The following is a 71,111-nucleotide window of genomic DNA, read 5'->3' as shown; positions in this document are numbered from 1 at the left end:
AATAAAACTATATTTATAGAAAATAAAAAATATTTTAACTCGTTATAATAAATATTTAGTTTTGCCTCTTATTGTGATCAACCGCTTAGCTAGGCTCATTGCTTGAGTGGTGGGAAGGGCTTTGCAGGTCATGTCGTTGTTGTTTCTCCATCCTCAGCCACCCTTTTGCATGTTGGTAGACAAAATCTTGTATTCCCACTGTTTGACAAAGTTCCACGACCTTTTTCGAATTTCGATATCGATATTTAGGGCACGAGGCTATTTGGTCATTGACGGTGTAGACCTCTCCCCATGCCCCACCTGTTCAGCAAGTCATGTACTATTGCTGGGGTCTTCTAATTCTTTGAATTAGTGGCAGGCCCAAATTTTTTTTTAAGGTTATACATATATATATATATAGGGTTGGACTTAGGTCGGGGTCATTCTCCTAAAAATTATTTTAAATTTTTTATGTATTTTATATTGAAATATATTTTCGTTCTCCTAAAATTTTATTAGTTTCTCCTGAAATTTTATAAGTTGAAGTTCTCTCCCAACATAAAATCATGCATCCATCCTTATATATATATATTAATAAAATAAATTTTTCGTATAAGAATCCCAAATAAAATTTAAAAATAAGTATATTAATAAAATAAATAATTAACATAAAAAATTTATATATCAAAATGAACACGTGTTTCCTTACATAACTCTTACATCTGCCACTAAGTGGCGAACTAAAGCCTAAAGAGAGCCTAGTGGGGGCCATGGCTCCCTAAAATTTAAGAAATTATAATTAGATCCTTAAATTTTTTTTAAAAAATTTAATTTAAGCCCCTAAAATTTTTAAAAATTCATATTAAACTTTAATTTTTTTAAATGTTCTTAATTAAATGTCCTCCCATGAATTTTAAAAATTCTCATTAAGCCTATCAAAATTTTAAAAATTCTAGTTAGATCTTAATTTTTTGAAAAAAAATGTACACTAAACCCTTCAAAAATAACTATTAAAAATAAAACTTTTAATGGTAAAAACATATATTTTTTCAAGACATGAGATAATAAATTAGTAGCTGTAAAAAATTTAACTGACATTAATTAATTATTTAAAGTCAAAAAATAATTTTGACCAATCGTATCGACTAAATTCTATGGAGAAAATTAACACGTGAAACATCGAGAGAAATGCGATTTATACCAATAAAAAAATCAACAATGATAATACTCAACTATTGCGACTGATAGTACTCTGAGTAAAGTTTTCATGAGTAATCAAAAAGCTATTATTGATTTGTTGGTGAAAGTATTAGTACAAAATTATTTTGTCCCTTCATATTTAATTAGTATTAAAATTTTGGAAATTATAAGGATGTTTCAAACTCTTAATCAATCGATAATCTTTACAAATTATATATTAATTTACAGAAAACATTTCATGGATTAACTTATACAAATATAAAGTGAATATGTTTTTATGAGATTTATAATAAAATCTCCATCCTTTATTTTTTGATAAAAACGTATGTTTAATATATTAGCCATTAATAGCATCATCAAACAATAAGTTTGAAATACAATATGGAGAATCGGAACTATAGAATAAGGATATAAGAATATTTAATCCACATTTAGTTAGAGTATGTATCACTCCATTTGCTCCTCGTCGAATCCCATACACCCGCATACTTCTATACCTGTGTAATATTTAAGAGGTGGAAATTGTTCATTCCTTAATACAAAGTAAATGTTCATACAATTAAAATCCTATGTAAGTGTATTTTCTTATTCTTTGAGATTCGTTTCCTTAAAAATGAGTAAAAAATGTATAGCAACAGATATTCTGATAACAATAAATAAATAAATAGTTGAATACAAAACAAAACATAAAATTGAAGCTCACATATTAAGTAAACAAATAAATTCAAAATTATGGGTAATTCTCATCTCAAGATACGAAACACTACATTAATATCAAGTTTTTGGACAATAATATTAACAATAAACGGTACTCTTATTGTAGTAATCAAACATTGACAATAAGTTATGTCGAACAAAAGACTAATCTTTGGACTAGTGTAATGCTCACATAAAATTCATTATAATTGTCACATATTATTACCACATGTGTCGTTCAAAATTTGGCTAAATATTAACTTTCCTATGGGCCAATTAATAAAAACATGAATTACAAGAAAGACATAATCATATTGATATTCTAAATAAATCAGTCTACACAAAAGATGTCACTTTGACGACATTATGTTTCAACTAATCTATCAAAATATTAGACACAATCCAAATATGAATAAACTTGTTTCAATATATATTCTAATAACCAACAACTAAAATTGAAATTTTGATCAAACCGAATTGAATATATACATGTATTGCATTAACAATATAAGCGGAATCATATATATATTGTCAATCGATCAATTTCTCTTAATTTTATCTTTTAATTAAGAGATAACAAATATAATATTAAATTTGAATAACCTTAAACCTTATATCAAGATATCAAATGCTCAATTAATATTTCATCTTTAGACAAAATATGCACCTTATGTGATATCTAGTGCGGTAATCAAACACTGCTAATAAGAATATGTCAAGCAAAAATCTTCCTTTGGGTCGATTTATTACTCATACATCAAACCGAATAATTATCGCATGCTTATTACCAAATTTTTACATGTGATTGTCAACTATGAATATTCCTTTGGGTCGATCAATATTAACATATCCTTAGTTACATGTACATAACCTTATTTGAAAATCAAATATTTTCCATAACTGAGGTCACATTAACGACCTATTGCTTTAATCAAGTTGTCTCAAAATAAATATTAGTATTTAAATTTAATATTTTTATAACAAGCAAATGTCAAAACTGAAATTTCTGATGGCGCATCAGTATCCAAAATAAGGTTATATAAATGGTGCTATCAAAAATTGAAAACTCAAGTATTTGACTGTTTCTAAAAAAATTCCTTAAACATCATTTAGTTTAGAACTTTATAAATCACCAAATACAAACCGAATTTAAAATAACCAACATTTAACCAAAATTTAAAGTCAATCCAAATCGAATATAAATATCATTCCAAATATATATTTCATAATCCATAACAGTCAAAAATATCAAAACTAAATTTTCTAACCACATCATGATTTCCAAAGTAACCTATAATAAGGTTATCTAAACGACGTTATTAGAAACCGAAAACTTAAATCTTTAATTGTTCCTCAAGAATTTCTTAATCATAAATTCATCAAATTAAACCAAAACATGATAAAAGAAATTAAAACAAAAATAAACAGCGCATAACTGAAACAAAAATGCCTTAATCCTGTAATCAATAATTAATCTAAGCTAATAGATCGGTGGTGTTGTTCTTAGTACTAAAAGCAATTGCTTCTACAATAACCTTAAAAAAACCCCTTAATTAATAAATAAAAGGTCTTGGAAAACCATAACACCAAACAAAGAAATGTTTTGAAGCAGGTAACAGAAAACATAAATTTTCTCTTGAGAAAAAAAATAACCATAAAAAAATTATGGAACGAAATTAAATTTCAATCCCGTAAAATAATATGACTCAACCTGTTGATCAATTACAAAATCTTATGAAACCATTACTCCATTTTTTTACGCAAAATCGTTAATGGTATTGAATTTCAACTTTTAAATCAACTAATGATTATTTAAAATTGACTTGAAACAAAAACATGAAAAGGCTAATCCTTAGCATTACTGTTGGTTAATCTATCAACCAACTTGGCTGCCATATACCTGCGGCCTATGCCAAATAATATGAATGTTTTGTGATTTTATCACACCCAAAATTTTAACTCCTATATAGAATTAAACAACATGGCAAATAATAGATTGAATTCATTCGAAATCCAAAATATTAACATTCATGCCATTATTGAAGGCGAAATAACAATCGCAATAACTTAACATCGCAGGAATCATGTAAACATGAAGAACTGAAGACGAATAAAGAAAACATTAAATTCAAAGTTTGATTTAAAGCAACATAAAATTGAGCATTGATCCAATCATATTAATAATGGTTTTATAAACCCATAATTTTAATCCCTAGATCATAAACCCTAAAATCAATTAATTCTTGATGATTCAACGTGACAGACTCTGATACTACTTGTTAGAACTAAATCATAATAAATATGAACAACTACCAGGATTTGATCATGCTAAATCATCAAGAATAAAAATACTAGATTTGCATAAGCATACCAAAATTAAAGGATATGTTGAAATCTTTGAGTCTTTCTTTAATTGTAATCTTCCAAGAAGATATGTTTGCTCTTGCAATTAATAACTCTCTATGTGATAATAGTAATACAAGTTAACTTATTTCTTGGGGACTACTACCTCTTTATATAGATTGAATATGAGGTCAATCTTTTAAGTATTTATAATTATTCTCTTCATCAAATTATAAATACAACTTATGATATCTACACTTTGATTTCATGACACTTTAATACATATAACACATATAATATAATTGGTCGCTTAATTTTATGTCGTACTTTATGATAACATTGTGCGTTATACATATGTGCCCACAAATATGAATTTTACTCCAATAATATTTGCCGAGCCTCTTCAAGATGAAACCCGACTGTGGAGAGATACAGATAAGATGTGGTAAGTTGACGCATAATGTTTATTGCATCGCTTTCAACTGAAAATTTGTACAGTTCATCTCAATTGCAAGGTGGAGACCATAGGTACGTAATAGCAGTAGCTTCAGCAACCCCGACATCTAAAATCCTAGGTAAAGGAATAACCTAACATGCAATGGGCAAATCAGTGCTATCACGGACAATGACACTCACTGCTGATCGACCTACTATGGCAGCATCGACGTTAATTTTAATCCTGCCCTATAATGGTTTTCGCCACAAATCTCTACAATATTTTAAATAAAAGTCAATATAGGTTTTGCAGTAGAAATTCAGGACTCCAAAATTATGAATTAATCATAAGTCTCTATAACACTTGGATAAAGATCTTCAAATTTATTTTAAGTCAAAAGCATGAAATCTTACCCTTTCCTTAGTCGCTCTCTCCCTCTTTTGTCTTTTTTCCCTTTTTTTCTTTTCCTTTGAGTTTGTATCACTTTTTATAGATCAGATCAACTTTTTTTTATTTGATTTTCTTTAGCCGGTGTCACCACCGGCTTTGATGTTGGTTATCGACCGCCGGTTCTCTTTTCTCTTTGTTTTTTCTTTTGTTTTTTAATAAGAATAATTATACATGTGTTATTGGTAATGCTCAATCCCACATAGTATTGGAAAACACTATTGAGAATGGGTATTTATGGTTTGGATTTCCCACTTCCTTGTTGAGTGAAAGAGAACAAGGAGGACTCTCGCGCGCCGCCGCCGCCGTCCGTCTCGTCTCGTGTCGTGTTCGTGGAATTCAAATGATAACATCTGGTTTATGAGTTATCAGAAATTAAACAGCTTTTTCCTAAATTAAATAAAAAACGTTAAGATGTATCTAGACTGATTTCCAGCTTTGTACAGAGGAGACAAACTGTTAATATCAGGAGTTACAGGAGTTATATGATTTAATTTCAGGAATTACATGATATAATTTCAGGAGTTATAACAGTTGAATAATGGTGCAATGAACCTGGACTATTTCTGAGTCAAGTTCATCTAGACGTTTCATGTAACCCCTCAGACCGATGCGGATAGCCCGATCCGATCTGGAGTGTCACATTAGGGCCACCGGAGCGACCCACCGAAAAAAATAGCAAAAAATTTAAAACTTTTCTTAAAACATGTAAACTCATAAAATCATTTATGAGTACAAAATAAAATTTATCAGCATTCGAAATAAAACAGATTTTCAGACTCATATATAAAACAAAATACAATTACATGCCCCCTAATCACATGTACCATACTCTGCGAACAACATCGAAAGAACTCCCTTTACTGAAGTCGATAACTGCACTGGTACAATTCTTTTAACCTGAAATGGTGAGTAATAGAGTGAGCTTCGGAAAGCTCAGTAATACATAACTACCAGATGATGCTACATGACATGCATATACATGGGAAACCATAATTTCCTTATTGAATCAGAGGTTCCATTAGAAGTTCATCGAGTAAAAGCCATGAAGATCATAGTTCATAAGAAGCATTCATAGTATCTCATTTTAATGAGTCGAAAAGGATTGTCTAGTGTGTTCCAATAAAAAACAGTGAAAATATATAAATCTTTTTAAAATCATAGCGGAACCCTCCAACCAAACTCCATTATGCAGTTCCCCAGAACTGCGTCCGTAGGGCTTACCCTAAGCACACAGCAAAGGGAGCCAACCTAGGGATATGCCTTGGGGACCATGGGCCTACCCAAGGGTATCATTAGGTCCGTAAGGTTTTATCAGCTGGATCAGGGCTGTGCCTCCATACTCCAGAATCCTATCCATATAAAAACCCGGTAGAAATTAGTTTTAGCCATAAAACGTAATACCTGGACCGTTATCCAGTAATATGTCATAATCGTAATAATGAAATAAATCGTATAACTGATTTATGCCTGTACACCATAAGTAGTCCAATTATTAACCTAAGGGAGTGCATTGGGGCCTGAGAGCCTACCCAAGGATCACCTTAAGTCCGTAAGGATTTACCAGCTTGATCAGAGCTGTACCTCCATACTCCAGTCTACCCATATAATATCCCAATAAAATAATTCTATTAGTACCCAGTATTATTCATGGTCTATAAAACAATAACCACCATTTTATTCTAGTGAAACAAGAAACTTGATAACACATTACAGGTACCCATAATTCATAAACCAATAATTTCATGATTCCATAAATCCGGAACAATTCATAGTGTTTGATAAAAACTGAAATCAAATATCACATACCATGTTGCCATGGTTCATAAACCAGTAAATCAATAATTTTGTTAAAACTCATTTCAAAACATATAAAACAGTCATGTAGTATACGTGGAACACACTAGAGTATCCAAGTATTTTCCAGAGGCATTTTATAGTTATTAGTATGGATAACATGAAGCCTGTGCAATTTGATTGGATTACAAGAACAAGGTTCTATTGGAGAGGATTGATTACTAACCGATCTAATCGGACACCTAAAGTTGATACTTAGAATCCCACTATGTTTTCATTTGCAGAAGGAAAGTGTTCAATAACGGCTGGAGTGATTTGAGTTGATAAAAAAATGAAGATTCAGGACATTTATCATTTATAATAATCGATCGAATTATCAAACAACTCTAGAACTGATACTTATCGACTGCTCAATTCATTGTCCTTCTATGGCATTAACTCTTTAATACCAAAATGTATATACATAGATCATCTCCAAAATCATTGCTGAATATATCCTCCAATAGTCTCTATTTCATTTCCATATTTCACCGGTATCAAGAAATGCTGATGTATTTGATTTTTGGTTCGTTACCATAATAACAATACATTATGCAAGTTCATTAGTGTTCCCAGACTCATCCAAATCACATATTTAATCCTCAATCATAAAGATTACTTAATTCCTTTAGCAGTCAAGTTATCTCGGTTACTTCAAAGTTTTTTTTTTCAGGATAATCCAGACGTTTCTGAATTTCATATACATATTGTACTTCCGTTTAATTTAATTTGGTCTTCGTGGTTGATGTGTCTAACGAATATATATTTCTTATTACCGAATGTAATCTAAAGTTGAGCTGAGCTGAGTACTTTCAAAATTATCATCGAACCATACTTGAGAAGACGAACACGCATTCAAGTAACATTTATGCCGTTCGGGTACTAACATATTCTTAAGATTGATCAACTCACTTAAGTTGTGTTCCATAACTTCTAAAGGTAGTCCAACACATATTCTTATTTGGATTCCTTAATTAATCCAAGACATTTACTTAGTATAGGCCATAAGGGTATTTTGATAATTTTGGTGTTCATTTTTATTCCATTCATTTCAGAGCTCGATGATATCCAATCATTCTTGAGCTTGGTGATATTCTTGGCTCATTTCCATTACAAGGGGTATTCTGGTCATTCTACATATCCGATGTATTTCAATCATTTTCTTCCATCATGTCTTATAATTTAATACCATTTTATCATCTATTTTAGTCCCTTCGAATAATTCTGATAAAAGAGCACCCCGATAAATTGTTCTTCAGGTATTTACTCGTAAATCATATATTTTCAGGTCAAATGCCTGCTCAGATTTTTACCAACGGAATATCAAGAATTTTTCTGCACTAAGTCAGGATCTTAACAATCAAATTCAAACTTAATCAAGTTAAGTACAAATCCTCAAAATACTTTCTCATTCAGGGTTAACTCGGACTATTTTACCTCTCAATGCAATTTTCGTAATTTCTTAACCAGATAATTTCGATCTTATGGTCAATTGTTTTCCCGAACATTCTCTGATCTTGAAATTATTCCTTAACAAACTTTTAGCATCTTGCGCAAAACCTTTTTGGCGTTAAAAACCAGTTATCCAAATTTTCTAAACAAAACTATTATTTCTTATGCACATCTGTAATTATATCAGATTAATATATCTTTTCAGAGTTATTAACCAACTTCCAGGGATAATTCTTGTCATCCTACAACATAAGGGTATTTTTGTAATTTTACCCTACCAGAGTATTCTCATAATTTTCCATCCAAGTACCTTTAACATTTAACCTTTGATGATATAAAATATAAGTTACAAATCCATGGCTGATTTCTTTATCACTAATCACAAACTTGTAATTTAATTATAACAATTCCTCAATCTCTTATATTAGTCATTCGATCCGTATTCAGTTACAGAATTTCTACCACATTCATCTCGAGTGTATAAATTATTCAACTCCATAAAAGTGACCAACATTATCTTATTCATGCATTTACCAATATCAACATGTTCCATAAAGCATAAAGAGGTAGTAAAGTATTACCTCGATTTCTGTGCAATATTGATCGACCATAAAAATTCCATTCGAACGCCCTCAATCTTGAAATCATCTTCCAATATTTTCACAGATCCATATCAACATAAATTACATAAAAAATGAGCTTAATTCTGAAAAACGGATCAAATCGGATGATAAATCAGTGAAAAACAGCATAAAGGGTTCGAATTTGGTGAAATGGACTTCGGATTCGGATTCAGGACGTCGAAAGAATAAAATATGACTTTTCAAAAATTTGGAATTTTCGGTTAAAATCAAAGTCAATGGGTTTGACTGGTAATTTTGAGGTCTTTGGGTCCTAATTTTGAAAAACGGATTGCGGCATCTGATTTGGAACATCGAAAAATGTCAGGATATATATATTCGGTCGAAGTCAAAGGTCGTTTAATGCCCGGTCAAAGCCGGTCAAAGTTCTGGTCAACTATGGTCAACGCCGGTCAACGGTCTACAGTCGACCAGTTTACACAAATATCACCCTAACAAAAATTAATTACTAAAGTAACCACATTCTGTAAATATTTACCAAACTAATACCCGATTTTACACAAATAGCACCCAAAAAGAAATTAATTACAATCAAACGATGCCCACTCTCGGGGGTGGTGCATTGGGCACGTGAACAGTAACACGGTGTAAGAAAATTCTCGGAAAAATTCCTAAAAATTATTTTAAGCGGTTTTGAGGTACTTACGAAGCTCGGTTCAAAATTTTGAATGGCGGAGAGCTCGATTTCGAAACATCGGAAACTTTGACGGTTTCACCCCTCCACGCACCGGCGACGATAGAGAAACGGAGAACACAGGTGGACTCGAAACGATGCAAGGAACACGATGGTGCGAGAGGTGTCGTAAACGGATGATCGGATCATCGTGAATCGATGAAAAGCCAATTGAAATCGAGTTATTACCGATGATACTTCCGATTGAAATTAACGACTAACGACGATGATTCACGACAAAAGGTTTGAGGGGTTTTGTTCCTCGGTCAACAACGAACACGATGGTGGTTTCAATTCGTCGATCGGAGGTCGGATGACGAGTAGATCGGAGTTGAAAGTTGTTGCTGAGAGAGGGATTATGAGCATTTTCTGCATAAATACACGGGGAAATAGGGGTTTATATTATCTCCTAAAGAAAAATGGTCAAATCATGAGTTTAGCCACTAAACTTCATGCATTTCCTAAAATGGTCTGCCAACTTTGTGATTTTATAATTTAATCCACTGTTTCTTTCAAAATACCAATTAAATCCACCACTTTATAATTCCTAAAATTTAGCCCTAAATTGGGGTGTTACAATTCTCTCCTCCTTAAAAGAATTTCGTCCTCGAAATTCATTCATGTCACGTAATTGCAGAAATGAAACTTCCATAAGTTATCTCATATCTTTAAGTAGCTTTTACAAAAGTACGAATCCTCTACTAATCCTTAACCAGTTGAGCATACATTCTTATAATAACTTTTCTTCATTTCAATAAAAGAATCCGAACAAAAATTTCCTTGAGTAATCAATTCAGTCTTTGTCATGAGAATAGGCTCATAGAGTAGTAGCATACCCCAATTTCATTTTCGGAGTCGAGTCAGAAATTTTCATATAAATAACTCTCAAATGGTTAGTGAGGTACTTCTCAGTGTTTAGACAGATGTTACTGGTATTTCTTTTTGTACAAGTATATCATTAACGGATAGAAACTTTGGTTTACTCGTTACAGATAGGGACTCAGCCTTGGAGTTTCGGCTCAGAGAGGTACGATTGCAGTCTAGAGGCATGTACTGATCAGACATAATTTGACATTCGATCGGCCGATCTATCTTGAAAATTTTTGACTCAAACCATAGCTCTGATACCACTAAAAGTAACCTCCTCAGACCGATACGGATAGCCCGATCTGATCTGGAGTGTCATATTAGGGCCACCGAAGCGACCCACCGAAAAAAATAGCGGAAAATTTAAAACTATTCTTAAAACATGTAAACTCATAAAATCATTTATGAGTATAAAATAAAATTTATCAGTATTCGAAATAAAACAGATTTTCAGGCTCATATATAAAATAAAATACAATTACATGCCCCCTAATCACATGTACCATACTCTGCGAACAACACCGAAAGAACTCCCTTTACTGAAGTCAATAACTGCACTGGTACAATTCTTTTAACCTAAAATGGTGAGTAATAAAGTGAGCTTCGGAAAGCTCAGTAATACAGAACTACCAGATGATGCTACATGACATGCATATACATGGGAAACCATAATTTCCTTATTGAATCAGACATATACCAGTGGGCGGAATAATCTGGGGTTCCATTAGAAGTTCATCGAGTAAAAGCCATGAAGATCATAGTTCATAAGAAGCATTCATAGTACCTCATTTTAATGAGTCGAAAAGGATTGTCTAGTGTGTTCCAATAAAAAACATTGAAAATATATAAATCTTTTTAAAATCATAGCGGAACCCTCCAACCAAACTCCATTATGCAGTTCCCTAGAATTGCGTCCGTAGGGCTTACCCTAACCACACAGCAAAAGGAGCCAACCTAAGGATATGCCTTGGGGCCCATGGGACTACCCAAAGATATCATTAGGTACGTAATAGTAGTAGCTTCAGCAACCCCGACATCTAAAATCCTAGGTAAAGGAATAACCTAACATGCAATAGGCAAATCAGTGCTATCACGGACAATGACACTCACTGCTGATCGACCTACTATGGCAGCATTGACGTTAATTTTAATCCTGCCCTATAATGGTTTTCGCCGCAAATCTCTACAATATTTTAAATAAAAGTCAATATAGGTTTTGCAGTAGAAATTCAGGACTCCAAAATTATGAATTAATCATAAGTCTCTATAACACTTGGATAAAGATCTTCAAATTTATTTTAAGTCAAAAGCATGAAATCTTACCCTTTCCTTAGTCGCTCTCTCCCTCTTTTGTCTTTTTTCCCTTTTTTCTTTTCCTTTGAGTTTGTATCACTTTTTATAGATCAGATCAACTTTTTTTTATTTTATTTTCTTTAGCCGGTGTCACCACCGGCTTTGATGTTGGTTATCGACCGCCGGTTCTCTTTTCTCTTTGTTTTTTCTTTTGTTTTTTAATAAGAATAATTATACATGTGTTATTGGTAATGTTCAATCCCACATAGTATTGGAAACACTATTGGGAATGGGTATTTATGGTTTGGATTTCCCACTTCCTTGTTGAGTGAAAGAGAACAATGAGGACTCTCGCGCGCCGCCGTCGCCGTCCGTCTCGTCTGGTGTCGTGTCGTGTTCGTGGAATTCAAATGATAACATCTGGTTTATGAGTTATCAGAAATTAAACAACTTTTTCCTAAATTAAATAAAAACGTTAAGATGTATCTGGACTGATTTCTAGCTTTGTACAGAGGAGACAAACTGTTAATATCAGGAGTTACAGGAGTTATATGATTTAATTTTAGGAATTACATAATATAATTTTAGGAGTTATAACAGTTGAATAATGGTGCAATGAACCTGGACTATTTCTGAGTCAAGTTCATCTAGACGTTTCATGTAACCCCCTCAGACCGATGCGGATAGCCCGATCCGATCTGGAGTGTCACATTAGGGCCACTGCAGCGACCCACCGAAAAAAATAGCGAAAAATTTAAAACTTTTCTTAAAACATGTAAACTCATAAAATCATTTATGAGTACAAAAAAAATTATCAGCATTCGAAATAAAACAGATTTTCAGGCTCATATATAAAACAAAATACAATTACATGCCCCCTAATCACATGTACCATACTTTGCGAACAACACCGAAAGAACTCCCTTTACTGAAGTCGATAACTGCACTGGTACAATTCTTTTAACCTGAAATGGTGAGTAATAGAGCGAGCTTCGGAAAGCTCAGTAATACATAACTACCAGATGTTGCTACATGACATGCATATACATGGGAAACCATAATTTCCTTATTGAATCAGACATATACCAGTGGGCGGAATAATCTGGGGTTCCAATAGAAGTTCATCGAGTAAAAGCCATGGAGATCATAGTTCATAAGAAGCATTCATAGTATCTCATTTTAATGAGTCGAAAAGGATTGTCTAGTGTGTTCCAATAAAAAATAGTGAAAATATATAAATCTTTTTAAAATCATAGCGGAACCCTCCAACCAAACTCCATTATGCAGTTCCCTAGAATTGCGTCCGTAGGGCTTACCCTAAGCACACAGCAAATGGAGCCAACCTAAGGATATGCCTTGGGGCCCATGGGCCTACCCAAGGGTATCATTAGGTCCGTAAGGTTTTATCAGTCGGATCAGGGCTGTGCCTCCATACTCCAGAATCCTATCCATATAAAAATCCGGTAGAAATTAGTTTTAGCCATAAAACGTAATACCTGGACCGTTATCCAGTAATATGTCATAATCGTAATAATGAAATAAATCGTATAACTGATTTATGCCTGTACACCATAAGTAGTCCAATTATTAACCTAAGGGAGTGCCTTGGGGCCTGAGAGCCTACCCAAGGATCACCTTAAGTCCGTAAGGATTTACCAGCTTGATCAGAGCTATACCTCCATACTCCAGTCTACCCATATAATATCCCAATAAAACAATTCTATTAGTAACCAGTATTATTCATGGTCCATAAAACAATAACTACCATTTTATTTCAGTGAAATAAGAAACCTGATAACACATTTCAAGTACCCATAATTTATAAACCAGTAATTTCATGATTCCATAAATCCGGAACAATTCATAGTTTTTGATAAAAACTGAAATCAAATATCACATACCATGTTGCCATGGTTCATAAACCAGTAAATCAATAATTTTGTTAAAACTCATTTCAAAACATATAAAACAGTCATGTAGTACACGTGGAACACACTAGAGTATCCAAGTATTTTCCAGAGGCATTTTATAGTTATCAGTATGGATAACATGAAGCTTGTGCAATTTGATTGGATTACAAGAACAAGGTTCCATTGGAGAGGATTGATTACTAATCGATCTAATCGGATACCTAAAGTTGATACTTAGAATCCCACTATGTTTTCATGTGCATCAGGAAAGTGTTCAATAACGCCTGGAGTGATTTGAGTTGATAAAAAAATGAAGATTCAGGATATTTACCATTTATAATAATCGATCGAATTATCAAACAACTCTAGAACTGATATTTATCGACTGCTCAATTCATTGTCCTTCTATGGCATTAACTCTTTAATACCAAAATGTATATACATAGATCATCTCTAGAATCATTGCTGAATATATCCTCCAATAGTCTCTATTTCATTTCCATATTTCACCAGTATCAAGAAATGCTGACGTATTTGATTTTTGGTTCGTTACCATAATAACAATACATTATGCAAGTTCATTAGTGTTCCCAGACTCATCCAAATCACATATTTAATCCTCAGTCATAAAGATTACTTAATTCCTTTAGCAGTCAAGTTATCTCGGTTACTTCAAAGTTTTTTTCAAGGTAATCCAGACGTTTTTGAATTTTATATACATATTGTACTTTCGTTTAATTTAATTTGGTCTTCGTGGTTGATGTGTCTAACGAATATACATTTCTTATTACCGAATGTGATCTAAAGTTGAGCTGAGCTGAGTACTTTCAAAATTATCATCGAACCACACTTGAGAAGACGAACACGCATTCAAGTAACATTTATGCCGTTCAGGTACTGACATATCCTTAAGATTGATCAACTCACTTAAGTTGTGTTCCATAACTTCTAAAGGTAGTCCAACACCTATTCTTATTTGGATTCCTTAATTAATCCAAGACATTTACTTAGTATAGGCCATAAGGGTATTTTGCTAATTTTGGTATTCAGTTTTATTCCATTCATTTCAGAGCTAAGAGGATATCCAATCATTCTTGAGCTTGGTAATATTCTTGGGTCATTTCCATTTCAGGGGTATTCTGGTAATTCTATAGATCCGATGTATTTCAATCATTTTCTTTCATCGTGTCTTATTATTTAATACCAATTTATCATTTATTTCAGTCCCTTCAAACAATTCTGATAAAAGAGCACCCCGATAAATTGTTCTTCAGGTATTTACTCGTAAATCAGATATTTTCGGGTCAAATTCCTGCTCAGATTTTTACCAACGGAATATCAAGAATTTTTCTGCACTAAGTCAGGATCTTAACAATCAAATTTATACTTAATCAAGTTAAGTACAAATCCTTAAAGCACTTTCTCATTCAGGGTCAATTCAAACTGTTTTACCTCTCAATGGCATTTTTGTAATTTCTTAACCAGATAATTTCGATCCTATGGTCAATTGTTTTCCCGAACATTCTCTTATCTTGAAATTATTCCTTAAGAAACTTTTAGCATCTTGCGTAAACCGATTTTGGCGTTAAAAACCAGTTATCCAAATTTTCTAAACAAAACTATTTTTTCTTATGCACATCTGTAATTATATCGGATCAATATGTCTTTTCAGAGTTATTAACCAACTTCCAGGGATAATTCTTGTCATCCTACAATATAAGGGTATTTTCGTAATTTTACCCTACCAGAGTATTCTCATAATTTTCCATCCAATTACCCTTAACATTTAACATTTGATGATATAAAATATAAGTTACAAATCCATGACTGATTTCTTTATCACTAATCACAAACTTGTAATTTAATTCTAAAAATTCTTCAATCTCTTATATTAGTCATTCGATCCGTATTCAGTTACAGAATTTCTACCACATTCATCTCGAGTGTATAAATTATTCAACTCCACAAAAGTGACAAACATTATCTTATTCATGCATTTACCAATATCAACATGTTCCACAAAGCATAACGAGGTAGTAAAGTATTACCTCAATTTCCGAGCAATACTGATTGACCATAAAAATTCCATTCGAATACCCTCAATCTTGAAATCATCTTCCAATATTTCCTCAGATCCATATCAACATAAATTACATAAAAACGGAGCTTAATTCTGAAACACGGATCGAATCGGATGATAAATTAGTGAAACATAACTTACAGGGTTCGAATTTGGCGAAACTGACTTCGGATTCGGATTCAGGACGTCGAAAGCATAAAATATGACTTTTCAAAAATTTGGAATTTTCGGTCAAAATCAAAGTCAACGGGTTTGACTGGCAATTTCAAGGTCTTCAGGTCCGAATTTCGAAAAACGGACTACGGAATCTGATTTGGAACGTCGAAAAACGTTAGAATAGGTATATTCGATCGAAGTCAAAGGTCGTTTAATGCCCGGTCAAAGCCGGTCAAAGTTCTGGTAAACTGTGGTCAACGCCGGTCAACGGTCAACGGTCCACAATCGACCATTTTAGACAAATATCACCCTAACAAAAATTAATTACTAAATTAGCCACATTCTACAAATATTTACCAAACTAACACCTAAATTTTACACAAATAACACCCAAACAGAAATTAATTACAACCAAACTATGCCCACTCTTGGGGGTGGCGCGTGGGGCGCGTGAACAGTAACACGGTGTCGGAAAATTCTCGAAAAAATTTCTAAAAATTATTTTAAGCAATTTTAAGTTATTTACAAAGTTCGGTTCACAATTTTGAATGGCGGAGAGCTCGATTCCGAAACATCGGAAACTTTGACGGTCTCACCCTTCCACACGCCGGCGACGACAGAGAAACGGAGAACACCGGTGGACTCGGAACGATGCAAGGAACACGATGGTGCAGGAGGTGTCGTAAACGGATGATTGGATCGTCGTGAATCGACGAAAAACCAACTGAAATCGAGTTATTACCGACGATACTTCCGATTGAAATTAACGACGAATGGCGATGATTCACGACAAAAGGTTTGAGGGGTTTTGTTCCTCGGTCGACAACAAACACGATTGTGGTTTCGGTTCATCGATCGGAGGTCGGATGACGAGTAGATCGGAGTTGAAAGCTATTGTCGGAAGAGGGATTATGTGCATTTTTCTGTATAAAAACACGAGAAATAGGGGTTTATATTATCTCCTAAAGAAAAATGGTCAAATCATGAGTTTAGCCACTAAACTTCATGCACTTCTTAAAATGGTCTGCCAACTTTGCGATTTTACAATTTAATCCACTGTTTCTTTCAAAATACCAATTAAATCCACCACTTTATAATTCTTAAAATTTAGCCCCTAAATTGGGGTGTTACAATTTAGCTGTTAGAAAGAATGATTTTAATTCTGATTTTTATATGGACGATTTTAACCATTTCTAGCCTATAAATAGAGAGATGAATTCAGCTTCTCAACTTACTCTCAACATTTCAGAATTCACTCTCTAAGTGTTTTCTAGATATTCTCTCTGTGTGCTTTCCGATAAGAAGAGCAATACCACCAACAGTTCACTCCAGTTTCAGGTGTACGAAATTCGGAGCGACCGTGTTAACCTCGGGGGACGGTTCGCCTACTGTAGCGATTACACACATCAGGGCGAATTCGTTTCTAAGGCAGTGGTTTTACCACGACACGGTTTACGAATCTGTTCCTTTTAAATTACTGCTTATCTTTCCTGTCAGTGCTAACAGTGTGGTTTTGTAGTTTCATATTTCCAACATGTGTTGCACGTTTATCTCTGCATGTATTGCACGTTTATCTCTGCCTTTGTGGCACATTTTTTGATTTTTTCTATGTCATTTGTCCGTTCTTTTATTTATATTTTCTTAGGGTTGGATTTGACGACGCCACAACTGATCAAGACGACGCTTATTTGAAATCTTTTTTATCTTTCCTGCTATGGATCTTTGGATTAAACTTCGATGCATGATTTTGTGTTTGTGGATAGTTTCTCACGACGCTTGGCTCTGATCTGCAGTTTCTGGTGGTCTTTCAATAGCTTAATTCCTTTTTGTGATTCGTTTGCCGATGCAATCAAATCTATTCATATCTATTTTAGTCTTGTGGTTAGGTTTTTAACATTTTCCATGTATGGTCCTTATATGATGTAAAGTAGCTAGTTTCAATGTTATAGGAAAAGTCCAAATTATGTATTTAGTTTACGATAATAATTGTAAATTCTTATAGTAATTTTAAATATTTTCACTTTTTTTTAATAATTCTAGTTGCTTCTATTAAAAAAACACACACATGAAATCTTATATTTCCATAATTTTTTAGCAGAAATGTTTTAATATTCATTAACTAAATTTGATCCTGATTAAATCTAAAATCAAGTTAGATTGGATCATAAATAGGAGGTAAACTCTCTCCACGTTAATTTTTCTATTTGAACTTAACATTTTTTAAGGGTCATGCTTTTTTTTTATTGGATCAAAATAAATTTTATTAATAACGGATCAAAACGATCCAAATTGTATGCCTAATTAAAAGTTTCCCTAAACTTAATTGGATGAAAATAATACATACAATTCGGACAACCAAAATTTACATTGTAATCGCAATCAACCGAACCAAAAAAAAACCCAATTAAACAAACCGGGGCCAAAATAATTTTTGAAGTACCCTATTGGGCCAAATAATCTTACCGGGTGTTCTATTTGGCCAAAAACCCAGCCTAATATCTACCGGCCCATTAGGCCATGCCAGAAACAATAACTGGATGCCCGGTCGAGCCCAAATAATTTGGGCTTAGGCTTGCATCGTTTAATAGTCATACGAATCATGATTTCTTTAATATAATTAGCGATAGTTAATTTATCAATAGATTAATTTAAATTAAATACTAAAAAATTTTATTATGAGATAATTTTTAAATCAATTTTCTTTACGAATTACTACATTTAATGAATTTAACGTCTCATTTAATTAAACTATACAAATTATTACATGAGTCAGACATTAATTATATTAAAACTGAATAAATAAAATTATTTTTAATTTATAAAATTCTAAAATGAAATTTTTTTCACTACACTCAGTTCTAAATCAAGAATTGAATTAGCAATTTAGTTGAGTTTTGGACACAAATAGATCAAAAGGGTAATGTATGTATGTGTTAACTTTCAGGAGAGCAATCTGTTTTAATCTTCTAACTGCAGAAAACAAAGGCTTTTCAAAGGAAAACCATAGAAGGGAAAAATGATGGCGCCACCGGCAGGTACACGGTGGTGCGCAGTCGTATTGACGCTCGTTGTATCTATGTACATCTCACCGTCTGTCGCCATTTACTGCGACGAAGACGATTGCTACGATCTCCTAGGGTGAGATTTCTCACAAAATTTTCTCTCCGTTCATTCCTCGCTCCCTAATTTTAACATCGCTTTCATGTTTTATAGGGTTTCTCAATCTGCTAATGCCTCGGAGATCAAGAAAGCTTATTACAAGCTCTCCTTGAAATAGTGAGTTGTTCTTTTATAGATAAAGAAGAAGAAGCTTCGATCTCTTTATTGATTTAATTGTATCTTTAACTAGAATTTATATTTATTTTCATTTTTAGTCATCCGGATAAGAATCCAGATCCCGAATCGAGAAAGCTTTTTGTGAAAATTGCCAATGCGTATGAGGTAACTACGATCCCTTGCCTGTCAATTCGCTGATTCTTCTTCTGTGTTACATAGAATTTGATCATTTCTGTTTGTTTCTCTTATAACGTGGATTTTTGGTTGCAGATTTTGAAAGATGAAGCTACAAGGGAGCAATATGATTATGCAATTGCACATCCGGAGGAGGTGAATTTTTAAGTTTTTAAGGCATTTTAGAAATATATTGTGCTCTGTAATGTTTGAATTGTGTTTTTCTTGTGGCTTTATCGCCCTTTTTACTATCATGGATCATTTGATTTCACTGCGTTTTACCTTTGTAAAATTAATTATCAAATTTCTGTCTCATTTAGGTGTTCTACAATACTGCTCGTTACTACCATGCATATTACGGTCACAAAACGGTGAGGATTATTTCAGTATTTCTGTTGTTATTAAGAATCTTTCTGGTTTGGCATAGGGTTTTGGATTTACTTGTTTATTCTGTTCCATATGTGTTCTTTTTAGGATACGCGTGCTGTCCTGGTTGGTGTTCTTCTAATTCTTTCAGTGTTTCAATATTTCAATCGGTTGACCAGGTATAATCAGGTGATCAGGTGAGTTAACATCAAATATTATCTAAATTTTTCTACTCTGAATGTCTATGTTTGGTGGACATGCTTGATATTGGTAGATAATATCACTTAGAAGACTGAAGTTTTTGCTATATTTTCTTAGTATTTTACGGTGACACTTGTCATTATCAACTCAAGCTTAGCTTACTGTTTGTTACCTCACGAGTAGAGTCAGCAACAAAGACTCAACTCGGCCCTCTCCTCTTCATTTTACAAATGCACCAAATAAAGTCAAACAGCTTACCGCTAGTTATGAAATTATGTTAATAAAACAGCATCATAGGAGAATTTTGTAGCATAAATGTCCAATGGATGTCGCATAGAAAAGCTCTCATCCATTCATTTGTCCCCTTATATGTTTCTCCTGCTTTCCCATTTCTGGATTCAGGCTGTCGATATGGTTAAGAAGACGCCTGCTTACAAAAACAGACTGCGGGCATTGGAACTTGAACGAAGTGGAGGGACCACCAATAAGAAGAAGAGTAACAGGCAAATGGACAAGTATGCCACATTTATTTTTTTTCAGCTTTGGCTCATAAAATTAGACTCCAATATTGCTGTTAGTTTGCATTTGGCGCAAAGAGCAGTGTGGTTTTGTTTACATTAACCACCACATGGAGCAATGTGGCTTTGTTTACACTAAACACACATTGCGCCATGTGAACATGCCATCCTTTAAACACGTTTTCTTTTTCAATAGAGATTACCCATACCTTAACTGTAGGAAAAAGGAGGAAGATCTCAGTCAAGAGCTTGAGCTGGACATTAAGGGAGCTGAAAAGCCATGCATCTGGGAATTAATTTGTGTTCGTTTCATTCTCCTCCCCTACACCATTGGCAAGGTCAGAATACCAGCTATTAAGCTAAAATAGCTGCAATTTTTTATTAAGATTTGTAATTTAGTGAATTCCAACCCTGTCGTATTACCTTAGTTTTTAGACTGAAATAGTTTACCGACTAAATTCCTGCCTTTCCAGCTATTGTTGTGGTATGGCTGTTGGTTCTGGAGATACAAGGTGAAGAAAGCTCCATATTCTTGGGAAGACGCAGCTTACTTGACAAGAAACTCGCTCAGAGTTCCACTTGATGCTTGGCTAAACATCGGTAACTTCACTTAACTTCCTCCATTTGTATAAAGCACACACATTTTTAGAGATTTGAAGATTGGTAGATGATGGAATCATAGGATCGCTTATCACAGTAGGTATGTACTCGCATGTGTGATCAACATAGAAATCAGATGAAATGCTTCATTTCATCAAAGATTTGCATATTACCATATGAACTCTATCGCTGCAACATCATTCCTGTGTATCTATCAATGAAGTGCATGCCATACAGATCTTTCCTTCCATGGTTCGAGTCAAGGCTTCTGGACTACTACATATTACTTATCAAAGTGCTGGTTTTATCCATATATCGTAAATTTAGTATCTTAATCGAAACTTATTCGTGTTTCTTAGATGAATCAACCCAGGAAGATCTTAGTCAGAGACGGTTATGGATAAAGTCCAACTTAGATAGCTACTTAGCAGAAATGCGGAAAGAGCACAAACGCAGAAGATAGGGAGATTTATCGCATTACTTGCTTGAGACTGTTTGCGGAAACTTCAACATTCAAGAAACATAACACCGTTTTTCTCGTATGATGATTTTGGTTTTAGTTATACTTGAAGGAAAGAGATGTTGTCGCTGATTACCAAATTTTGATACCGAATTCTTGTAGCAGAGTACTAAAGCTTCATCTTTATATTTCTAAATATAAAGTTTAGTTTATTCCACTTTTTCTTATATTCAAATCAAAAGTATTTCAATACATGACCTTCTGAATATTATAATAACAATATCAATTGAATTAATGTTTGATTGCTATCATTAAGTTGAAAGGTGAAATTGAGTGCAACGTGGGATTCTGGTCTTCCTGAAAGGTTTAATACACTTCTTAGTGTCTAAATTATACATATTTTATACCTTAAAATATGATTTGGTGTTTAAAGAATTTTTTTGCTAACAATAGATGTCTAACGTGTCTGATGTTATACTTTAGGTGTCTGAATCGTAACAACAGTTAAATTTGGTCGTTATCTGACATTTTTTACGCATATAAAATTTCAAAAATTATTTTATTTAAAAAAACTTAATATTATAATTAAAAAAGAATAAAAAAAATCCTAAATTTTATATCTTCCATCGTCAATTGATCACTGTCAGTCTGTGGTCGTCACCTTTGACACCATCTAAACCTTCTCGCCATCGCAACCAAAACCCAATCCCCCACCCATTGTGAAATTGCGTCGATCATCGAGAAAAATACCACGAAGGGTTGTCGGTTTTCTAGGTTTTTCGTTATTGTTTTTCGACGATTTTGACAGCTACAACCGTCCGTACGTTACACGACCACCACCGTTGAATTCCACATCCTGATTCAAATAAAACCTGATCGGTGGTGACCCTTTGCCGATCGGTGGTTCAAATATTAATTTTTAAATTATTAATATTTTTCTCATTTTTGTTCTTCTATTAATTCTACTTATTAAAAGTATAAATATTTTTGACGGTCTTAGAATTAAACTTATAACCTAAAAAATTATAGGACTTTTAAAAGTAAATTATTTTTTAAAAGGTTATAAGTTTAATTCCTATGACTTAAAAAACAGATTAATTATTTATAAGGTAGGTTCGATTGTCAGGAGTTTCAAAATCTAATAGAGTTAATGACACATTAATAGAATGATATTAGTAGTTTGAGGAATGATTTAAAATGTTTCAAATTTTAAGTATCAATTTAAAACGGAATCATAAGTTAAGGATTAATATAATATTTTAAAGTTTAGAGACCAACTTAAAACTAAAGTCATAGTTTCAGACTGAAATAGAACATTTTAAAATCTAGTATCTATTTTAAAATTAGGATCATAGAGATTTTCTGTCCCAATTTACTCTAAATCCATTAATTCAATTTAAAATTCTAATAAATTATAGAACAGAAAATCATCTAAAACAGACATTTATCTTTCTATGAACAATAGTAGTGATTGAATCATAACAAAAATGGTGAACAAAATCTGCCAATTGTAAATGCAATCTAAAGAATAAAAATCCCAAGCTGCAGAATACAAATTTTCCAAATCTTGAAAGAAAGAAAAAATCCACAGAAATAAATGAGTAATTCAAGACGAACGAGACGTCGAGTTCTGCAAAATCCTACAAGACTCAAGTATTCAACTACTCGTGGCCTCCGATTCCGATACTAATAATAGTAAACAGCAACCCCAAACCAATGAACAACAACAAAGTTCATCGCCGTTGAAGAAGAAAATACAACTCCACGTCAATTCCCCATCGTTGAAAACCTCGCTCCATCTCGAAATGGACTCGAACGACACGGTTTTAAAGGAGAAGATTCACGATCAAATGGAACCCGTCCTGGTTAACCGGCTAGTAGTTCAATCAACCGGTGCCGAATCGCAAGCAAATCGGTCACTAGGGGACTGCGAGCCGACGGCGAATAATAACAATGTCGATGCGTGTTATGTATGGCTCATAAAAAGTCTCGTTGTGGGGTTACGAATTATGTGGGTTGGGGGTGTGGGGGCGCAGCCCCCGCGGTACGGTACAGGGTTGATTTTGTAATTATGTACCAGGGTTTTCTATTATAAATAGAGATGTAACCTAGACCTAAAAGATCATTGAATAAAAACTTCTAGCGCCGCCTAGGCACCGAGGACGTAAGCACATTGCCGAACCTCGTAAAATTCTCGTGTTCTTTTGTTTTCTTTACCCGTTTTCGTCAACAATTGGTATCAGAGGTCAGGAGCAAAATTCGAAGTCGCGAAATTTGATGGTCAGGGTAACTTCGGATTATGGCAAACGAGGGTGAAGGATCTATTGGCGCAGCAAGGGATCTTGAAGGCTTTGCGACCTACAAAGCAGGCGTCGATGGATGAGGAAGATTGGGAAGAATTGCAGCAGCGAGCGGCAGGAACCATACGATTATGCTTGGCGGACGAGGTCATGTATCACGTCATGCATCTATCGTCTCCAGACGAAATTTGGAGGAAGTTGGAAAGTCAGTTTATGTCCAAATCCTTAACGACAAAACTGTATCTGAAGCAGCGGCTGTATGGGCTGAAGATGCAGGACGATCACGATTTGGCGCAACACGTGAATGTCTTCAATCAAATCGTTTCTGATCTGGCTCGGCTTGATGTGAAAATTGAGGATGAAGACAGAGCGATGATTCTGTTGTGTTCGTTGCCTCCCTCTTACGAACATGGTGACTACTCTTACATATGGGAAAGAGACTATCAATGTTGAGGAGATTACTGCAGCCTTGTTGGCTCACAACCAGCGAAAGCAGAATGCAGGGGAAAGCTCTCAAGCCGATAGCTTATATGTCAAGGGTAATCGAGATCGTGGACGGAAGCCAGAGAAGGCAGGGTCCGGGAAGCGGAATTCCAGATCCAAATCCAGGATAAGAAGACGATTCACTGTTACAAGTGCAAGGAGGCGGGACATATGAAGCGAGACTGTCCGAAGTTGAAAAAGCAGACTGATGAGAAGCGTGATGGCTCATCCAAGTCTGTGAACGTGGTCGAGGATGATAATTCTGATTGCAGTGAGGGTGATATGCTTTCTATTTCAACGACACAATTGACGGATGCTTGGATTCTTGATTCTGGATGTTCTTATCACATCACGCCAAATAGGGAATGGTTTTCGACATACAGGCCGTTAATTCTGGTTCGGTTTATTTGGGTGATGATCGATGTTGCAATATTGTTGGTATTGGTGATGTCAGAATTAAGATGCACGATGGCTCCGTTCGGACGTTGAGTGGTGTTCGACATATCCCAGACTTGAAGAAGAATTTGATTTCCTTGGGCACTTTGCACAAGAATGGTTTTATCCCTAAGGCTGACGAGGATAGGGAACCATTCGGATTGTTAAAGGAGCATTGACTGTGATGAAAGGCAAGATGACTGCAGGGAATATCTACAGATTGTTAGGGAGTACCGTTGCAGGTGGAGTTCACTCTGTTGAGTCCTGTGATGATACGACAAAATTGTGGCATATGCGCCTTGCTCATCTTAGTGAACGTGGTATGGCAGAATTACACAAGAGAAACTTGTTGCATGGTGTCAAAAGCTGTAAGCTCGACTTTTGCAAGTATTGTGTTCTTGGTAAACAGACTAAAGTCCGTTTCAAGACTGCGAAGCACACAACTCAAGGGATTCTTGATTATGTGCATTCTGATGTATGGGGGCCTTCCACGACATCGTCTTTGGGTGGATCTAGGTACTATGTTACTTTTATTGATGATTTTTCACGGAAAGTTTGGGTGTATTTTTTGAAACAGAAATCTGAAGTTTTTGAGAAGTTCAAGCTGTGGAAAGCTGAGGTAGAAAACCAAACAGGACGAAAAATCAAGTGTTTGCGGTCTGACAATGGTACGGAGTACACAGATTCACAGTTCCTACAATTCTGTAAGGAGCATGGGATTCAGAGGCATTTTACAGTGCGCAAGACACCACAACAGAATGGTGTTGCGGAACGAATGAACAGGTCGTTGAATGAAAGAGCCAGATGTTTGCGGTTGAATGCGGGGCTTCCCAAACACTTCTGGGCTGAGGCTGTTAACATGGCATGTTACCTTATCAACAGATCGCCAAGGGCATCGCTGGCTGGGAAAGTTGCAGAAGAGGTATGGACTGGTCATGATGTTAGTTTTGATAACTTACGGATTTTTGGTTGTCCTGCTTATGTGCATGTACCTGCTGATGAGAGATCCAAACTTGATGCAAAATCGAAGGAGTGCATTTTTCTGGGTTACAAGAAAGGTGTCAAGGATTCAAGTTCTGGGATCCAGTTGCGAAGAAAGTTGTGATTAGTAGAGATGTCGTTTTTGATGAACAGTCTATGTTGCAGCAGAAGCAAGACACGACAGTGGTAGATTTCGAGCAGTTTCCAGTTGAGAAACCAGAAACTTCTCAACCGACTTCTGGTGGTTCCACTACGGATGATTTGCAGGATTATAGTCTCGCCAGAGACAGGGTGAGACGGACGAATATAAAGCCTCCGAACAGATTGGGTTTTGAAGACTTGGTATCTTTTGCACTTACTGTTAGCAGTGATGATCCAGTTACTTTTCATGATGCCGTTACTAGTCAGGAAAACGACAAGTGGATGGCAGCCATGGTTGAGGAGATGGAGTCTTTGAATCACAATCGCACATGGGAGTTAGTTCCCCTTCCTGAGGGTAAGAAGCCGATTGGTTGCAAATGGGTGTATAAGAAGAACCAGCAGTAACAGAAAAAGAGGGGGAGAAGTTCAAGGCTCGTTTGGTAGCGAAGGGTTTTTCACAGCAGAAAGGAGTTGATTATGATGAAATCTTTTCTCCTGTGGTCAGGCACACTTCAATCCGAGCAGTACTTGCATTGGTGGCTAGTTGGGATTTGCATTTAGAGCAGATGGATGTTAAAACTGCTTTTTTGCATGGTGATTTAGAGGAGCAGATCTACATGCGGCAACCTGAAGGTTTCACTCAACCTGGAAACGAGCATTTAGTTTGCAGATTGAAGAAATCTTTGTACGGGTTAAAACAGTCTCCGAGACAGTGGTATAAACGGTTTGACTCCTATATGATCAAGATTGGCTACAACCGATGTGAGTATGATTGTTGTGTCTATGTTAAGAGCCTTGATGATGGTTCTTTTATTTTTCTATTACGTATGTTGATGATATGTTGATTGCTGCGAAGAACATGGATGATGTTATCGGTTTGAAAACTTTATTGAGTCAGGAATTTGATATGAAAGATTTAGGTGCTGCAAAGAAAATTCTTGGAATGGAAATTTGCAGGGACAGAGACTCAAGGAAACTGCGGCTATCTCAACGGGGTTATGTTGAGAAAATGCTAGAAAGGTTTGCGATGAGCAGCGCGAAACCAGTTAGCACTCCATTGGCGAATCACTTTAAGCTCTCATCAGAACAGTGCCCTAAGACAGATAAGGAAGCTGAAAATATGGCAAAGGTTCCGTATTCTAATGCTGTTGGCTGCTTGATGTATGCGATGGTATGTACTCGTCCTGATTTAGCTCATGCTGTTAGTCAAGTTTGTAAGTACATGTCTAAACCTGGTAAGCAACATTGGGATGCAGTCAAGTGGATCTTTCGGTACTTAAAGGGTACTGTGGGACATGGAATTGTTTTTGGGAGTCAGCGGGATAATCCTTTGGTTGTAGGATATGTGGATTCAGATTATGCAGGTGACTTGGATAATAGAAGATCTACGACAGGGTATGTGTTTACTCTTGGTGGAGGGCCTATTTGCTGGAAGTCTACTGTTCAATCTGTCGTGGCACTATCTACAACTGAAGCTGAATACATGGTAGCGGCTGAAGCTGCAAAAGAAGCTTTATGGCTTACTGGTTTAGTGAAGGAGTTGGGTGTTCAACAAGGTGGAGTTCAGTTGCTTTGTGATAATCAAAGTGCTATTCACTTGGCTAAGAATCAGGTGTATCGTGCTAGAACTAAACATATTGATGTAAGGTTCCACAAGATCAGAGAGTTGGTTGCATCTGGAGAGGTTTTGTTTCAGAAGGTACATACTGATGAGAATGCCGCTGATATGTTCACCAAGCCAGTTACGACAGACAAGTTCAAGTATTGCTTGGACTTGTTGAATGTTTCGAGTTGTTAAAGAAGCAAGGTAACCCAACCCACATTGAAGTTTCCAAGGGGCAGGATATTCGCCAAGGTGGAGATTTGTTATGTATGGCTCATAAAAAGTCTCGTTGTGGGGTTACGAATTATGTGGGTTGGGGGTGTGGGGGCGCAGCCCCCGCGGTACGGTACAGGGTTGATTTTGTAATTATGTACCAGGGTTTTCTATTATAAATAGAGATGTAACCTAGACCTAAAAGATCATTGAATAAAAACTTCTAGCGCCGCCTAGGCACCGAGGACGTAAGCACATTGCCGAACCTCGTAAAATTCTCGTGTTCTTTTGTTTTCTTTACCCGTTTTCGTCAACAATGCGAATAACAAGCCGTCGCCTACGAGTTCAGGGACGGAGTTGGCGGGATCGAAGAAGTTGAAGCTGTTGGTGTTGCCAAAGATGGGGACGAAGAAGATACCGGTGGAAATGAATGCTACGGATAATGTTGGGGAGCTAAGGAAGGAACTGCAAAAGTTGCACCAAAGGCTTCATTTTCATTTGCCACAAGATGGTTACTTTTTCATTTATAAACAGAATGTGATGGACGATGATCGGTCGTTTAGGTGGCATCAAGTTGCCCAAGGTGATACTATTGAGATCTTTAATGGCAGTGTTACTGGTGGATCATGAAATTTTCCTAGTTAGTTATAATTATAATGACTTTTGTGTCTATATAACAGTGAAGAAGCATTATCTATGGTTCTTATACCAGATAGCTTGTCTCTTGTAATTCTTTCAATATGCTCCTACAGTTCATGTATTTATCTATGACTTCTTTAAAAAAATTCTATTTCAATGCATATACAAATAGACATTCTAAATTAACTATTCTTGAACATCTAATCTAACAACTCTTCGTTCACATCAATTAAAATGAATTGCCGTGAATCATTGGTGGAGTTTATCCATTTTAATAAATATTTCTTTTTAACCGAATGAATACATTTTGATACAAAAAAAAATCAAATTTCTCACTTGATACCCTAATCCCAGGGGCTCAAGGAACACTCCCCAGGCAATTTAGGGTAGCGTTCAAAATCCTTGCAATAATCGTAAATGACAAGGTTTCTTTGGACCCAAGCAAAATCCTTCTTCTGATCATCAGTCAAATGCCAAGCATCGTACTGGTCCCACCAATACTTGGTGGTGGTCGATACGCATGCAGGGTAGGGGTCTTCCCATTGGCACCCATCGACACTGAAGTCCTTGTAAGATGAGACGAATGGTGCCCTTTTCCAGTTGGTTTTCTCGAGCCCGCCTCTCGTCGCCCAGTCATCGGCGTTCCATATGCTGGAGAACAAGTACATCGGCTTCTCGTTGGGGAAGAAGTCATTTCTCTTGTTGCCATTGTTTTTGTACACTCTGATGGGAACTCTATCCACAAAGAATCTGTTCCCAACGCAAGTCATTACGTTTGATTCTATCAAATGTCCTTAAACTATGACTTATTGAGTGTCAAAAAATATTTTTTAAAGAAAAATCCACATCGACAATCTAATCAAAATCGGAAAACAATGTTAATTATCTGAATCAACTAATGACTTTATAAAAGTAGAAAACCAAACTATATTAAATTAAAGTAGAATGACTGAATCTTAAATTCAAAGATAATAAAGGGATCAAGGTCACAAATTGGGGACTTACACAAGTTGGTAATTATTCCACAGAATGGAATATGTATGGAATTCTTCAGTGGGATCGAACCAAAGCATGTGCCTCATTTCACGCCCCCCAACCCCATTCTTGTACACGTTGGTCTGAATCAAATACGGCTGCCCGGTTCTATTCCCCAAGAATTCGAAATCCACTTCATCTCCCTCCGGCCCTGCCTCTTTCTCCGAACACATCTGCCATGGAAACTCAAACTTCAGCTATGGAAGAACACGACAACAACAATCAAAACATCTTATGTTAGAAGTAAGAGAAAAGAAACATACGTAGTAAGCTGTCACAACACCAGCTGAATCACCTCCGACCAACTTCAGTTTCATGCTAAACCACCCAAATCTGTATCTTTCCTTGGTCTGAAATCCACAGCCTGAAACAACAATGGCAATTAATCAACACTGCAATCTGATTCTACATACTCAGTGAACCAGATGATTGTCTGTCGTTACATACCTGTTTGTTTGTCCAAGGAGAGGAACCAGGTGTTGCCATCCTCGGATGTTTTGAAATGATCTTCAGAAAACATTATGCTGAAGTTGTCTTCGAAAGAAGTTTTTGGAGCAGCTGCTTGAGATGAAGTACAAAAGGAAGATATCAGAGCTGTAATGAGCAACAGAAACGCCATTGGAGAGACCATTTTCTTCTTTTTGTTGGATGAAGAGAAGATGGTGAGATAGATGGATATCTCTAGTGGATATCTGAGGAGGAAATGTGCATTGGATGATGAGTATTTGAAAATGGAGAGTGCATGTGTGGAAGGGGTAGAACAGTAAACCTAGTGTGTATTGTTTATTGATTATTTGAGAATGATTGAATGTACCAACTCACCCATGCAAGGATGTTCAGATCCTTGAAATTAATAATAATCTATCATGTAACAGCGTGGCTGTTTTAATTTTTTTTTAGAATATAATCAGAGTTACTGGATTCGACAACTGGATTTGGTGGCGGTTTGGACTCGGGACCGACAGGACACTGCCTTGTTTTCTGTTCACTGTCAGAGATTCACTGTGTCACCGCCTTCTAAAATTATCCAAACGCCAAAATTAACGACTTCAATTCACACACAAAGTATCAAGATATCACGATGAAGTCACTGCAGATCATAACTTGCAACTTGACAGAGTCAAAAACTCTCTCCTCACATGATGGGGATTTGACACATGCTCATAATGCACTCCCACATGCAGCATATATATAGATATATATAGGCCTTGGGGCTCACGTGCAATAATGTCTTACTGTCTTACATGGAAACATGGGTTGTCAAGTACTGTCAAGCATATCCATAGTCCATGACCGAATTTGTATATAAAAAAAGAGAGAGAGGTGTAATTCCCGACCCACATGAATGAGAGAAGAGCAAGACTAGAACTTGCTTGTATGTATTCAGCTAGACTGTATTGGTGCTTGTTGTCTGTATTCATTTGTTTGTTTCCAAGTGGACTAGCTAGCTACAGGAAACATGGTTTTCTCCCATTCTTTGTTATTTAAAGTACAATTTGAAGGATGAAAATCCAAATCCGACTACTCAATCATTACCATTAATCACTTACAAATATCAAATGATTGTGGAGATTTGGTCTACTGGCTAAGCGGAGACATGGTGTCTGAGGGTAATGGCACCAGTCTAAAAAAGTGGATTCAAAGCATTTGTGGATCATCAACATCTTTTCGATACCGATCGGCCGGCACTGTCGTACCTCTGCGGTTCGACCGATGCCGACAAGTGATCGGCACTACCGATTCAAAGCAAGCTTCGGTCACAGGTGGCATTGTTGTTTTCGTTAGTGGCAGCACACTATTGTCTGGAGAAAACCACCAGTGAAGTACTGGCACGGTGGATTTCATATTCGGTAATGCAGCTTTTACAACTGCAAACTCGTGGATCAGAGACCAGTGAAATCACATTTTTTAAGGGTCGCGGCCCGAGAAATAATAGATCCAAACTAAACTGGGACTTCGACCCAAAGCTCTAATATAACAGCAGCTGCTGATCTCGAGCATCAACTCATATTTGGACCGGCCCTAACGGAGTACTTAGCTCTAGTATAATAATTAGGGATGATCAAATTCTTAACTTGACCCAAAATTATTATTATAATTTTCTCTTTATATTAAAATATAATTATAATACACGTCTTTCTCTATATTTTATTTCTTTAGTCTTCTTATCTTATAGAATAAATAACAAAAAATATTTGAGTCTATTTAATTTTTCACTCAAATTAATGGCAGACGGAAGATTTTATGTTAGAAGTGAACTTAATGACCAACTATAATTTAGATCAAAATATAACAATCTCTTCCTTGATCCAAATTCATCAAAATTGGTCTTCAAGTTTTAAACAACTTTAATCTTTTTTCGTAAGTCACATATCTTTTGAAGCATCGTGTCAAGTATTCATCAACTTCAATTTTTACATAATATTCATTGAAACAAATTATCAATAGAAAATACAAATGAAATATTTAAAATATATGAGAATATGAAATTTCCAAGGGGAAGACTTCTCCCATTTGCCCCCTTCGATTCATCCCTACTAAAAAATAAATTCATTGAGTGATCTCAATGGTCAAAAAAATATTGATCTCCTTTGAAGATTCGGGTTCGAACAATTGCATCTGCAAAATATGTATTATCAATGATTAAAAAATATTGTTCTACCTTATATCATCTAAAACTATTAAGAAAATAAATTATCCAAAGTTCAAGATAAGTTTAAGACCATGTTTAAAAACTCATTGATTTTCATTTGGTTTACACCTATTGGAGTAGATTTAAATGTACTCAAGCGTAATTGGAATTTGATAGGATTATTAAAAAAATTATTTATTGTACCTAAAACTCATTATTTATATAGATGAAATCTTAGAGTCTGTTTGTTTGCCGTAAAATGAATTACGAAATTGGTTTTTCCCGGAATCCCGTGTTTGTTTCATGTAATTCGTTTTCCGGAAAATGTTTTCCCGTGTTTGTTTCACGTAATTCATTTTCCAGAAAATGTTTTCCAGTGTTTGGTTGGAGGAAAACTAGTTGGTCAACGTAATTCATTTTCCTGGTTAACAGAATTTCCTTTGTGTTTTCTGGAAAATGACTTACGGTCTTATTTTTCGTAAGTCATTTTCCGAACTTTTTACTTCAAAGAATAAATACTCAAAATAATTTTATTTTATGAATTTAATATTAATAAAATATTTTAATTTCATCAAAATATTAATTATTAAAATATTTAAAATATATTTATTAATATTTATAATAATATATTATATTTTTAATACTATAATAAACTAATCAATTATATTATAATATAAGATATTATATTTTTATTTTAATAAAATTTATATTATATTTTTTATATATTTAATAATGAATAATATTATTTATATATTTAATATTAATCTAATAATCTAATAATATTTTAATAAAGATATTTACTAATTAATATTTTTAAAATATAATATAACACTATTACTTTAATAAATAATTAATATAATTTATAATATTTTTATTTCACTAAAATATACCAATATTAATATTTTTATTAATAAAATTATAAAAATAATATTTAATAATAAATAAATTATTTTAATATTTTAAAATAATAATATTAAGTTTTATGATAAATAATATTATTTTTTGTATTTAATATTTGTAATAACAACAACAACAACAACAACAACAACAACAAAACCCTATTCCCATATACAATGGGGTAAGGGGGAGGTATGGTAGTAGGTTGCCCCAACGCCAGGTTGAAAGTAGCTTTCGTGGAAGACCTCTGGCAGTCAAAAAATTAAAAATAAAGATAGAATGCAATGCATGTATAATTAAATAAATAAATACATAGTTGAACAGTTTTAATAATGCAATCTTTAATAAGCGCGTCTGTAAATGGGAAGTAATCCCTGCAAATAAATAACTGCGTAAAAATCTCTGCGATAGACAGAAACGTAAGACCCGACAAAATTTAAAAAGAGGAAACATGAAGAGAATGATACACAGAAGTCAACGATAACAAGCTACGAGAATGAATAAATAAAATGGGTTAAAACCTAAACAAAGGTAACACTACTCCACTACCCTAGTTCTAAGCCTCCATAATTTCCATTGACAGAAACGTATAAAAAGTAAAAGTCATGTAAATTACTACAAAGACATTAAAAGAAGACAGAGATGATACACCCTACGGATTTGACCCGCACTACTCGGCTACCCTGGTCTTTAGTCTCCATAATTTCCTATCAGAGGTCATGTCCTCGGAAAGGGCTAAATCCTTCAAATCAGATCTCAAGCAGTCTTCCCACTTCCGCCTTGGTCGTCCTCTCCTTCTGGCACCGTCGACTGTAATCGACTCTACCCTCCTGACCGCATCTGACGGTTGTCACCTAAGGACATGTCCAAACCACCGTAGTCTTCCCTCCCTCAATTTTTCGGATACAAGCACCACCCCCAAGGACATCCTAATAGTAGAGTTTGGTGTCATGTCCCACAGAGTCCTACCACATGCCCATCGAAGCATTCTCATTTCTGCGGCCTCTATCCTCCTTACGTGATCCTTCTTGAATGCCCAACATTCTGATCCATACAGTAGCACTGGTCTTATTTCCATTCTATAAAATTTTCCCTTAAGTTTTAGAGGCACGTTCTTGTCACACAAAACTCCAATAGCAGCCCTCCACTTTAGCCATCACTCCTTAATACAGTGTGTAACGTCGTCATCCACACCCCCATCTTTATGTATCATAGACCCTAGGTACTTGAAACAATCATTTGATGGGAGAACGTGTCCTTCTATGCATACTTCTACATCTTCATTGTTTTGGTTCCCACTGAAGTTTGAACATAAATACTTTATCTTTTCAATATTGATCCTTAGACATTTTTCTTTCAAAGTAGTCTTCTAGGTAGCCAGTCTACTATTCAGCTCAGTTTTTGTTTCAGCAACTAGGACAATGTCGTCAGCGAAAAGCATACACCATGGAACCCCGACTGGTGTCGCACAAAAGATGTTATCCATAATCAAGGCGAAGATGTAAGGGCTAAGAGTCGACCCCTGGTGGAGTTCGATTTCCACCGGGAAAGCCTCGGTGTCGCCAACTGTAGTCCTGACGAATGTAGTAGATCTACAATACATATCACGAATCGCCCGGATATAAGCAGTTGGGATCCGTCTCGATTCCAAGGTCTTCCAGATCGTATCACGAGGAACTCTATCATACGCCTTCTCAAGGTCAATGAACGTCCTGTGAAGATCTCTATTTTTTCCCTATATTTCTCCATAAGCTGTCGGAGTAGATGAATTGCCTCCGTAGTAGACCTGCCTGACATAAATCCAAATTGGTTTTCCGAAACCCTAGTAAACTGTCTCAACCTAGCCTCTATCACCCTTTCCCATAGCCTCTATCAACTAGTGGAAAAAAAGTTTAAATAACATCTTTCAAACATCATAAAACATTTTCCAAATGTTTTTCAGAAAAATGTAATTCATTTTACGGAAAACATTTTTCGGAAAACGTTTTCCATAAATTTAATTCATTTTCCAGAATTCAAATTCCAGTAATTCAAATTTCAGTAATTCAAATTTCAGTAATTCATTTTTCCAGAAAATCAATTACAGCCAAACAGACAGACCCTTAATTTGATTAGTATTTCTTATGATTTTTGATAAATTAGTATTTATCTATTATCAATAGTTTAAATATATTCAAATAAAAACTTATACAACAAATAAGTATCTAAAGTATACCATCTTTTCTTAAAATATTTTTAATTAAAATAAGCATCTAAAGTTATCTTTTTGGTTAAAATAAGTACCTAAAATATTTTTTGATCAAAATAGATACCTAACGTATTCATTTTTTTCAGCTAAGTACTTAAAGTATTCTTTAATTAATGTTATCTATCAACATTTGTAGAATTTAGATAAACAAAGATTGAATAGTTTATGTATCTATTTTAACATAAAATATTATATGTACCTATTTTGACCAAAAAGATTACTTTAGGTAGTTATTTTGACAAAAAATATTTTAGGTACTTAAGTAAGAAAGAATATATACTTTAGATATTTACAATATAGTCCTTAAATATAAAATTACATTTGATTCAAGATTAGAATTTATAATGTTGAAATTCGATCAATTCGACTATAGATATAAAGATGGCAATTAGTTGGGTTAGGGTCGGGTTTTTGGCCAACCCGACCCGACCCGAAAATATGCACCATCCATTCGAACCCTAGCTGACCCAAAAATTTTATATTCTCCATCCAATCCGACCTAAAAAATAAATATCCTCCACCCGAGTCCGACCCGAATCTATAGAATATAAATCCTACCTGACCCTGTATAAAATAAGAACTTAATTTAAAAAATAAAAAAATTTAAAGAAATTATATTATTATCCTCGAGTCGGGCAAGGTTAAAGTTTTTTCACCCTCCACCCAAACCAGACCCGACCTCGCCCCACCCTTTAAATAATCCAACCCAATCCAACCCAAACTCGACTTTTTAAAAAATATATATGATCCTATAGAGTTGAGTTGGTCGGAATAAGTCGAATTCGGGTTAAATGTCTATCTTTAGATATAATTGATTTGGTTTCCAAAATGAAGAGAAAAAATAATACTGTGTTTAGTTCCAAGAGACAGCTGCCCCTTAACGTGGCTGCAACAATCAACAATTCTCAGAATAAACTAACCTACAAAAGAAAACATGACGGAAAAATTAGTTGGATTCGATTGCTAGACGATTTGGTCAGTAGCAGTTTAAGAACATTGATAGGGACGACATTTGTTAAAAGTCAGATTCCCAGAATTGGACGGCACGAAATCCCAAACTAATATTGCTTGACAGTTGATGAAAAAGACATGTTTAGGCTATAGCTTTGACTTTCGATTTTTCATTTCCCCTCATGGATCATCTCGAAGAATTAGCATAATCACGCATGGTAAAAAACCAAGGGACTAATTTTAGTTTCAGTCCCTTTAATATGTTAAAATACAAGATTTAATCCATATATTTTAATTTAACAAAGACATCTTCAAAACTGCAACAGACAACAGTTGTCTATGTCCTGCAGAAGTATAATATTTTTCTGTTCTCTCTATATCCAAACTCTTTTGAGTTTTTTTTCTCCAGCATTTAATGAGAACAGAAAACATTTGCATATTTCTCTCATAGTTGCCTTGAACGGACATAACAAAAGGCCGGTGTTCCCAGTTTTACTCTCTCTGATCAATAACAAGCCGCCTATACACATACAAAGATATCTCCTTCCACTCTCTGCAAGCCGCCATTGACATCCATTTGCTTGCATTTTCAGTCTAGAAGATACCCCAGGAAGATATGAAGATTGGATCCACATTGACCTAAGAGGGTTCTCTTCAACATTCAGCCATTCTTTGAATCGGCTGTGAGTACTCCACCATCATGGCTACCAAGTCCAAGATCAAAGGGATCTACAAAAGCTTCAAATGCATTTCCAAAATCTTTGGTAAAGTCCCTTTCCATGTACACTTTCTGTGGAAATGTAAGAAATATGAACATATTTGAGCATGTTTTCCTGGGATTACAAAAAGGGTTTTTTGCTGTTGCTACTGTTGTAGCTGTGAAGGAGAGAGAGATGGAAATTGGGTATCCAACAGATGTTAAACATGTTGCACATGTTGGCTGGGATGGCGCTTCTGGCACTGCACCGAGTTGGGTATGTTTCACCATCTTTTTTTTTTTTTGCATTAACACTGTTTGGATATTCAAATACTACTGTTTGTATAGGTCCAAGTGGTCATGTGTTTATATCTTAATCGTTGTATTTGGCATGGAACTTTATGCAGATGAATGAATTCAAGACGGGTCCTGATTTTGCAGCAGCATCAATCGGTAAGTTCCCTATAAGCATATCTTTTCACTCGATTTGCCTTATTTGCTTTGATATAATCCACGTTTCCCAAAATGATATATTGATAGAGTAATATATGCATGCACGTCTAGATTGTAAATAAACAATAGATAAGATTCAATAAAGAACCTTAATGTCGTTAATAAAGGTTTTACATTCGAATATTATAAAAGTAAAGAATAATAACTGATGAACTTACATCTTATATGAGAATTTAAACCTAGATCTTTTAGGGAGGACAACGTTCTCTTTTACAACAGGAATCGCTCAATAAATTTAATAAACCTCAAATTTAGATATAGTAAAGGGTGCAAACTATAATTTTACCCGATTTTCCCTACTCATCCTTAACTATGGTCTCATTGACCTTGTTAAAATTAATGTAATATTAAGGTCAATCAATTTGATAATGTTGTAAAACAGATTTTGGACAACCTATGGGATCCCAACCTGCAACAGAGATAATAAGGAACCTTTCTTCCAAGGACTTGTCCAATGTTCCCAAGAAACAAAACTGGAAAAAGAATCCAAAGTCTTCCTCAAAATCTTCAATCAACAAACTTTGATTTCAACTGATCATCAAGAATTTGCACAGGAAAAATGGTTGCTCAAGTTCCTTTTGAGTTCATCAATGTAATAAACAAGGGTAGGAACTTAAACAATGCTTGTGTAAGTTAGATATGTTAAATGATGAACATAAAATATTTAATACTGTCATTTGTTTTTTTTTCTTTGCTATTTTCATTTTTTAATAACACAAAATAATATCTTAAATTCGTTTTATGTTGGGTGACCATATTACGAACATCGAATTTAATTTTATTTGTTAAATTTATATGAACTGAATGTTGTTTGGTAAATAGATAAATAAATAAAGATTCTTTTCTCTTGGGGTTAGGGTGAAAAAGTAAAGTTTTAAACCCTAAATTGCATTTAACCATAAATTTTCATGTAATTTCCTTTTTGACGTAATGAAAATTTTCATCCTTTACTTGTATTTTTTTCTATTTAGAATTTTCATGTAATTATTAATGTTTTATTTTTATTTCTTTTACTCTATGATCATATTCATTAGTCATTGTTAATTTTTTTAAAAATTAAATTAGGCTGATTACAATGTCTAATATATTCTAAAGATTATAAATCATTTGACAATGAATGAGTTTAAATACGTTTATTTGCAAACGTTGATACTCAAACTTAAGACATCTAAAGACAATAATCATTCATTTAATCATTGAAATAATTTGATTAGTGATTGTCATTGTTAAATTCTCGTATTACATTGTTTTGTATGGTTGAAAATGAAAATTACATAATTATAAAATATAACAAATAAAATCTTAGTACATAATTGAAATGACATCTAGACAAGACAGTAAATTGGTCGAAATGATTTAAACATTCTGATTTTGTAAACCTAATGTGTATGCTACTAATATAAATGTGTTTCTATATACACGTGTTCTTTTGTACCTACTCCTAATATATGTATGTGTTTTCCTTTTACAAGCAAAACACAAACTTTATGTCATATTGTATAATTAATATATTATGTCTAATTTATGAAATAAATTATTATAATTAATCAGTTATTAATTTTTTTTCAACAATGAGTAATATTTATTGAAGAAGAAAAAGAGCGCATAAATGTGATCGTAGTTACAGAAGAGACCTTATAAAGACATATTCTCACAACACTTAGCAATAGCAAAACATGCACAATACATAATTTTAGCACCCTAGAAAGTAAAATAATCTTACAAAGGAACGTAAATATGGGCACACTATATTGCTTGCAGACACCCTTTGAGGACAACTCCACTAAATATTCAGAGTGCAACAATAATCTAACTTACGATATAATTTCTAACATTTGAACACGGCCATTTTCCAAGATGTTTAGCAGACTAGCAACCCCGAAAACTTGTCAATTTTGGCTTCAAGAAAGATTAACAACAGCCCAACAACACAACAAAATGAAACTCCAATTGATTCCTTCTCTATTTCTAAATTTTGAGTCTCTTATTCCCCAATCCACCGCTATTGATTAATAACGAATTATACATAATATTTTAATTCATCAACTCACCATGTACATATGAGACAGGTTCTTCTATAGCTACTAATTCAACAAAACCTTCATTTCATTGTCGAAACCAAAAGCTGCAACCATTTTTGGCTCACTGAAAGTCATCCAAACTTTATTCCAATGCCAAATGATTAGAAACAAAACTCCTTTAGAGCCGAAGTAGGTCAAATGGGTTGCTAGTTAACTTCAGCTGGGAGTAATTGAGGTAAAACATGTTATATTTTGACTTAAATTATAATTGATGATTAAGTTGAATTTTATTATAATTCTAGTGGTCCAAGATTACTTGGTAATAAGTTTATTTTATATTGTAAATATTTATTTTAGGGTAATGTGAGAGAGAATTATTTTAGAGATATGTAATTCTTTTTGTGATTTTTGTAACTTTTAGGGTTTATGTTGTAGAAACAGTTTTGTGGGGATGTTGAAAGAATGTTTTGGAATATACCGGAGTTTCATATATATACTAGGTTTTGTGATACATGTGATATTATGAATTTGTACTCTTCATGCTCTCTACGTTTATAGTGGACTTTTGTTTATCTCGACCGTAGAGGTAAGCAAGACCGAGTTAAATCTTGTCTATTGTGCATGTTTTATTTTATGTTGATATCGCTTTAGTTATTTTTCTGCACCTAAATTCCTAACAAGTGATATCAGAGCTATGGTTCGGGTTGAGACGTTTTGAAGGAATTTGTTGATGCAAATTTTGTTAGCGATTTTGGAGACATGTAAAATGAATTTGCAACAATAAATTTTCAATTGTAGAGGAGTAATTCTCGATTGATCTGGTGATACTTAAATGAATATTTTGTAAGAATTGAAATTGTTGAAGATTTGACAGCGGTGCTGCAATAGATATTCGACTTACGTAAATATTAAAGTTGTTGAAGACTTGAAGAACAATTTTTGATGAACTTTAGATCAATGGGGAGATTTAATTATATTTTGACCTAAATTATAATTGGTGATTAAGTTGAATTTTATTATAATTCTAGTGGTTAAAGATTACTTAGTAATTAGGTTATTTAATAAAGTAAATATTTATTTTAGGCTAAGAATTCTTGTGGTGACCAAGTATTTGACTCTATAAATGGAGATTATGTCTTAGCCTTAAGGGAAATGTGAGAAAGAATTATTTTTAGAGAGATGTAATCCTTTTTGGGATCTCTACAACTTTTGGAGTTTATGTTGCAGAGTTAGTTTTGTAAGTATATTGGAATAGTGTTCTGGGATATATCATATTCAATATCTATATTGAGTTTCGGGATACATGTGATATCATGTATTTGTACTCTTCATGTTCTCTACGTTTATAGTGGATTTTTATTCATCTCGCCCATAGAGGTAGGCAAGACTAAACCACATTAAACCATGTCTATTGTGTGTCTTATTTTATGTTAGTATCAATTTGATTATTTTTTCGCTCCCAAATTCCTAACAATGTCATATTTGAGGAGTCATTTGCAACTTACAGCATTTTACTGAGATTATTCCACCACGTAGCATCTAAAATCTGGAGATCATCATTAGAAACTTTAGTCCATGACAAAACACGAGCATCGAGAAAAAAATTGGCCTAAAAAAAGCATATTTGTCACACACAAAAAAATATTTTCATACCTAGCCAACCAAGAGCTCCGAATGGCAACAACGACCGCGATTAACCAAAGACCACGAGAAAGACACACTACAACTAATGTTTCATTCCACACCCCACCAAAGTATATTTGGACCAGAAACAATGCATGGAACTACAATCAATAAAAAAGAGATTTGAAATTGCTTGATCAATACAAGGAGTAGTGTTTATCTTTACCCCACGATTTATGAGAAAGACTTTCGTCAGGATTCAATAGCATTCAAAGGACGCTTTTTAGGTGGAATTTTTAGTTTCCAACCAAGGTTGAAATCATATGGAAGAATATCACAATCAGTGGCAACAAGCAATGTAAACAATCTTAAAGATCCCCTTATCCTATATAAAAATTATGCCAACTAATTTGACCACCACGGTTAATCAACGAGAATATTTCACAAGAAACCAACCTGTAACACCCTAAGCCCGATTGGGCCTAAAGTGTCATACTAGGTCACCGAGGCAACCCTTGAATTTCAAAACCTGTTCATTTTCTTTTCAAATGTACTGAATGATATCATAATAAAACAAAAATAACTATTATAAAAACATTTTTACAAAAATCGAAGCTCCGTTACACATAATTTAAAACAAAATAATGCATCTTAAAGATTACAACTCAAATACATAAATAAGGTTCTATGAATACATATTTCATTAAAGCTACAATACAGTATTGTGCCGGAGATGCTGGAAATCCTACTGCGACGGTGCTCCACGAACTGCTCAAGCTACAGACATGCCAATGGAAACATCCGAAGACTGAGCTTACAAAGCCCAACAGTATAAATCGCTAATCCAAAGCAACATAAGAGTTTCATAATCGCAAGCATGCTAAGGACGTGATACTAAGTAGTAGGTATATGCATGATCATAGTCAAGTACTACCTACTTAGGGTTCAACAATTCTATCGCTAGAGTTTGAGTCTTATGCTTCCCTTAGTCTTCTACTAAGAGCCTCACCTTGAGTATACAAATATTGGGCCTTTGATCGCAATACCAAACTATGACAGAATGTAATAAGCATGATACATATCCAAACACATAATATGTATATATATAATATTGCATTGCCATCAATTCACGGAAGTGCCTTAGCACTGGTACTAAAGTGCCTAAGCACTGACAACATATATCCGGATATTTCACATTCATATATTTTAGACAATAGTCTAAACAACTAGCTAGCCTGATACCCAACTCAGGTTCATTGCTGAGTACGATACTGTAGTCATTTTAGTCACCATGCCTGAAGAGTGGTCTATGCGTGTTTCGTGATTCAACGATGATTTCTGAGTTTGTTGATCAATGTCTAAACAGCTAGCTAGCCCGATACCCAACTCAGGTTCATTACTAAGTACGACACTCTAGTAATTTTTATCATACTTATTAAGTTCACTGATGTTCTCAAAGCTCACGCTTTTTGCTATTACTAAATTCGACTGATTCGTCGTACTGCTTATCGGATGTATCTTGAAATGCTCATCGATCCCAACTATCTGTATACATCTTCAATTGAAGATACTTCAGCGTATTACACTTAATATGGTTACACCTGATGTAACATGTTCTTACAAGTTTTTCTAGGTATGTTTGATCATTTGCGTCCCTCACGAACTAAGTCTTACTATTACAGATCGAACTTAGCTCTTACGGGCCTTAAAAGAGTCAAATTTGACCATCCAAAGTGAGTAGTATCGATACTCTACTTGTAGTATCGATACCATAGGGTCAAGTATCGATAATCTTATGAGTATCGGTACCAAAAATGCATTCTGTTGCAAAATTGGGGCCTCAGTATCGATATTGTCACCCTGAGTATCGATACTTCAGTATCGGTACTCCCAATCAAAATCCCTAATTTTTTACCCCAATTTAACCAATATTGATACTCGAAAACTTAAAGGCTTATTTTAGGCTCGAAAAACACTCAAATTTCATCCTAAAAGCCATAGTTTGATTCTAAATCATGTACCAATTTTATAGGTAGTTATTTAAGGTCTTAAGGAGTCATAAATCATATTTTAAACACCTAAAACATGATTTGTATAAGAAATCAAAGATGAACCCTAAAATACTCAAAACACCAAATCTTAGTAAAATCTCTAAATTTATGAAAGCTTAATACTCCAAATGATTAGAGATACACTAACTTGATGTTAGGATCTCGAAATGAACTCCTTTAGCTAGCAATCACTTCCTTTTTTGAACTTTGTTAATTTTCCACCATTTTTCCTCAATCAAAAATGAAGACAAAGATTCTTAGTATAATAATGAAATGAGGATGATTAAGAACGAATTTGAAGTTAAAGAATATAAAGAAGAAACCACAATCACTCACCTTGAGCTAATCACTTACAAAGGAGGAAGAAGATTGATACATGCATCACAAGGCTCACATCAAAGGAAAAAGTAATAACTCTTCCTAATGATCCACTCGTTCAAGCTTTGGAAAAGAAGATCAGAACAGAAGCAGACTTGCGACGACTTTTTGAATGGGATCCTGATTGTTTTTGGTCAAGATGTCTTCTGGAGAAACAACCGTATGTCTCTTATCTTTCCAACGGTTCTTGAATCGCATCAATCCGATATCGGTAACTCAAGATATGACCATTTTACTGAAGATGATACATGCAGTAAATCCTAAACGGGATTAATACGGGATTTTGTAAATATTACGAATTTTCAATATTTATATTGATTATTTGTGATATAATTTAATATAGGATGATGAATTATATTTTAGGATCGGATTTATTATTTTATTAGGAATTAAGGTTGGGTTGAAACAATAGTTTTAGTTATTATTATTTTATTAGGAATTAGAGTTAAGACATGTTTAGTTTATTATTATTTTATTAATTAGTTATTTAGGACCTTTAGAACTCAACCCCTATATAAAGGAGGCTTCATTCAACTTTGTAAATCAAGATTTCTTTGATTAATAATACAACGAGAGTTCGTTTTTGCAAGTGCTGATTGCCTTGTGCCTTCGAAGCTTCTTTTCCTGGAGTTCTTTCAAGTTCTTGTGAGGGAGATTAATCTTCACACTCCAATTTACCTTTTCATTGCAACTAGGAGGGTTGGTTAGAGCCATATTATCGTGTTTGTCTTTTCATTGCGACTAGGAGGGCTCGATAGGACATTATCCATCGATTTTCTGCATATCCATCCACGCCATCAATCATCTTTACCGTTCACCTTCATAAGGGAGATCTTTTGATTTCTTGGTTATCTTATTTTATTTGCAATTCCTTTATCTTGTTTTAATCCTGTTTCTTACCTTGTTTCCAGCACCTAAAGAAACTCTAAGAACCTTACTTACTGCCGCCACCTTCCCCTATTCATTCTCTATTGTTCTTCATCGAGTCTAGAGCTTTCTAGGTTTCATTCTTCAACAAGAGCAACATTAATCAATCCGCCACAGCTTCCCTATCAATTGGTATCATATTTAGGTCGATTCTTGGAAAGAAGCAAGCAATCTTGCTTGTTCTTGCACACAAAACCGTCAAGGTATCCTAACGGAGCTAGTCCAGAGAAGATTCATCGTTTCAGGTTCTTTTTATTATTTTTAATTTAGATTCAAATCCTTCTTGTTAGTTTGCTAATTTTTTTTTCAAAACAAAAAAGCCAAAAAACAAAAAAACAAAAAAGCCAAAATTTCAAAAACAATTTTAAACGAAGGTATTTAGGGATGATTTTCTCCAGATATCATATTCATCTTAAGTTTAATCTCCAGTCCAAAATTCACTTCAATCAGAGTTCATTAGAGCCTTCAAATACATCATTCAAGTTTTATCTGCAGATTCGGTCTAGAATATTGTCGAATTTCTTGAAAATTCTACAGAAGGAATTTTGTGTTGAAAATTTCCAGATTGAAACACCATATATTTTAGATCATTCACACAAAAAATCAGAATTTTTTGAGATCAAAAACAACTTCGAACAAAGCGATCAAGAAAAACAGATTGTTTGAGGACTCACCGTTCAACAGAGTCTACTGGATACTACTGAAGGTATTTGGTTCTGAAATTTTACAGGTGGTTGCTTAACGCATCGAAATATATTCAAGAAATTTTCCAGAATTTTTGGATATTGGTAACCCCCTCAAAAACGTTGCTCAAGTTGATCTAGTGTTTTCTAGGTTTTCTGGTTTGGTTCTTTTTTCTCTGACTCTTAGTGCTTTAGGTTCTTTTGTTTTTTCCCTGTTATTGTTCTTTTGCATTATCTAACACATTATCTTCCTTGTGTTAGTAGGACTAAAGAGTTTGCATATTTCTTCCTCCTTTGCATTCTCGTTCTCTTGGAGTCTAACCTTTGTTTGGCCTCTTAGAGCTTTTAGGTTTTTCTTATCACCTTTGCTAGTAATCAAACTCCGATACGAACTGTGAAAGACTACTTGGTAAAGTGAGTTTTAAAGAGTACAAGATCGGCTTACTTGCCTCTCATTGTGTTACTTTCTTGGAGTGACTTGTGAGGTTTCTTGCTTTGTTGAATTTTCTTCCTTTTATTTTTATTTTACTTTAAAATTTTCTTTTGAGTGTTATGATTTCAGGATGGGCGACAATAACAACAAGACACTTACGGCTATCTTAGCCACACTTACCCGACTCACGACTCAAGTTGAAAGATTTGATGAAATCGTGAGAGAATGACAAAACCACAACTGAATCTACCAAACCAGAATCCAAGACCAAACAATGTTGAACTTTTGGTACCCGGGCGAGAACAACCACATTTTCAAGCACCCGAACTCTTTGTAAAACCAAAGTTCACGATCCCGTCTTTCAAAGGAGACAATGATCTAGACAGGTACATTGAATGGGAAGGAAAAGTTGATCTCATGTTCGCATACCATGACTGCACCCAAGCTAAACAAGTTCACCTCATCACCACACAATTCGAAGGATATGCTCGAACTTGGTGGATGCAACCAAGGAAAAAGATCCAGAACTTCCAAATTCCAACAATCACTTCTTGGACCGACCTCAAACAAACCATGAGGAAGCGATTCCTACCGATACATTATACACGATAAGTTAAACTACGACTACACCGACTTCGACAAGGTAGAAGTTCAGTTGAAGATTACTACAAGGAGATGCAGTCCTTACTCAATAGGGCTAACATAACCGAAAAAGAGAAGTCACCGTGTCAAGATTCATCGTCGGCTTAAACTCAAACATCACAGATCTTCTTGATCTACAAGGGTACGAAAACCTTGAAGATACACTAAAGAAAGCAATGACAATCGAAGCACAAATCTAAAGGAGATCTCGATTCAGTGAACATTACCAAGGTACTTCATCCTCTTACCAAGGTAATCCTTTAAATCCTTCCTCATCTTCTACTCCATCTTCTCTGAAAAAGCCAAGAGATGAAAAACCTGACAAGGAAAAAGAACGACCAACAAAGAATGACACACTTCCAGACCCTAAAGATCAAATGATAATTTGTGAGGAGGTAGGGAAAGCAAAAAAAGAAAAAGTTGAGAAAGAGGCAAAAGCAAAAGAGGTCACCAGTTATAAAAGCCAAAAGAATAATGACACATGGGAGGTGAGTGAACCTAAATGTGAAAAGAAAAGAGTGACTCAAAATTTATGTGTGAGCACAAAAGAATTGAGAGAGAACCTTCTTTACAAACAACCTTGCATCTTTGTCGCTTTAGGGAATCAATTGTTTCGATTTCTAACATTAACAAGGATTTGCCTAGTGTGTTTTCATCTCTTTTACAGGATTTTCGAGAAGTGTTACGTGATCTACCTAACGAACTACCACTGAAAAGAGGAAAACAATGCCAAACCAATCTAATTCAAGGTTCCATCATACCTCGTCAAACATACAATCTCGAAGAAACCAAAGAGTTGGATTTGTTACAAAAAGGCTACATCCAGGAAAGCCTTAGTCGTGACACCATCTTAATGACGAAACATGATTTGAACAACTCTACATGCTTTATAGTTCATGCACAGGAAATCCATGTAAATGATGAAATAGTAAAAGCAACACGAGACTGGCCCACACCATCTTCCATAGCCAAGAGTTGTCGAATAATATTAGGTGACCCTCCTGACGGGTTACCACCTGAAAGCCCTAATCACTATGCCATATCAATGAAGAGTCACGATTTACGGGAGTCCAAAGGTAAGTATTTTATTACTCATTTTAATGACATTGTAACATACTTCTTCTCCTTCTTAGAAGGCAAGGCTCGTGAAGTTGTCATCCATACTAAACACAACTCCTTTAAGTGTGTAACAGACCGAGGTAAGCAAAACACATTAGACAATGCACTACCACGAAGGTATACTCTTAAGCATGCTACTATTCCAAGAATTGAACATATAAAAGATGTATATCACGATAACTCGGATATTTCTGATATTTCTACCCATACTTTTAAAAGTGCTTTTAATGAGTTTTATCTTGTATATGAGTTTCCTTGCCAACTAAACAGGTTCTACAATCCACAAATCTTCTGCCGAGAATTCTTAATTCATGAACCACACTTAGGAGACTTAAGGGATTACTTTAACAAACAGTTGACATGGTTTTTAAACACTCATTCTCACCACACACGAATAAAACCATGGAGAAATTATCTGAAGCAATCATACAGAAAGCAAACAGTGGTCGGCGCCATGTTGAATTTCAACCTAAACATCAGATTACAAGACTTGTATGCAAAAGAGGATTTCAAGACTACAAGAAATCAGTTCCTACAAAGAAGAAACCTCGACTGAAACGCATAAAGACACATCACATTGATCCTGATAAATGTTTCACAAGTTTTCCTTTCAATATATCTAATTCTCTTTGTCTTGGATTTTTAGATTCGAGGACGAATCCTTTTAAGGAGCGGGGGAATGATACATGCACCAGAGTCCATAATACATGCTTCTTTGGACTAATGTTTCTACTTGAACCTATTAGAAGAACAAAGTCTCGAAGATTCAAAGCATATCTACTCGGTAAGCATCATGTGAATGAATCATTAAACTATTCTAATGTTACTCGCTTTAATGTTTCAGATTCGAGGTCGAATCTTTTTGAAGAAAGGGAGGATGATACATGCATCACAAGGCTCACATCAAAGGAAAAAGTAATAACTCTTCCTAATGATCCACCCGTCCAAGCTTTGGAAAAGAAGATCAGAACAGAAGCAGACTTACGATGACTTTTTGAATGTGATCCTGATTGTTTTTGGTCAAGATGTCTTCTGTAGAAACGACCGTATGTCTCTTATATTTCCAATGGTTCTTGAATCGTATCAATCCGAGATCGGGAACTCAATATATGGCCATTTTACTGAAGACGATGCATGCAGTAAATCCTAAACGGGATTAATACGGGATTTTGTAAATATTACGAATTTTCAATATTTATATTGATTATTTGTGATATAATTTAATATAGGATGATGAATTATATTTTAGGATCGGATTTATTATTTTATTAGGAATTAAGGTTGGGTTGAAACAATAGTTTTAGTTATTATTATTTTATTAGGAATTAGAGTTAAGACATGTTTAGTTTATTATTATTTTATTAATTAGTTATTTAGGACCTTTAGAACTCAGCCCCTATATAAAGGAGGCTTCATTCAACTTTGTAAATCAAGATTTCTTTGATTAATAATACAACGAGAGTTCGTTTTTGCAAGTGCTGATTGCCTTGTGCCTTCGAAGCTTCTTCTCTTGGAGTTCTTTCAAGTTCTTGTGAGGGAGATTAATCTTCACACTCCAATTTGCCTTTTCATTGTGACTAGGAGGGTTGGTTAGAGCCATATTATCGTGTTTGCCTTTTCATTGCGACTAGGAGGGCTCGATAGGACATTATCCATCGATTTTCTGCATATCCATCCACGCCATCAATCATCTTTACCGTTCACCTTCATAAGGGAGATCTTTTGATTTCTTGGTTATCTTATTTTATTTGCAATTCCTTTATCTTGTTTTAATCCTGTTTCTTACCTTGTTTCCAGCACCTAAAGAAACTCTAAGAACCTTACTTGCTGCCGCCACCTTCCCCTATTCATTCCCCATTGTTCTTCATCGAGTCTAGAGCTTTCTAGGTTTCATTCTTCAACAAGAGCAACATTAATCAATCCGTCACCGCTTCCCTATCAAAGATGAAGAAAGGAGGAAGAAGATGGAGAAAGGAGGAAGAAAAGATGAAATGGGAGAACCCCACGTCCAACTTCAAATAAAACCCCAATACGTCTTAGTGTATATATTTGTAAGATACACGAAAAATGTCTTGAATTCAACGACACCAATACGTCTTTTTTATGTCACTTGTGTATCAATGCCAAAGATAACATAAGAAAAGCGTTTTATTATTTACTCCATGTGCCAAAATATCTCTTTTAGATCACATATACATCAATGAATAAATACATCTCTTTTATCTCTCTTTCACGATACCAATACGTTGAAAAATCTCTTATTATCCAATCCTTTATAGAGAGGAAAATTTTGATGAAGATGATAGAAAATTACCAAAAGCAAGTGTGTGGAATGAGTTTTCTAAGTGCGACCAAAACATCATATGATGCAGTGGAGTCCTGAAAGAATATTTGAATTAAACTCATAGAGGAATAAATCTCAATTTGAATCCATCAACTCTTAGAAAATTCAATTTAGTCTTTTATTTAATTCATATTTTAATTTTGGCAAAAAGGCACCCAAGGCCCTGAATTTTTTTTTATAAAAAATCAATATGACACTCAACCTGTTTTTTCTATCAATGTGACCATTTGACCAACAGAATCGTTATTTTCGGCTGACATGACATGTCAACTTGCCTGGCTAACCCGTTTAATGTTGTTAGAAATTGGGTAAATTACATAATTTATAATTCAACTATCTTCTCTTCCATTTTAGTCACCAAACTTAAAAAGTTTTCAATTTAATCACTCAACTTTCGAATTATTCTTCTTTTAATCCCCAAAACTTATTTTATTATTATTTATATATGATGTGACATTTATTATTATTTTATTAATATATAAGTAAAATAATATTAATTAAATTAATTGCATAAACTTTTTGAATCAAATGGGGATTTGAACTTTTCTATGAAAAGTTCATCTTGTTCATCATTCTTGGGAAAACCCAGTTCATCATTTGAAGGATTTGGTGAGTCCGAAGTTGGAAGGGTGAAGATGTCCCAAGCGTAATCTGATTGGCAAAATGTAGTAAAGGTGGGGTTGGGTTGTGATTTAGGGTTTTGAGAATATTTTTTATTTAAATAAAAAAATTAATTTCATTAAATAAAATTAAATTAATATTTTTAATTATATATTAATAAAATAATAATAATAAATATCACATCATACATAAATATTAATAAAATAAATTATGGTGATTAAAATAAGAGTAATTCAAAAGTTGAGTGATTAAATTAAAAAAATTTAGAGTTTAGTGACCAAAATAGAAGAGAGAAGATAATTAAGTAATGAATTGTATAATTTACCTGATTAATAACAGCAGAAATTAATGGAAGCGTTGGCCAATAATAAAAATATTAATTAAAGGATCACATTAAATTCTTTTTTCAAGTTGAAATGATACATTGATAAAAAATAAAATAAAATGAGGGTCACATTTAATTTTTTTCTAAAAGTTCAGGGGCTTTGGGTGTTTTTTGCCTTTAATTTTCATTCTAAAACCAAACTGAAATTTAATTTGATGTGAGAAAGGACGGCTGCATTTGACAATTTTTACATCAAACAAGTTGATGTAGGTATTCTGTCACATCGTTTCGTAGGCAGAGAAGCAGAGCCCATCTCATCCACTTTTTCACTCGTAACTTTAAATGTCTGCTTTTGGCAATGTCTATATCAGACACGTACATCAGCAAGATTTGTTCTGAATTAGGTAATCGCCATGGATGTCGCCTTGAAGCTTAACTTTGGTGTCTTTCTTTTACATATTCTCTTCTTGCCTTCTTCCATTCCATGCGATCTTTTAAATTTCAGACAGAGCAATGATAATTTGTCTGTGTTTCCTACAAATTTTCTCTTTGGAACAGCCTCTTCTGCATATCAGGTTTGCCTCACTGGTCTTTAATCTGTTAAAACCATTAAAAATACAGTTTTTTATCTTCTTTTGTTTAAAATAAAATCTGGGTTTTGGCAGTATGAGGGTGCTTACTTGAGTGATGGTAAAAGTTTGAACAATTGGGATGTTTATTCTCATAAACCAGGTAACTTCCATCACTCCCATCTTTAGAACCACCATTTGTCGTTGTTCCCTTGTGGTTGTTGGTTGTAGTTATGGTTAAATTTTATAAAAGATCCATGTGCTATTTGTTTTTTAGGATTTTGTCTCTTTACCTTATTTTGGTCCTTTCATGTTGTTGTACTTCTCGAAATGTGTATTTTTAGTCCTAATGTTAATTTTTTATATTAATTCCATAAAAAAAGTATAAATATGTACATGGACGTAGCTATGTGTATGGTGAGAGGGTCCTGCTGGTTTTAAAATTCGTAAGCTAGAAAATCTAAGTTTTCTACTTTTGGCTTGCCCTTTTTTCGGTTTAATACCAAAATAATAAGTGCTTCGACTATACCCAAAATCTCGAATTGGTGACTAAACTATTTTTTCACCTATCCAGATGCTTAGCATTTATAAACGTTGTCCTGCCTTCAACGACTTTAATTCTTTCGTTAAGGGACACGTGTCAATATAATGACCAACCTCATTTTCCCTCAGCGACCAAAACTCCCATAAAATTTTGACCGATTGATGACCGATCAAAGACGAACCAATGTTTTATACTCCGCGAAACTTTGGATGAAAATCGTGATTCCACGTAATCTCGATTGTCAATCGACGATAACTACGACGACATATGGCTAGGAGGATGGTAGGGATTACGTCGACGGTAGAGATGGGTATATGTGCTAAGGTCCGCGGGCTACCCGTTTAACCCGCGGTCCGTGCGGGTTTTGTACATCAAAAATTGAAGCTCGTTTAAATTGTGGGTTTTTTTAGCCCATACCGTTAAACCTGCTAGTTTAATGGGTATAACCGCGGGTAGCCCGCGAAACTCGCAATAGCCCGCTTAATTTAAAATTTATAAAATTTTAGAGAAAATAAACTTAAATAATTTTATAGAAAAAAAAATTACCTATAAATATGATGTTACTTATAACCATTGTAGTTCTTAAATTTATTAGGGCATTTGTCATAATTCTACCGTTGCTTGATATTTGTTTTTCATTTACAATGTATCAAATTATTCTTCATTTTAAAAAATAATAGTTAAAAGATTTATATAGTATTTTAGCCTTATAAAATTTACAATTGAAAACATACTTTTTCAACTTTTAAAGACTTTTACAAAAGAAAAATTGTTAGATTTGTATAATGTTTGACTTTGTTGAATTTTTCTGTTTGAATTTCTGCTTGCAGACACTTTTGTGTCTTCATATTATAGCCTTGAATAATCGTGTTTTATAAAAGTATAATGTGGTTATTTTTTTATTTGTTTTTTAATTTGGTGATACAAGTGAATATTATTTTTTTTAATTTGAGTTTAAGTAATTATATCGTTATATATATATATATATATATATATATATAATGATTAAAAAATTAAAAAATATATTATTTTATAATCATTTCCGGCTATTTCAAATAAAATTTAAATATTATTTATTATTTTGACGGTGCTACATTCCTTTTCAAGTTACTGAATCATTTTTAAAGGTATAGCAAGTTAGAACATTATTTTTTATTGCATTTAAAGCATTTAAAATTATTTTTATTTAATGGGCCGCGAGTAAACCCGTTTAACCCGCGGGTTAAACGGACGGGTCGCGGGCCTTAAAATTCAATACCGTTTATGATTGCGGGCTTTTTAAACCACTCCGTTTAAACCCGCACCGTCAAAACCCGCGGACTAAACGGGTGGGTAGCTCGTATACCCACCTCTAGTTGGCGGCGGTGGTCGTGGTGGGAAAATGCATCAACAGTTGGTTAAGGATAGGATTTTGGAATTTTAGATATTTTGAGGTTTGTTATAATTTTATAGAAATTAGAGTTTTTTATAAATACAATAATATTTAAAAAAATAATTTCAAATCCACTAGATTGTGACACATGTCACTTAACGAGAGAAATTAATGTCGTTGGCGGCCCGGGCACCTAAATGTGTAATGTTTGTAACGTTAGGTACTTGGGTGGGTCAAAAAATAATTTAGGCACCTATTCGAGATTTTGGGTATGGTTTGGGCACTTCTTTTGGTATTAAACTATTTTTTTCTTCTTTTCTGAACCTTTTGGCTGGCATTGTATGAATAACTTTGCAATCCCTTTTATTAAAATAAACAAAGAGAAAATCAACCCTTCAACATGATATATGATTGATATCACAGGAAATACAATTATTGATGGAAGCAATGCAGACATAGCTGTGAACCATTATCATCAGTATCAGGTATGACTAGCTACTTCCATACTCCACATGATTGTGTGTCAAAAACCGCTCCATTGGTCATGATCGTATAAATTGGAATTGTCTTCTTTGAATATTTATCTCGAGAATCAATCTCGAAACATAATACACAGAAGAAATGTATGCAAATTAAAGAACGATCCCCTTGTGCGTCAAGTTTGGAGTTCGAACTATAGGAACGCACACGAGAGTGATAAACGACTTGCGCTCAAGCGGTCTATTATCGTTTATTATGGTTCTGATATAGGAAGATATCGAGCTGATGCATTCGCTTGGTGTCAATAGCTACCGGTTCTCTATTTCTTGGGCCAGAATTTTACCTAGTAAGTCTTTTGAATGTGTCATTTATGATGTTACGTGAAGCTTAAGTTATGGTTAACTGAAATAAGATGTGTAATTCCAACAGAAGGGAGATTCGGGAAGATCAATGAAGCTGGTATCGGGTTCTACGACAACCTTATCGATGCTCTCCTAGTTAAAGGTTTGTTTTCCTTTCTTTGACAGGTTTTCTTAAGCTTTTTTTCGTAAATGTCACGGCCAGAGGGTCATTGCAACTCGGTTTCGACACATTCTGCAGGCATTCAACCGTTTGTAACATTGACACACATCGATCTTCCTCAAGAACTTGAGGACAGATATGGAAGTTGGCTGTCTCCTCAATCACAGTAACTATCTTGTTCAACTTTTAGTTCTTTCATGGGATGAAAATGGCATCCCACATTGGATCTTTAACTCTTGTTTCGATCGCAGGGAGGATTTTGCATATTTTGCTGATATCTGCTTTAAGTCCTTTGGAGACAGGGTGAAGTACTGGATCACCTTCAACGAACCTGATTACCAAGTCATGTATGGGTACCGTACCGGTGAATTCCCACCTTTGCGCTGCTCCTGGCCATACGGAAATTGTACCGATGGTGATTCGGAGAAGGAGCCGTTTATAGCAGCCCACAATATCATCCTAGCACATCTAGCCGCTGTTCGTATTTACAGAACCAAATACCAGGTACCATTACTGCACTAAGCATCCAATTCAATGTCATTAATGCAAAGTAAGCTTGATCAACAACATCAATTTTTTAAAACTCTAGGAATCGCAAGGAGGTAGCATCGGAATCGTCTTGCATTGTGATTGGTATGAACCGATCAGCAACTCTATAGCCGATAAGCTAGCAGCTGAAAGAGTTCAAGCCTTCACCATTAATTGGTAGGTAACTTCACCATTATCTTCTTCAATTTCATCATAAAAGGAAGCGGCAGCTCAAGGAATCGAGCACAAGAATGTAAATCGGATGTCGGGATTCAAACTGAACGCTACCTCATAAGGGTGGCTGCCCGATTAAGCATTTGCGAGTGCTTACAGCATTCTAAACTTGCATATAGGTTCCTAGAGCCAATCATATACGGAAGATATCCTCATGAAATGCAAAACATTCTGGGACCAACTTTACCTGAACTTTCAACCACCGAGAAGCTGAATAAAGGGCTCGACTTCATCGGAATCAACCACTACAGCGGATTCTATGTCCAGGATTGCATGTTCTCCGCATGTGAACCGGGACCAGGAACCTCAAGAACAGAAGGATTTTGGGGACGAAGCTCAACGAAAAATGGCATCCCCATAGGAGAACCTGTAAGTAACCTTAATTTATGAAATCGTGATTATAGTACCATATTGCATCTTGACTTAAGCTAACAACCGGAGCCTTTCGACTATACAGACCGACTTGGCTTGGCTGAATGTTTATCCCCAAGGAATGGAGAAAATCATAACCTATCTCAAGGAAAAATACCTGAACATACCTATGATCATTACTGAAAATGGTAGGATAAACCAAAAGGTATGATCTAAAGGAAAATGTTTCGTATATACTGATAATGTTTAGTGTTCCATGTAGGATATGGTGATATGAATAAAGCAGAATCCATCACAGAAGAACGTTTACGAGATGTTAAAAGAGTAGAGTACATGGCTGCATACTTGGATGCATTAGCAACAGCAATCAGGTATATATATATATATATACACACACACAGCCTTCAGGTTATTATGCGGTGTCAATGGAACTATGACTCAAACATAAGCGATTAATGTTATTCTCTTGAATGCTATTAGGAAAGGAGCAAACGTGAAGGGTTACTTTGCCTGGTCTTTGTTGGACAACTTTGAATGGAACAGCGGATTTACAGTCAAGTTCGGACTTCACCATGTCGACCATAAGACCTTAATGAGAAGACCGAAATTGTCGGCTACTTGGTACAAAAATTTCTTGACAGAGGTAAAGGAACACCAGCAAACCGGATATGCTAAGGATAGCCCTGTCTATTATTAGTCTGCTCCTGCATCTTTGCTCGAATATAGTTGTTCATTATAAGACTGAAGAGAAGACCAAAGTCGTCAATTTTTACTTGGCAGAACAGAACATTCTAAAGTCTGGGTCCAAATTGGATGTTTGGGTTAATTTGTTTGTATAAATTCTGGATTTTTTAGGTCCAATGCTATGTATATCTCCTTCGTCATGTTAATCATTAACCTGCCTTCGGGTAAAATTGGACCAATAATCTAAGCGGAATTTTTATTTGGTCCAATAGGTCAACTCCAACATGATTTTGCATTCTATGGCATTTGCTATAGTGTATGATAAACTCGTCACACCTACATGATGAGTTTGACCGGGTAATATTTTTTAATAGACTGAGGCCTATGGGCACCATAGGATCAAAAATTTTAATATATTTCTTGAAACTCATCATGCTCACGTGACGAGTTCTATTTAAATACATTAATTTTTTTTTTAATTAAAATAATTTATTTTTTAAAAAATATTTAAAAAATCAGAGAAACTCGTCATGTGGATGACGAGTTTGTTTGAATTTAAATTTGTAGTTGTTATCTAACCATTGGACAACGAGTAGTGTAAGTAGAACTCGTCACATCGAGGTGATGAGTTTCAACGGACGTATTTAGAATTTTTAGTATAAATAGAAGTGAATTGATGGTGTTTATATGAGGAAAAAAAGTAAGTTTTGAGAATCAAAAAATGAATATGTAACATCAAGTTTGGTATTATTTGTCGAATTGTGACTATAGTTTTGATGACTCGAGCTTGATGATTGAGATTCAAGCTCATCTTCAGATGATGAGTTGATATATCAAGCATTTATGTTGATGGTTGAGGAAGATAAGTAAAAGAAAGAAGCTGAAGAATAGTGGAAAATCGATGAAAATCGAGAAGAATAAGAATAAAAAGATGAAAGATAAATATGAAGACTTACAAATTCGACATAGCAAACGACTTATAGAGGGGTAAAAAATAAAAATAATTGTAAAAAAAATGAAAAGAAGAAGAAGACGATAGACAAATACGAATACTTACCAATCTGACGTAGTAAACAAATTGCAGAGAGCTAAAAAAATAAAAGTGTTAAAAATATTAATTTATGAACAGTTTTTAATTATGTATGAATATGTCTTAAGTAATTAAGTAATTATTATATTAAGTGAAGTTATTTATGAATATTTTTTAATTATGTAAAAAATGATGTTTTATTTATCAGGTTTATATTATGTTTTATTTACCAACTTTATAATGCTAAACAATTTGATTTAAACAAACTTTACAAGCATTAAAACTTACATTACATTACAATATATTAGATGCATTAACTCGTCGCTCCCATATCTTAATCTTTATTGTCAGTTGACTCGTAAGATGTTAAGTTCAGTTCTTAAATCCTCCATTCTTTCTCTTATTTTTTTTATATATAAATAGTTTTAGTTGTTGAAGTTCAGCTTCTTTATTATCATATACGTCTTCCAATTTAATATGTGAAGTGGAAGGAGTAGTAGCTTGCTTATGATACTCGATAAATAGCACAACGTTACTCATTGAATTGGTAATGTATGTGTCAATCATTATTTGAACTGCAGAATCATCATTCAAATAGCCCATTAATAAATGTTGTGGAACCACAGAGGTAGAAAATCTTAAGTGTAGTGATAATAGTGTTGAATCTTGTTTGAAAATTTCGTCACCAAGTCGAAAAGTCGAATGTCTTCTTCGAAGGTGATGGTGAAAGATTTTGGCACAATAAATTGTTGTTGAAATTGTTGTCGTGACAAACTTAAAGTTAGAAACTTGAACAATAATGATATAATGGGTGAAGATGTAATTTGAGATGTTTTGCATCACTCATATAGACATAATGCTTATAAACTCGTAATGACGAAATGATGGGTTATATAATAATAATTGCTTATAACAATTTTGATTTTTAAAAATTTATATTAAATTACATTATACATTATACATTACACATTACATTACATTACATTACATTACATTACACATACAAATATTTAACTCCTACGATTTACAAAATCAATTATAATATTGTTTTCATTTTTCCAAAATCTATAAAAACAACCTTTAACATTTTAATTACACGTGAATATTCATCTGTCATGCTTAACGATGGTTGTAACTATGGGAATTTTGGATATTATTGTTATAGTGATTTTTTGATAATGTTCAAATTGGCTTTGGTTCTTTATATCATGCATTGGAGGGAGATTCTCTAACATTTATATCATTCTCGAAACCTCCCCTTTAAATACAACAATCATATTCTTAATACATATGTTGCCTCTATTTTACCCATCCTAGATGATTCTTTCAAAATCTCACACTCAAGATCAACATTGACATAATATCTTGGAAAACACTAGTATACATTCTCTATATAATGCATCTGGATTTTTCAAAAGAAAAGCTTTTCGTAAAATTAAGAATTCAAAACGAACTGGAGGTTTTAATAGATATGAATACAATTTAGATTTTGAAAATATTTCCATTGACTTTGTAACCAAACAAAAATTCCAACAAGTTAAGTGAAGATTTAAGAAATCCTTGATAATGTTCCTAACAACGCATCATAAAATCTTAGATAAGATTTCATTTGGAAGATCATATAAGCTAATAGTAGATGTCATATTGATAGTATGAGGTTCAGTAAAAATGAATAAAAAAGATTGATACTAAGTTAGGACAACAAATACAATCATATATATAGAAACTCTTATGGCCTTTAATCAACTTTTGTTTTGAGGTGATATATCACTGAAAAGAAAAGGACATGAATAGTTATGAAGTTTTAATTTGAAAATTTTATTATACCATGTAAGATTTTTCATTCAATATGAAAGAAGTTCTTACTTAAGGTGATATATCACTAGAAAAAAAAAGAACGTTAATAGTTATGATTCTATATCATTTGAAATTATTATTATACTAGATAAGATTTTCATTTAATATGAAAGAAGTTATGATTTAAGTTATGTATCACTGAAAAAAAGGATGTGAATAGTTAATGTTGAAAACATTTTGATGTTTCGATATAACAAATTAAGTTAAATGAATTTTAAGATTTTACAAAAGGTTTTCTAAAGTATATTCGATATAATTATTCGAATATCAAAATATTACTCCAAGTCTTTCAAAGTTCATTTTAATCCTTACTAAAGTGTAAAAATATGTTAAACAAATTTACAAAGTATTTCAAGCCTTAATCGAGTCAAAAATCATTTCTTAATTAAAATCAAACCAAAATGTGCAGATTGCCCAGAGGGAACCGATTCCCCCTAAGGGTGTACCGATTCCCCCTGAATGGTTTGGCTCCGAGAAATAACAGAATGCTTGGAGGGAACCGATTCCCCCTGTTCAACGGTCGAAATATTTGAATTTTACACTAAGGGAATCAATTCCCTATGAGGGGGTACCGATTCCCCCTATGCTCCAAGCAGTTTTATTAATTGTTTTCATACTTAAACGGCTCCATTGACTCCACTAATCATCCCCAACATTCAGAATCAATTGAATGAGTATTTAAACAAGCTTAGAATTCATTGATCAATAACAAGAAACAACAATCAACAAGAATCAAAAGAGAAACAAATAGAAAGTAGCAAACCTCAAGTTTGAGAATTTTCAAGCCTATTTTATTCAATATTCATTTTTTTCTTTCAAGAACACTTATTGTGCTCAATTGTATTATTCTTGAGTGTTCTTTCTTTGTTCTAGAATTGTGCAAACACATTTGCCTTGTGAAGTTTTTCATTAAGTTTGCGAATTTGTAATCTTCTCTTTGAGAAAGAGTGTTCTCAAGAATTTGAGTATATTCTTGAGGGAGTTGTAAGGTTATCTCTTTGTCCTCAAAAGAAAGAACAAATTAGTGAATTTGTTGGAAAATCCTTAGTGTGGATAGCTAAGGTAGTGGACGTAGACTTTGGTTGAGAAAGTCGAACCACTCTAAATTGATGTGCAAATTAATTTCAATTTTCTGCAAAAGCTTTCACCATATTTTTAATTGCCAATTCACCCCCTCTTGGTCGATTCCATCGATCGATTAACTCAACAGTTAAGATTCTTTGTCATTTGAAATTATTGTTGTACCATATAATATTTCTCATTCAATATGAAAATTCTGATTTGAGGTGATATATCATTGAAAGAAAAGAATATGAATAATTATGATTTTCTATCACTTGAAATTATTATTGTACCATATAATATTTTTCATTTAATATGAAAGTTCTTATTTGAGGTGATACATCACTGAAAACAAAAGGACGTGAATAGTTATGATTCTTTGTCATTTGAAATTATTATTGTACCTGATAAGATTTTTCATTTGAAAGAAGTTTTGATTCAGGGTGATGTATCATTGAAAAGAAAAAGAAGTGAATAGATAAGATTCTCTATCATTTAAAATTATTATTGTACAAGAAAATGATATGAATAATTAAAATTCTATGTGATTTTAAAATATTACAATAGGGTCTTATAAATTGACTTATGCTCCCTGAAAAACAACTTCTACTTTTTAAAGCTTTGTTGAATCTACAAAAAATTATTTCAAATATTGACAAAAAATCTTCATAATTGTCCATTATAATGGTGAAATTCTACAAACTGGTGTTGGTGTTGTGTTTAAGTCGTCCAAGCCTATAAATACAATGTTTCCTCTAGATGTATATCATCGCCAAATGAAGAACAAAATTAAAAGAAAACTTGGAGCTTATGTTTCATGTTTGAGTTATCGACAACTGGTCTCATCAAATCGAAACATTATTTGGAATAATCCAACTTGATGATGATGACAATGTTGTTGATATGGTTGGAGTATATCAAACAACAAATAATAATATGATCGATAATTAAGTTGAAATGACAAATGCATCATATGTTTCAACCTCACCAGTAGTTGCACAGACAACAGAAGATCCAAGAACATCTATACCATATAAAAGTGTTGCAGATGATAATCTTATTGGGTTATTCAGTGAAAGCCTTGTTGAGTTTAGTGAGGATGATGAAACTTTTGTTCCATTGAAAGAAAATATTGATGATACACCAATACTTGATGATTCTGATGTATTTGAGGCTGCTTTAAATGGGCAAGGATTGGATATTGAGGCTGATGTATGGGAGGCAATTGTTTCACAGGGTCATGGATTGTAGAATACTTCAAATATTTGGGCCTAAACATCAACACAACCTCAACCCTAAATGACTCAAAACGATATACCTTGGTGTCATCATCCAATTGCAATGCATGACATTAATTACGCTGCTATGAGGAGTACTGAAATCTATGATATATTGGAAATATGTGCCACCCACTGTGGTTATTCAAACGATGGATCAACAGAGTTGGTGATTGCTTTCCAATTTGAAACTAAAAATAATACGCAGTTGGTAATCAAGCAGTTGGTAATCAAGCAGTATTGCATCAAAGCTTATCTCCAATTCTATGTAGCGGAGTTTGATAAGAAAACATATTATGTAAGGTGTATACATCATAATGTCGGGTATAACTAGAGGATACGAGTTTCATACTTACAATGAAAGATATTGTGGGAAGTCATAAGCTTTAATGGCCAGTACGCATGTAAAATGAGCTCGTTGACTAAAGACCACATACATTTATATTCAGATGTCATATGCTCATATGTCATGTTTTTAGTCAAAAAAATCCAATGATACCTATTTTAGTGTTAGTGGCATCCATTTGAAATACATGTGATTCTATTTTGTCTTACTATAAGTCGTGGATGGCTAAAAACAAAGGAATGAGATTATGATATAGTGATTGGTATCATACATATAATGAGCTATCACTTTTGCTATAAGCAATGAAAATTTTCATCCCTCGAATCATTATAAGATCCTATACTCTTTCTATGACCACACTTCATGGAGAATGACAACATTATAAATGGAATAATTAACCACATCCTAAAAGTAATAAACCAAATTAAATATATTCATTACATTTCAAATTTAAATATAAAAAAGGACTAAAATCAGAATTTAGCTTTTTTCTTGCCTCTCTTTAACCTTCAGTTTCCAAAAAGCTAATGCAAAACAAAGATATCATCCTCATTTTAACACAATTTAATTGGGAAAATGGGTCGACGATTGAGATGGAAAAAAAGTTTGAAATATTGGTTGTCAAAGTTTATTTTCTTATATAGAATTTTATTTACAATATGTTTGAGAAGACACCGAAATTGAAAAACGCTTTCGGTGAAGATTTTAAAAATACATGATGTCTTTTACACTTATTTTACATGGAAGATGACATATCATATGGTCGTCTTCTAAACAAATGCCATGTTGTTCGGTTGTCTTTCGAGAAGACACTATGTCATTCAACCGTTTTCAAAACTACTATTATTTTTCTATTAATTAAAAAATTGATGAGAATACACTTAAATATCTTTTCTCACTTCCCTATTTGAGAATTTTTGGCCAATTTATTCTTTGTTAACACAAATAAACGTCACCATTTACCATTAATCGGTACGTGAATATTTTATTAAATATTTGATCGGATTTGATTTAAAATTTAATAAAAAAATTGTAAAATATACATCCTACATGATATGTTGAAAATTCAATATTAGCCTAAATAAGTTCACACCTAAATTAATTTGATGTCATTGCTTACATCAATTTAGTTTTGATGTCATTGCTTACATCAATTTAGTTAGGTGAAAATTAAGTATTTTTCTCATGTTTTAATTTCAATGGTTTAGTGATTATTTTAATGAGTGGTTTAGATTGTTTCTTGTAACCTATAAATACCCTACTTGTATTTGAGTTTTATCATCCAATAATAAAGTTTAATTATAAGCATTTGAAAGTTTTCTTAAGAGTTCTTCACTTTTGTAATTTTGTGAGATTATTCTAAAGAGAGTTTTTCTTCTTCTTGATCAGTTAGAGTTTTTACTCTATTTTGATTCAACAATTGGTATCCGAGCCACGTTTTTAAGGTCTCTTGAAATTCCAAGTATGCTCTGTGGCTGCAGTTTTTAACTGATCTTCCACATCAGAAAAGATTTCTTGAGATTATTGTCGGGGTTATTACAAACCTTGTGGAGCTTCTTTGTGTTTAGAGTAATTTAGTACTCTGCACGTTTGTTACTCAAGCTTGTTTGGTATAATCAAAGCCTTGCTGTTAAGATGGGTGATCTTCAAGTAGTTGGAGGAATCAAGAAGCTCAACAACAAAAACTACAACACGTGGGCAATATGTATGGAGTCATACTTACAAGGTTAAGACCTTTGGGAGGTTATCGGTGGTGGTGAAGTTACACAATCGACAGTAGAAGATGCTAATGGCATCTTGCGAAAGTGAAAAATTAAAGCAGACAAAGCAATGTTTGCTTTAAAGACCACAATTGAAGAAGAGATGTTGGAACACTCCGGGATGCTAAAACACCAAAGGAAGCATTAGACACTTTTGTTACACTCTTTTCGAAGAGGAACTATACAAAATTGCAACTCCTCGAGATTGAACTTCTATCAATGGTGTAACGCGACATGGCGGTTGCCCAATACTTTCACAAGGTGAAGTCGATATGTCGTGAAATTTCAGAATTAGATCCTACAGCTACTATTGGGAAGCCAGGATAAAAATAATAATTGTCCATGGTTTGAGACTTGAATATCGAGGGTTTGTTACCGTTGTACAGAAATAGCCGACTAAACCATCGCTTGTTGAGTTTGAAATTTTACTTGTACGTCATGAAGCCATGGCCAAGCAAATGGGAGGAGTCTCGTTGAAGAGTGAAGAGGAAGCGCTCTACACTAGCAAAAGTAGAGGTAATAGTAGAAAGTTTGATGGCAAGTGTTACAACTGCGGGAAGATGGGCCACATGGCAAATGACTGTTGGACCAAGAAAAAGCCTGTTGAAAGTAATATTGCTACTTCCAGTTCGAAGGAGAATAGTGAATATGGTTGGGATGCTGAAGTTTTATTTACTACGGAGGAAGAAGAATTAGCTCTCACAGTAACAACACCAGAACATATTGACTAGAAGAATGATTGGATCGTAGATTCGGGCTGCTCAAATCATATGACGGGTGACAAACAGAAGTTACAAAACCTGTCTGAGTACAATGGAGGTCGTGTGGTGGTGATAGCTGACAACTCAAGGTTACTAATAACTCACATCAGTAAGACGATAGTTGTGCCTCGATATAATTCTAACCAGGTGCAACTTCAAGATGTTTACCATATCCCAAGAATGAAGAAAAATTTGCTATCTGTGGCTCAACTAACATCACCAGGCTATTATGTCTTATTTGGTCCCCAAGACGTGAAGGTTTATCGTGACGTTAAAATCTCATAAACACCAACAATGGAGGGATGAAGTTTGAAGTCAATTTACGTGATGTCAGCAGAGTCTGCATATGTAGACATGACAAGAAAAAATGAGACATCAGATCTATGACACATGTGGTTAGGTCACGTTAGCTATTCCAAGCTAAGTGTGATGGTGAAGAAGTCGATGCTTAAGGGGTTTCCTCAACTATACGTGAGAACATACACGGTCTGTGTGGGATGCCAATATGGTAAAGCACACCAATTACCATATGACGAGTCAAAGTTTAAAGCAAAATAACCATTAGAGTTGGTTCACTCTGATGTATTCGGACCGGTTAAGCAACAGTCAATTAGCGATATGCAGTACATGGTAACATTCATTGATGACTTCTCCAGGTATGTGTGGGTTTTCTTTATGAAAGAAAAATCTGACACATTCTTAAAGTTTAAAGAGTTCAGAGACTCAGCTGAAGAAGAAGTAGGAAAGAATATATATTGCTTGCGCACAGATAACGGAGGAGAATATAGATCAAACGAGTTCTCTCAATACCTAAGGGAATGTCGAATACGTCATCAGTACACTTGTGCCAACACACCACAACAGAATGGTGTAGCGGAAAGAAAAAACTGGCATCTTGCAGAAATTTATTCGTGGAGAACTAGATTGAGATATCTACATGACCCATCCAATGGGTTTTCAGAGTCAATATCATCTTGAATATGTGTGTAAGCTGCGAAAAACATGCTACGTATTGAAACAAGCGCCTAGGGCGTGGTATGGTAAGATTGCTAAATTTCTAACGAAAAACAGCTATTCAGTAACACCTGCAGATTCTAGCTTGTTCATCAAAGTCAATGAAGGTAAGCTAGCTATCGTGCTAGTGTACGTGGATGACTTAATCTTAACCGGTGATGATGAGGCAGAAATTCTTCAGACGAATGAGAATTTATCAGTTCGTTTCCAGTTGAAAGAACTTGGACAACTTAAGCACTTCCTTGGTCTAGAGGTTGATCGCACACACGAAGGAATATTTCTGTGTCAACAGAAATATGCTAAAGATTTGTTGAAGAGGTTTGGACTGCTCGAATGCAAGTCAACTTTAACACCAATGGAACCAAATGTCAAAATGTGTGCACATGAAGGAAAAGATTTGGAAGATGCAACAATGTATCGACAATTGGTAGGTAGTATGATCTACTTAACCTTGACCCGACCTGACATTTCTTATGCAGTTGGTGTGATGAGTCGGTATATATAAAATCCAAAGAAGCCTCATTTGGAAGCAGTTCGACGAATATTGAGATATGTGAAGAGTACAATTGAATATGGTCTTTTTTACAATAAAGGTGAAGACTGCAAGTTAGTTGGTTATTGTGATGCTGATTATGCAGGAGATCAACAACTGGGAATGTGTTTAAGCTTGGCTCCGGAACAATTTCTTGGTGTAGCAAGAGACAACCAACGGTATCATTGTCAACGACTGAAGCTGAGTATCGAGCAATAACAATGGCAGCTCAAGAGAGTACATGGTTGATACAGTTGATGAATAATCTACATCAACCAGTAGATTATGCAATTATGTTGTATTGTGACAACCAATCGACAATTCGGCTAGCGGAGAATCCTGGTTTTCATGCAAGAACTAAACATGTGGAAGTACATTACCACTTTGTTAGGGAAAAAGTTTTGCAAGAAGAGATTGAGATGAGGCAAATCGAGACAGATGAGCAAATTGCTGACTTGTTTACAAAAAGCTTGAGTGTTGGAAAGTTTGAACATTTCCGTCGTTAGCATGACGTGATTCAAAGAATGGAGGCTTACATTGAGGGGGAGTGTTGAAAATTCAATATTAGCCTAAATAAGTTCACACCTAAATTAATTTGATGTCATTGTTTACATCAATTTAGTTTTGATGTCATTGCCTACATCTATTTAGTTTTGATGTCATTGCTTACATCAATTTAGTTAGGTGAAAATTAAGTATTTTTCTCATATTTTAGTTTCAATGGTTTAGATTATTTAGTGATTATTTTTATGAGTGGTTTAGATTGTTTCTTGTAACCTATAAATACCCTACTTGTATTTGAATTTTATCATTCAACAATCAAAGGTTAATAATAAGCATTTGAAGGCTTTCTTAAGAGTTCTTCCCTATTGCAATTTTGTGAGAAAGAGAGTTTTTCTTCTTCTCGATCAATTAGAATTTTTACTCTATTTTGATTCAACATGATACACGTACGACATTTGCAATCAAATGGGTGTAAAGTCTCTAGCAATAAATACACAACAAAACTGGAGCCATGGAAGTCGTGAATATCAACACAGGTCATAAATTTCCCTGCCAAAGGCATGGCATTGCCAACTCATTTTCCATTACAAAATTACGTATAGATGATGAAGTAGTAAATAAAAAAAACTGTTAGCAATGACCACAGCAATACCTCGTGTTTTTGTGTATAACATATTATTATGTGATTCATTGATTAAAAAAATAGTATATATTAGTGGCACGTTATATACTGTAATTGCGTTTTGCTTCATTAAAAGTTTTAGCTAAGCAGCTACCTAACTCAGTAATTTATGGTCATCGAGTTACCACGTTGAAAGGCACGACCTATGGGAACGTCACATGCAAATCCCGGCATTGCTGCAGCCTACACCCAATTATTTATATAAATTAGTTGCTTTGAGAAAAATATAAAAATTACTGTGATGATAATTAATGGTGAGAAAATAATTTTTTAATATAATGTTACAACGATCTTCATACTTTTATATATCATCTATTAGATCTAGTTAAAAAAAAGTAACGCATCATATAAAATTAAAGATTTTTTTAAATTAATTTTTTTGTTAAGTTTTATTTAATTGTTATCGTTGTCAACATAATATATAAGGATATATATGAGTTGGATCCAATTTTTAATATATTAGAATTTGATCCGAGTATAACACTTTTTTACTTATCACTCGATCCAATTCGGATTTAGAGAAATTTCATTAGACGATGTTGTAGATAAAAACTCGCATCATACTTGATATATATAATCATTTTTATTAGATAAAATAAAAACTCAATTGAAAAAATTATAGACAGAGAGATATTATAACAATTATCACTAAATATATAAAGTTCAATTATTTTATTATTTATAGGTAGGTCGAATATTTTTAATCCTAAATTTAAACCCAACAATTTAACACAATCTTATCTTTTAAAAAATCAACTTGACTTGAACATGAATTTAAGAAAAATATAATTATATAGAGTCAGGACGGAAGTTTTGAATTTTCGGTTAAATATTCATTCCCAACAATATATAAAGAACATAATATCAAATATACTAAGATGCTTAATCTTTTTTTCGGTTAAAGAATAATGAAAAATCTCGGTAATCTAGGAAATATATAAAAATAATATTATTTTTTAAAATTTTATTTAATTATAAGGATTATCCAGAAGTAAGTATTTATTTCAAAGGAGTAATTAAAGCTACGCGTTTTTTCACTTTAAAACCCATCGCTTCATTTACCCAAGAAAAATACTCTAAACGTTTTTCCTAAATAATTTCTTCTTGAAAAGAAAGAAACACACCAAGTGAAGAAAATTGCATATTTGGGACCCCATACTCTTTCATTTTAATGAAGTGATCCAAACATTGTTGCTACCACTGCTTTTATGATCTGTAAACATATAGTAAATGTATGAGATAAAGGTAATTAATATAAACGGATAGCTAGTGGACCAAATTCATTTAATTCACTCTTTTTCATGCTTTATAAATTATACCACAGAAATTTGCTCTACGCTTTGTAGTATTCTACTTCCTTTCTTCCCCCTAAAAATGGAGTTGATAGAGCTATTCATCTTTGGTTTGGCAATTATCTTCATCCGTCTATGGTGGAAGCACTCGTCCGTCATCGGAGGCCGACCAAAGAACCTCCCTCCAGGGCCACCAGGCTGGCCTTTTGTCGGAAACCTAATCCAAGTCATCCTCCAACGTCGACACTTCATCTTTATAATACGTGAGTTGCGTAAACTGTACGGTCCGATTTTCACCATGCAAATGGGGCAACGTACGATGGTGATCGTTACGGATTCCAAGCTCATCCATGAAGCCCTAGTACAAAGAGGCCCAGCCTTCGCTTCTAGACCGGCCGACTCGCCGATCCGGCTCGTGTTCAGCGTCGGGAAATGCGCGATCAACTCGGCCGAGTACGGACCGCTCTGGAGAACCCTAAGGAAGAACTTCGTGACGGAGCTGATAACGCCGACAAGAGTGAAGCAGTGTAGTTGGATCCGCAAATGGGCGATTGAAAACCATATGAAGAGGATCAAAAGAGAATCGTTTGAAAACGGATTTTTGGAGCTGATGAGCAACTGCAGGTTAACTATATGTAGCATCTTAATCTGTTTATGTTTCGGTGCAAAGATCTCCGAAGAACGGATCAAGAAAATCGAAAGCATACTTAAAGACGTAATGCTGATAACATCGCCGCAGCTACCGGATTTCTTGCCGATGCTCACACCGTTGTTCCGCCGGCAAATGAAAGAAGCTAAAGCTCTAAGGAAGAGGCAACTGGAGTGCTTTGTTCCATTGATAAAAAACAGGAGAGCTTTTGTGGAGAAAGGTGAAAACCCTAACCAAGAAATGGTGAGTCCAGTAGGTGCAGCCTATATAGACTCTCTCTTTGGACTCAAACCGGAGACCCGAGGTCCGTTAGGGGAAGAAGAGTACGTGACACTATGCTCCGAGGTGATCAGTGCTGGTACCGATACTAGCGCGACAACCGTCGAATGGACTATGCTTCACTTGGTGATGAACCAAGAAATCCAAAATAAGTTGTACCAAGAAATCGTTGGTGTTGTAGGCAAAAATGGGGATATTAAAGACGAAGACGTGGAGAAAATGCCTTATCTTGAAGCTGTAGTTAAAGAAACTTTCCGGCGACACCCTCCGGGTCATTTCCTTCTGTCTCATGCAGCTATAAAGGACACCGAGCTCGGTGGCTACACGATTCCGGCTGGCGCTTACGTCGAGTTTTACACTGCATGGATCACCGAGAATCCCGATATTTGGTCGAATCCGAACGAGTTCCGGCCCGAGAGGTTCTTGCAGGGTGACGGGGTCGATGTGGACGTTACCGGTACTCGAGCGGTGAAGATGCTGCCATTCGGAGCGGGGAGACGGATTTGTCCGGCTTGGAACCTAGGCGTTTTGCACATAAAATTGTTGACTGCAAAGATGATTCAAGCTTTCAAGTGGCTGCCGGTTCCGGATTGTCCGCCCGATCCCGCCGAGACTTATGCTTTCACTGTTGTGATGAAGAACCCTCTCAAGGCAGTCATCTTGCCCAGGTACTAAGAGTATGAACAAAACAAAAATGTTGGAAGCTTAGATGTAATACTATATAATATGTTCTATGTTCTATGTTCTATGTTCATGTCTGTTTAGTCTATGTATTTCAATCATTTAATTTGAAAGTCATTTTCAAATCACTTGATTTAATATAAAATACTAATGAAAATGAATATCCGATTGTCACACTAAACACATATAATTTAAATATTTGTTTATACTCTTCCAAACCTATGCTTTTTCATATTCTTTTTGTATTATTTGATGTATGCCATCAATGTTAACCACTTTAGCTTTATGAGATGCACTCTTTCATGGACTTTGAACGATATACGGATAAAACTTTCAAGCTTTTCTTAATTAGAATATTTAAGAGCCTTACCGATTGGGTCGATAAATCAATAATGTTGGTTATACAAATGTTGTTCGAACTAATAAAAAAATGGTTCAAATTACATAAAGTTTATGTCATTTAGATTTCGGATAAGGTAACATGAAACAGTTTATCCTTTGGGTTTGGGCAGTTCCATAACAGTAGGCACCATTTAGCCATTGGCTCACTGCTCCTGTTTGATGGGAAGTTTATGATTATAACACCACAATAATCTCACCATGTTTCTCTTACAGAGGAAAAATTAACAAACATCAATAAACAGAAGAAGAAGAAGAAAAGAGAACAATAGCAATTATGTTGTCTTGTCTGATTCTCTGATCATGTTGGAATTTTGCATAAATTAAAGACACAGCGCTCCACCGGTTTCATGGCCAATAAGAATTCTTACCAGGCAACTTCACTCGGTGTTTAATGCTGCAGTAAGTTTGCCCTAAAAGGGAACATTTACTGCACTGGCATTGGGCAAACTGGCAAACACTTATCATGGTTTTCAGAACCGATTAGCGAATCGATCATGCTATCGGTTCATTGGTTCAACCGATCGAACCGATTCGACCGGTCAGAAGAACCGGACGACCTCATAAAAATTTAAAAAATTAAATAAAAATACCAAAAATATTTAATAAAAAAATAATTTTTATATCACAAGTCATATTCAAAGCAAGTCATAACATATATAAGTTAAAAACCATAAAATCAAGTGAAACAAAATGATTCAAATTAACTACAACATAATATTTAAGGTAAAAAATATTAAATAATAAATATAATTATATAACTATAATTAAAAAATAAATTTGGGGTTAAAAAAATCATAACAAAATTATATAACTATAATTATATAACTATTTTTTCACTTCAATCAAGCTCGAATTTTAGGCTTCAATCGAGCTTCTAATTTTTTTTTTGAGTTCAAGCCTTTTTGAGTTCAAGTTTCAATATTATATTTCGAGTTTGAGTTGAACTTGATAATTTTTAGCTTGTGAGTTTGAGTTGAGTTGAGCTTACTTTTAAAGTTTTCAAGTTCGAGTCGAGCTCAGCAATACTCGAGTTCGACTTGGCTCGTTTAACAGACGACGTTGTTTGGTTTAATTTAAAAAAAAAACAAAAATCCCGATTTTTTCCGATTTTTCCCGAATTTTTCTGGTTTTCAGCCGAT

The 71,111-nt window shown here is 34.3% G+C and overlaps 6 protein-coding genes across 6 annotated transcripts; 5 read left to right on the top strand and 1 right to left on the bottom strand.

Moving 5' to 3' along the window:
* Window positions 1-18,948: 18,948 nt before the first annotated feature.
* LOC120183454 (chaperone protein dnaJ 50-like) lies at window positions 18,949-21,753 on the top strand. Its single transcript, XM_039188142.1, has 10 exons — window positions 18,949-19,147; window positions 19,223-19,285; window positions 19,384-19,450; window positions 19,556-19,615; window positions 19,780-19,830; window positions 19,934-20,014; window positions 20,429-20,541; window positions 20,765-20,882; window positions 21,018-21,144; window positions 21,504-21,753. The coding sequence occupies exons 1-10, from the start codon at window positions 19,026-19,028 to the stop codon at window positions 21,605-21,607; spliced, it is 906 nt and encodes a 301-aa protein (XP_039044073.1). The 5' UTR covers window positions 18,949-19,025; the 3' UTR covers window positions 21,608-21,753.
* A 1,305-nt stretch (window positions 21,754-23,058) lies between these two features.
* LOC120183421 (ubiquitin domain-containing protein 7SL RNA1-like) lies at window positions 23,059-28,391 on the top strand. Its single transcript, XM_039188123.1, has 3 exons — window positions 23,059-23,068; window positions 23,207-23,560; window positions 28,077-28,391. Exons 1-3 carry the CDS (start codon window positions 23,059-23,061, stop codon window positions 28,388-28,390), a joined length of 678 nt encoding a protein of 225 aa, XP_039044054.1. The 3' UTR covers window position 28,391.
* On the bottom strand, window positions 27,160-30,077 carry LOC120183446 (probable xyloglucan endotransglucosylase/hydrolase protein 8). The gene is made up of 5 exons (XM_039188137.1): window positions 29,882-30,077; window positions 29,698-29,798; window positions 29,405-29,607; window positions 28,743-29,149; window positions 27,160-27,170 (listed from the first exon to the last, which is right to left on the bottom strand). Exons 1-4 carry the CDS (start codon window positions 30,063-30,065, stop codon window positions 28,744-28,746), a joined length of 894 nt encoding a protein of 297 aa, XP_039044068.1. The 5' UTR covers window positions 30,066-30,077; the 3' UTR covers window positions 27,160-27,170; window position 28,743.
* A 6,777-nt stretch (window positions 30,078-36,854) lies between these two features.
* Window positions 36,855-37,897, top strand: LOC120183420 (CRIB domain-containing protein RIC10-like). The gene is made up of 4 exons (XM_039188122.1): window positions 36,855-36,926; window positions 37,039-37,136; window positions 37,267-37,312; window positions 37,755-37,897. The coding sequence occupies exons 1-4, from the start codon at window positions 36,863-36,865 to the stop codon at window positions 37,895-37,897; spliced, it is 351 nt and encodes a 116-aa protein (XP_039044053.1). The 5' UTR covers window positions 36,855-36,862.
* Window positions 37,898-50,928: 13,031 nt separating this feature from the next.
* On the top strand, window positions 50,929-55,990 carry LOC120183408 (beta-glucosidase 46-like). Its single transcript, XM_039188111.1, has 12 exons — window positions 50,929-51,114; window positions 51,205-51,271; window positions 53,448-53,509; window positions 53,775-53,850; window positions 53,934-54,008; window positions 54,105-54,192; window positions 54,278-54,530; window positions 54,616-54,731; window positions 54,908-55,157; window positions 55,246-55,348; window positions 55,423-55,531; window positions 55,641-55,990. Exons 1-12 carry the CDS (start codon window positions 50,953-50,955, stop codon window positions 55,855-55,857), a joined length of 1,578 nt encoding a protein of 525 aa, XP_039044042.1. The 5' UTR covers window positions 50,929-50,952; the 3' UTR covers window positions 55,858-55,990.
* Window positions 55,991-68,015: 12,025 nt separating this feature from the next.
* Window positions 68,016-69,695, top strand: LOC120183409 (cytochrome P450 77A4-like). The gene has a single exon (XM_039188112.1). The coding sequence runs from the start codon at window positions 68,044-68,046 to the stop codon at window positions 69,562-69,564; it is 1,521 nt and encodes a 506-aa protein (XP_039044043.1). The 5' UTR covers window positions 68,016-68,043; the 3' UTR covers window positions 69,565-69,695.
* Window positions 69,696-71,111: the final 1,416 nt, after the last annotated feature.

This window comes from Hibiscus syriacus, unplaced genomic scaffold (assembly GCF_006381635.1).
Source record: "Hibiscus syriacus cultivar Baekdansim isolate YM2019G1 unplaced genomic scaffold, ASM638163v2 tig00112762_pilon, whole genome shotgun sequence".
NCBI classification, from domain to species: Eukaryota; Viridiplantae; Streptophyta; class Magnoliopsida; order Malvales; family Malvaceae; genus Hibiscus; species Hibiscus syriacus.
The sequence above is the reverse complement of the archived record's forward strand: the minus strand, read 5'-3'. Positions and strand labels throughout refer to the sequence as shown.

What these genes read in the sequence shown, in the direction of transcription:
- LOC120183454 (XM_039188142.1), top strand. Translation starts at nt 19,026, where the DNA reads ATGATGGCGCCACCGGCAGGTACACGGTGGTGCGCAGTCGTATTGACG. An exon ending in AAATTGCCAATGCGTATGAG is followed by an intron (nt 19,451 to 19,555) that starts GTAACTACGATC and finishes TTTTGGTTGCAG; the next exon opens with ATTTTGAAAGATGAAGCTAC. An exon ending in TGATGCTTGGCTAAACATCG is followed by an intron (nt 21,145 to 21,503) that starts GTAACTTCACTT and finishes CGTGTTTCTTAG; the next exon opens with ATGAATCAACCCAGGAAGAT.
- LOC120183421 (XM_039188123.1), top strand. An exon ending in GACGGCGAATAATAACAATG is followed by an intron (nt 23,561 to 28,076) that starts TCGATGCGTGTT and finishes TTTTCGTCAACA; the next exon opens with ATGCGAATAACAAGCCGTCG.
- LOC120183446 (XM_039188137.1), bottom strand. Translation starts at nt 30,065, where the DNA reads ATGGTCTCTCCAATGGCGTTTCTGTTGCTCATTACAGCTCTGATATCT. An exon ending in CTCCTTGGACAAACAAACAG is followed by an intron (nt 29,799 to 29,881) that starts GTATGTAACGAC and finishes TTGTTGTTTCAG; the next exon opens with GCTGTGGATTTCAGACCAAG. An exon ending in TGGAATAATTACCAACTTGT is followed by an intron (nt 29,150 to 29,404) that starts GTAAGTCCCCAA and finishes CGTTGGGAACAG; the next exon opens with ATTCTTTGTGGATAGAGTTC.
- LOC120183420 (XM_039188122.1), top strand. Translation starts at nt 36,863, where the DNA reads ATGGCTACCAAGTCCAAGATCAAAGGGATCTACAAAAGCTTCAAATGC. An exon ending in CTGGCACTGCACCGAGTTGG is followed by an intron (nt 37,137 to 37,266) that starts GTATGTTTCACC and finishes AACTTTATGCAG; the next exon opens with ATGAATGAATTCAAGACGGG. An exon ending in TTTTGCAGCAGCATCAATCG is followed by an intron (nt 37,313 to 37,754) that starts GTAAGTTCCCTA and finishes GTTGTAAAACAG; the next exon opens with ATTTTGGACAACCTATGGGA.
- LOC120183408 (XM_039188111.1), top strand. Translation starts at nt 50,953, where the DNA reads ATGGATGTCGCCTTGAAGCTTAACTTTGGTGTCTTTCTTTTACATATT. An exon ending in CGATGCTCTCCTAGTTAAAG is followed by an intron (nt 54,009 to 54,104) that starts GTTTGTTTTCCT and finishes CACATTCTGCAG; the next exon opens with GCATTCAACCGTTTGTAACA. An exon ending in GCATTAGCAACAGCAATCAG is followed by an intron (nt 55,532 to 55,640) that starts GTATATATATAT and finishes GAATGCTATTAG; the next exon opens with GAAAGGAGCAAACGTGAAGG.
- LOC120183409 (XM_039188112.1), top strand. Translation starts at nt 68,044, where the DNA reads ATGGAGTTGATAGAGCTATTCATCTTTGGTTTGGCAATTATCTTCATC.